The sequence below is a fragment of the Jaculus jaculus genome, chromosome 6 (genome assembly GCF_020740685.1).
Source record: "Jaculus jaculus isolate mJacJac1 chromosome 6, mJacJac1.mat.Y.cur, whole genome shotgun sequence".
NCBI classification, from domain to species: domain Eukaryota; kingdom Metazoa; phylum Chordata; class Mammalia; order Rodentia; family Dipodidae; genus Jaculus; species Jaculus jaculus.
In genome coordinates, this window is record NC_059107.1 from 153,995,056 (window position 1) to 154,056,003 (window position 60,948).

Consider the following 60,948-nt stretch of genomic DNA (forward strand, 5'->3'; position numbering starts at 1 on the left):
TCTACTACGTAGAGGAAAGAAAGCATACAGACGTGTAGAAGAGGAAACGGGCACCAATGTGTTCACAGAGGCATAAGAGGCCATGGATGGTGAGGAAAGGTCTAGCTAGTGGGAATGACCTGGTTTGCTGAAATGGCGCAAGTCCCTGCATTTGCAGAGTTAAGAACATCAGCCTGGGGCTGGAGAGATGGCTTAGCGGTTAAGGCGTTTGCCTGCAAAGCCAAAGGATCCCGGTTTGACTCTCCAGGCCCCACGTAAGCCAGATGCACAAGGGGTCGCACGCATCTGGAGTTTGTTTGCAGTGGCAAAAAACAAACAAACAAACAACAACAACAACAACAAAAAACAGCCTGGGACATGTGGGTGCTTAAGACTTCTGTTGCCGATGTCACTGGGAATGGAGGAAAGGCCTCAGGCCTGTGCAGGTTCACAGGTGACCACGCTTCCCCTGGGACCTCAAAGCGTCCCCAACAATGCCACAGAGAAAAGCTTGCAGGGCCTGGAAACATGACCAGCTGCCTCTTTCTCTCTGCCAAATAAATAAAAATAAAACAAATATTTTATTTATTTGGAGTGAGTGAGAGAGAGAATAGGTGTGCCAGGGCCTTCAGCCACTGCAAATGAACTCCAGAGGCATGTGCCACCTTGTGCATCTGCCTTATGTGGGTACTGGGGAATCAAACATGAGTCCTTAAGCTTCACTAGACCTTGTGCTTTAACCACTGTGCAATCTCTCCAACCCTCAAAAAAAAAATTTTTTTTTTTTTTTTTTGGTTTTTTGAGGTAGGGTCTTGCTGTAGCTCAGGCTGACCTGGAATTCACTATGTAGTTTCAGGGTGGCCTTGAACTCAGGGCAATCCTCCTACCTCTGCCTCCCAAGTGCTGTGATTAAAGGCATGTGCCACCACACCCAGCCTCCTCAAAAGTTTTTAATTTTATTTATTTATTTATTTATTTGAGAGCGACAGACACAGAGAGAAAGACAGGTAGAGGGAGAGAGAGAGAATGGGCGTGCCAGGGCTTCCAGCCTCTGCAAACGAACTCCAGACGCGTGCGCCCCCTTGTGCATCTGGCTAACCTGGGACCTGGGGAAGTGAGCCTCGAACTGGGGTCCTTAGGCTTCACAGGCAAGCGCTTAACCGCTAAGCCATCTCTCCAGCCCTCAAAAGTTTTTAAAAATACGTTTTATTTATTTGAGAGAGAAAGAGAGAGAGAATGGGCATGCCAGGGCCTCCAGCTCCACGAATGAACTCCAGATGTATCCCCCCCCCCCTGTGCATCTGGGTCCTGGGGAATTGAACTGAGGTCCTTTGGCATTGCAGGCAAATGCCTTAACTGCTAAGCCATCTCTCCAGCCCTAAAAAAAAAAAAAAAAAAAAAAAAAAAAAAAAAAAAAAAGACATAGTATTACTATGTAGCACAGGCTGGCTTTGAACTTGTCATCCTCCTGCCTCAGCTTCCTGAATACTGGGATCATGGGAATGCACCATCATGCTAGCTGTCACACTTGACCTTTAAATGTTTTTCTTTTTAATGTTTTTCTTACTATGGGTCAAGGTGAAAGGCTTGGAAGCTACTGATATATTGAAATGTTACCAAATGCCTGGCAGTGCTGGCGGCCTCCTGCAGGCATTGACTCATTGTGTCCCACAGCCCGCCAAGACTGGGGCTGTTGGAGCTTCCAGCAGGGGAGTCATGGAGACCAGGCCCAGGACATGCAGAGTAGGAGATGGCATCTTAAAGGTGCTGTAGTTAGAAGGATCTGCCATGGTTCTAGACTGCTGTCTCCCTTCCTAGCCTCCCAGGGGCCAGCCAGCCAGCACAAGTCACGGTTGGCCCAGCCCGGTTGGGTGCGGGTTTGCGGCGTGGTGTAAACAGAAGCGTCCACACGATGGCGATGTGGTTCTGGAAGCATCCTCTGGCTGACTCAGCCCAGACTTCAGGCTCCCTCATTCCTGCTGGACAGGGCTACAAGAGCAACCAGCTCCCCCAAATTATATATATAGAGAAATGGTTGGGGGACCCCCAAGGGGGTGTCCCTAGAGGACCTTTGTTTAGTTTCCAACCTGATGGCAATTCAGAGACACTTTAAACACCGATGCAACACAATCTGGAATGGTGACTTACGTTTCCCAGAGCCAAGGAATTGGCTTGGTTACTATTCATGTGTGCTGTGTTTCCAGCTTTTTGCACACAATGTTTCCTTGAGTGCTGTGGCTGTGATGTAGGTGGGCACACACTACCACCTCTCTCGCCCCTCAGTGTAGGCTGGAACAGCAGACCGATTCCAGCTCCTGCCGGCTGTGGGGCAAGGCCCCTTGTGTGTTACTGGGAGTCAGAGCTGGCCACTGGGGTTCTGCAGGGCAGGGTGGCCCCTGCAGCGGCGAGGGGCTGGAGAAGGAGCCAGGTCCTTCCTCTTCCCCCAGTCTTACTACGTCGATACTGGTCCTTCTCTGTCCTCCAAGAGGAGCAGCTGCGGGTGAGATGAGCTGTGGTGGCTGACAAACTCCTCCTCTGCCCCAAGGAGCAAGCCCAGAGAGGCCAGCAGCCTTTGGGACGTTGGTGCGCTTCTGCCTGCAGCATGCTGCACCAGTGCTGAGCTGGGGACCTTCGTCGTAACAAACAATGGCCAACACACTTGTGGGCCTTACTGCGGGCCGCTCACTGTTCTGGAACTTTGCCTATTTAAACTCTTGGTTATTTACTTATTTGTGTGTGTGTGTGTGTGTGTGTGTGTGTGTGTGTGTGTGTAATAGTCCTCTTGCCTCTGTCAAGTGCTCACCTCAATGCCATCACTCCCAGAGTAATTCATTTTATCCTCACAGTAAGTAACATATTGTAACTAATCCTATTTTACAGGTGAAGAAACTGAGGGCTGCGAAGGCTGGAGGCTAGGAACCAAGGCAGGTGGCAGAACTCAGACTCATCCCAGAAAGGTGTGCTAAACAGCTCAGCTGTACATGTCCTTAACTATCTAAAGTAAGAGCCAGCATGGCTGGATGGGTATGGTGGCCTATACCCCTAAACAAAGCACGTGGAAGACTGAGGCAGAAAGATTGCTTTGATTAAAGACCAGCCTGGCCTACACAGTGAAACCCTGTCTCAAAAAACAAACAAACAAAGGGGCTGGAGCCAGGTGTGATGGCACATGCCTTTAATCGCAGCACTCAGGAGGCAGAGGTAGGAGGATCGCTGTGAGTTGGAGGTCAGCCTGGGCTAGAGTGAGACCCTATCTTAAAAAATAAACAAAAACAAAAAAAAAAAAAAAGAAAGAAATTAAAAAAGAAAGGGGCTGGGTATAGCTCAGTTAGTAGAGTGTAGCCTGTACAAAGTCCTGGGTTTGGTCCCTAGCACAGCATAACCAGATGTGGCACATGTCTGTCATCCTGGCACTCAGGAGATGGAGGTGGGAGGATCAGAAGTTCAAGGTCATCTTTGGCCACATAGTGAGTTTGAGGCCCATTTGGGCTGTGTGAGACTCTATCTACAAAAAAAAAAAAAAAAAAAGTTTAGTAAAACTGAAAAGTTTTCTGGTTTGTGAGATGGAGCTGGCAATATATACTTAATACGCACATGAGCAAATGACTCAGAGATGTCAGGAACCTTACACAGGACACGCAGCCAGACAGACATAAAGGCAGATCTGTTTCCACATCTGGCAGCATGTCCTGTGTTCTTCCTGCTGGCCTGCAAGGATGGGGTGTGGTTAGTCTGAGACTCTTTAGTTTGCTGGAGTGTCACTGGCAGAAGGGACAATACAGGGAATAAAAGTGGCTTGTAGCTTCTTGAGTCTTGACTAAAAAATCCAAACTTCCCGGTGTGCTGGTGCACGCTTGTAATCCAAGCACTCTGAAGGCAGAGGTATGAGAATAGATATGAGTTCAAGGCCACCCTGAGACTACATAGTGAATTCCAGGTCAGCCTGGGCTAGAGACCCCACCTTGAAAAATAAAAACAAGGGCTGCAGAAATGGTTTAGCAGTTAAGGCATTTGTCTGTGAAGCCTAAGGACCCCAGTTAGATTCCCCAGGATCCGTGTAAGCCAGATGCATAAAGTAGCACATGCATCTGGGGTTCATTTGCAGTGGCTAGAGGCCCTGGCGTGCTCTTTCTTTCTATCTGCCTCTCCCCCCCCATCAAATAAATAAATAAAATATTAAAAAGAAAAAAAAATAGGCCAGAAAAAAACCAAAACCAAACAAACCAAAATTGAACTGTTCACAATATTAGCCTCCTGTTGGGAAGGATTAAGTGAGGCAATACAAAGACAGGATGGGTAATTGCTCCTAGATTCCAGTCCAGAGATGGATTGAGTCTCACTGAACAAGCCAGCTTACAGTTTGTGGTGTACCATGCATGCTTCAGCAAGTATAGCCTGTACAATGGGGGACCAAACATTCAGAGACATGAGTGTGTGGGGGAACATCTGATTGAAACCAGCATATATTCTTGCCCACTGAGTCATCTTCCAGGTTCTAGTGATTCCTTTTGCATTTTTCCTTTACTTTTATTTTAATTTATTTGAGACAGAAAGGGAGAGAGAGACAGAGAGACAGAGAGGGAGAGAGGGAGAGGGAGAGAGAGAGAGAGAGAGAAAGAGAGAGAGAGAGAGAGAATTGGTGCTCCAGGGCCTCTAGCCACTGCAAATGAACTCCAGATGCATGCACCACCTTGTGCATCTGACTTACGTTTGACGTGGAGAATTGAACTTGGGTCCTTAGGCTTCATAGGTGAATGCCTTAACTGCTAAGCCATCTCTCCAGCCCTTTCCTTTTTTTTTTTCTTCCCATGGTAGGGTCTCTTTCTGGTCCAGACTGACCTGGAATTAACTATGTAGTCTCAGGGTGGCCTCAAACTCATGGCGATCCACCTACCTCTGCCTCCTTAGTGCTGGGATTAAAGGCATGCACCACCACGGCCTGGCTTTTTCTTTGGTATTTTTGAAGTTGGCCTGGAACTCACTAGGGCCTCAGACTCATGGCAGTCCTCCTATCTCACTTTCCTTTGTGCCAGGATTATAGGTGTGAGCCACCACAGCTGGCTCCCTGTTGTATTTTTCAGTGGTGACTCCAGGGATTACACTCGACACCTCTAGCTTTCACAGTCAACCAGGAGTTAACAGTGCACATGCGAAATGTAAGATCCCTGGATCCGTTGCAGAAGAGGTGGTGGAAAGAATGGAAGAGACAACAGAAGGGTAGGACTGCTTACAGTGTAACCCTCCACACACAAAATGGCCTGAATATCCATGACCTCACAGTGCCTGGCACTACCTACACAAGATCCTCATAATAGGAGGAAAAGGTGGTGACATCAAAATGAAAGAGAGACTGATTGAGAGGGGGAAGGAACATGATGGTGAGTGGATTTGTGGGAGGGAATTACCTGGGGTTTACTGTCTATAATTATGGAAGTTGTCAATAAAGAGGTTAAAAAAAGAAAGATCTCTGCAACTGTGTTCATCAGACTCAGGCCTTTGCGGGAGAAGGGAGGAGAAAGACAGAGTGAGCTGGGCTTATGGCCTGCTTGAGGGAGGAAGGGTGAGGGGAAGTTCAGAGTGGCCTTCCAGCTTGCGTGTTCTCTCTGATTCCTTTGAGCCACCTTTGCTGGGAGTGGGTTCTGGGCTCCATTAGCTTCCCTGTGTGCATCTTGCTTAGAGTTCACTAGGATTCTGGAATCTAAATTTATGTCTCTTCTTCATTGTCACAAGATTAGCCAGATGGGGACTTCTGATAAGAAACTCATTGCTGTGCTGGAGAGATGACTTAGTGGTTAAGATGTTTGCCTGCAAAACCAAAGGATCCTGGTTCGATTCTCCAGGCCCCACATAAACCAGATGCACAAGGGGGCACATGCGTCTGGAATTCATTTGCAGTGGCTGGAAGCCTTGGCGCGCCCATTCTTTCCCTCTCTCTACCTCTTTCTCTCAAATTAAAAAGTAAAAAGTCATTGCTGCCTTTGGGGAAGATTCCACTGTTGTCACAAGATGTTTGCCCATCAGACCTGTTGCCTGTGGAATCCATGGTGACCACTGAGGGCAACTCTGAGCAGAGGAGACAGATGCAAAATGGAGGCAGAGATTCCAAGTCCTTATTCCACCCTGATAGATACCCACAGGCTCCAGTGAGGTCATTGCTTTTTAGCACTACCAACCTCTGAGTCTTTGGCATGGGTTCCTGTGCATGCACGTGACCTCAATGGTGGCCTCTACTTCTCCTGCACTCTCAGTTCTTTGCTTGTTTTCAGCTCTGGATGACCCAAAACTCACTATGTAGCCCAGCCTGGCCTTGAGCTTGCCTCCTGCAACTCCTCATCAAGCATCCCAGTGGGACCTACAAGGAAGCCAACTTTTCCACTGGGCCTTAAATGAGGTGGGAGAGGGTCAAGGGAAACTACTTGAGGAGTAGAATACCAATGCTGGGATTAAAGGCATGCACTACCATGATTTCTTTTCTTTTTCTTTTTTTTTTTTTTTGAGGTAAAGTCTTGCTTTAGCCCAGGCTGACCTGGAATTCACTATGTAGTCTCAGGGTGGCCTTGAACTCACAGCGATCCTCCTACCTCTGCCTCCTGAGTGCTGGGATTAAAGGCGTGCACTACCACATCTAGCTTTCTTTTCTTTGTTAAAATATATTTTATTTATTTGTTTATTAGAGAGAGAGAGAGAGAGAGAGAGAGAGTGAGAGAAAGAGAGAATGGGTGCACCAGGGCCTCCAGCCACTGCAAATGAACTCCAGATGCATGTGCCCCCTTGTGCATCTGGCTTACGTGGGATCTGGGGAATCAAACTGGGATAATTTAGCTTTGTGGGCAAGTGCCGTCACCGCTTAACCATCTCTCTAGCCCTTGATTAGTTTTAAATAATAGGCAGGCATGAATTTATTCTCATGAAGCAAATAGCCTATTTTTTTTAATTGGGTTGTTTGATGTCTTATTATTTAGTTTTTGTGAGTTTTATATAAATCCTGGATATTAATCCTCTGCCAGACGTATTGCTGGCAAAGATTTCTCCCATTTGGTAGTTGCCTCTTTGCTCTATTCACAGTGTCCTTGACCACACAGAAGCTCTGTAATTTCATGAGGTCCTAGTGGTTGATTAGTGATTTTCTTTCCTGAGCAACTGAGGTTACATTCAGCAAGTTGTTGCCTAAACCAGTATGTTAAAGTTTTCTCCTTACTTTTTCTTCTAGCAGTTTTAGAGTTTCAGGCCTGATGTTAAGGTTTTTGATCCATTTGGAGTTGAGTCTTGTGGATGGAGAGAAATAAGGATCTATTTTCCTTCTACAGATCCAGTTTTCTCAGCACCCATTGTTAAAGAAGATGTCTGTTCTCCAGTGCATGCTGGCATTTGAACTTATGATCCTCCCTCCTCAGTCTCCCAAGAGCTGGGATTACAAATATGCACCATGCCCAAGTCGAAAAAGAAACTTGGGCTGGAGACATGGCTCAGCAGTTAAGGTGCCTACCTGCAAAGCCTAGTGACCCAGGTTCGATTCCCTAGAACCCACATAAAGCCAGATGCACAACGTGGTGCATGGATCTGGAGTTTGTTTGCAGTGGTGCACCTATTCTATCTCTCTTCTCTTTGTGTCTGCATGCAAATAAAAATAAACAAACAACAACAACAAAAGAAACTTAAAAAATTGCTCATGAGATCGGGAGGCTGTGAGTTCGAGGCCACCCTGAGACTACATAGTGAATTCCAGGTCAGCCTGGGCTAGAATAAGACCCTACCTCAAACAAAACAAAACAAACAAACAAAACAGCAACAACAAAAAATATTGCTCATGAGTCTGAATATGGCACCGCGCTTGGTACTTTCAGCTCATCCCTGCTCCTTGTGATGGGCCCCGAGAGCTGGAGATCCTGCTTCCAGTAAGTGTGGTTCCCAGGGCTGCTATGGTGCTGGCTGACATTCATGGAATTTCTTTTTTTTTAATATTTGTTTTTATTTTTATTATTTATTTATTTGAGAGTGACAGAGCAAGAAAGAGGCAGAGAGAGAGAGAGAGAGAGAGAGAGAGAGAGAGAGAGAGAGAGAGAGAATGGGCACGCCAGGGCCTCCAGCCACTGCAATAGAACTCCAGATGCATGCGCCCCCTTGTGCATCTGGCTAACGTGGGTCCTGGTTAATTGAGCCTCGAACTAGGGTCCTTAGGCTTCACAAGCAATCGCTTAACTGCTAAGCCATCTCTCCAGCCCCTCCAGGGAGCTTCTTTATAGGAGGGTGCGGGGTAATGGTCATTCTTAAGGCAACTGGAAACTACTTCCTCCGTTTTCTTTTTCATTCAAGGGGAGGGCACGTGAACATCTCCGTAGCTGTCAGGAACATCTCTGACACGCTGCCTTCTAGCAGGGACTTCTGGTATCTCTTTTCCTGACAGCCTCATTTAGACCTTAGTGCAGTGAGTGTCAGAGGATGGCTTTGGTCATCTTTGCAGTTGCTTTATTTTGACAATGCCAGATTGGAGCACACGGGGTGGTGTGAGACACGTCACTGTCATCTTTCTGTATTGGTAGGACTTTTCTTATTTTATTTTGTGTGTGTTCATGTGTCAGCACTGGTGCCTGCTTCTAGAAAATGTTCCTGTCTCCACCTCCCATGCATATCACTGTCTGTGTGCCAGCATCACAGAAGCATGCCATAGCTTTCTATGTTGGGTCTGGAAACTGAACTTCGGTCCTCAAGCTTGAGCAGCCAACATTATCCACTGTGCCATCAGCCATCTCCTCAGCCCCTGGCAGAACTTTTCTGCATCTAATTATTTCCTGATGATTTGGATCCACTTGAGAGACTGCATCTCAGATAAAGCAGGTGGCAGACTCTGAGTGGGCTTGCAGGGAGCTCTAAGCTGGGGGTGTCTGCAGAGAAGCCCACAAACCAGCCTTAGCATGCAGATGGGAGGAAGGAGCAAGACAGAGAGCCTGTTGTTCCTTTCTTCCCTGCCTCGTGCATCTGTTGCTTGCTGTTTGTTCTTTCAGTGCTGATGAATCGGTCTTGAGATGCACTTGGCCTGAATCCGCGAAGCTTATCCTGTTTGCCCACCACCTTCACTTGGTAGCAGATTTACATTCTGTCTGGGATGCCAGATTGAATTAACAGCTTTTTTAAAGCCCGCAGTCTGACCAAAATCTTTCTGCAGTCAGCATTCTCCCCGCACTTTACAAATCAACGTCTGCAGTGAGATCACACAGCCTATGATTTTCAAGGGAAGAAGCCAGGCTAGTTCCAAAACTGATTGGCCACAGATGGAAGGCCCTGAGGCTGGAGCCTGCTGAGGGCTGATACCCCAACTCCAGGTCTCTCCCCTTCCCACCTAGAGTTGGTCACCCTACTTCTGTCAGGCTCTCCAGTTGTATTTTTTTTTTTCCCCGAGGTAAGGTCTCACTCTAGCCCAGGCTGACCTGGAATTCACTATGTAGTCTCAGGGTGGCCTCGAACTCACAGCAATCCTCCTACCTCTGCTTCCTGAGTGCTGGAATTAAAGGCGTGTGCCACCACGCCTGACTTTATTCTTTTTAAAAGAATAAATGATTTTAAAATTTTATTTGCTTCAGGCGTGGTGGCGCACACCTTGCCAGAGGTAGGAGAATCACTGAGTTCAGGGCCACCCTGAGACTACATAGTGAATTCCAGGTCAGCCTGGACTAGAGTGAGACCTTACCTCAAAAAACCAAAAAAAAGAATTTTTTTTTTTTACTTGTGCGTGCATGTGTGTGTGTGTAAGGGTGTGCCTTGCACAAAAGTTGCCTGTTGTCTTTTTTTTTTTTTTTTTGTCTTTTCGAGGTAGGGTCCCACTCTGGCCCAGGCTGACCTGCAATTCACTATGTAGTCTCTGGGTGGCCTAGAACTCAGCGATCCTCCTCCCTCTGCCTCCTGAGTGCTGGGATTAAAGGCATGTGCCTGGCCTGAGCACAGGTTTTTTTTTTGGATGTCTACTTTTTGACATAGGGTCTCTCTCATTGCTGTCTTGCCACTGCAAACACCAGCAGAGCTGGCCCTAGAACTCCTTCATCTCCCATTGTCACAGGCACGCTGTGAGCATGATACATGCACCATTTTGCATGCAGCTGTACACAGTGCTGGGGAATTGAATTTGGGTCAGCAGGCTTTGTAAGCAGACGCCTTTAACCGCTGAACCATTCCCCAGTCCCATTCATTCTCTTTGTGGGGCCACCCCATATGTAATCAGCATTTCTGTTGTTCCATGGGAACCACATGCATTCCTAGATCTGAGATTTATTGAAACTCAGTTGCCACAGAAAACTGGTGGAGAAGGTGGTGAGGAATGGGCTACCATTCATGAGCCACCATATGGGGTTGTCCAACTTTTTTGGGGGGGAGGGTTCGAGGTAGGGTTTCTCTCTCGTTTAGGCTGACCTGTAATTTTTGATGTAGTCTCAGGCTGGCCTTGAGCTCACAGCGATCCTCCTACCTCTGCCTCCCGAGAGCTGGAATTAAAGGCATGCGCCACCATGCCTGGCTCAACCTTTTGACAGTGTGACATGACTTTGTTATCTGTAAATATGCCGAGCCACATTTATAACTATCTTGGGATGCATGTGGCCTGTGGGCGACAGGTTGGACATGCCTGATTGGCCTGAGTGAGCTGCATTTCTCAAGGACCTCACCATGGTCTTGTGTCACTAGCCTCGGTTCCTTATCTGTGGACTGGGGAAGAGTCGTCTCTGCTGTACGGGGCTGTGGTGAGAACTAAATCCGCGCAGGTAGATTGCTTGAGCACACATTGGCTATCTGATCGTGTACAACGCCCCTCCCTCCATTTAGTGGCAGCCAATACTTGTCTCCAAGAGCTTTGGAGACCAGGAATCTGGAGGGTTTGGCTGGGCGGGTCTGGCCTGGGGCCTCTCATCAAGCCCCGAGGTATTGGCTGGGGTTACAGCCATCTGGTTTGCTTGGGGTGGAATCTGTGTTCAAGGTCTCAGGTGACTGCTGTCCAGTTTCAGTTCTGTACCACATGGGCCTTTCCTTTTTTTTCTTTCTGTGGAGGGGTTGCTGTGGAAACAAGGTTTCATGTACCTCAGGGCTGGCCTCAAACTCACCAGTCGCTAAGGCTGGTCTTGATCCTACTGCCTTCATCTCTCAAGTGCTGAGATTCTAGGCATTGCCATCACGCATGGCGCGCGCACGCGCGCGCACACACACACACACACACACACACACACACACTCTTCCATAGTATTGTTTTTGAACTCAGCGATCCTCCTACCTCTGCCTCCCAAGTGCTGGGATTAAAGGCGTGCACCACCACGCCCGGCAACTTCCACAGTATTCTTTTTTTTTTCACATTTTTTAAAATTAGTTTTCTATTCTGCAAGTATAGGCAATTTGGTACCATCATTAGGCTCATCCATGACCTACCCCCTCCCCATTGGCCCCTTCTTATTGAGGTATATGGGTCGTGCATTGTGGAGTTAGCCCACAGTTATTGGTACGATAAATGTCTCTACATATCATGACCCAACATGTGGCTCTGACATTTTTTCCGCCCCCTCTTCCGCAAAATTTCCCTGAGCCATGTTGGGTTCATTTTTGGTCTGCTTCAGTGATGAGGTGTTGGGGGCCTCTGGGGCTCTGGCTCTTTGATTTGGTAGGTGTTGATTTTTCTCCTTCCACAGTATTTTTATAGCCTAGTTTTGGAAATGACCTTCTAGTACTTCGGCTGTTTTCCCTGCTAGGAGTGACTCACTGGGCCCAGTCCACATTCAACAGGAAGGGCATTAGGCTCCTTCTCTTTGTTTGTGTGGGGGAAGCAGTGCTGTGGCTTAAATGTGGCTTGTCCCCCAAGGGCTCACGTGTTGGAAGTTTGTTCCCCAGGGTGAAGATGTTGGGAGACAATGTGGAACCTTTACAAAGTGGAGCCTCATGGGAAGTGAATGGATCACTGGGCCTTTTGGAGAGATCAAGGTTGTTCTTGCAGGAGCTCTCACAAGTGACTGGCCCTTCCTGCTCTCTGGATCCCTGTCTCCGTGTGATCTCTCCCTCTCATGCCACGATGTCCTCCACCGCACAATGCATTAAAGGGGCCAATCTCACAAGAGCCGAGCTCCAGGCTCTTGAGCCTTCCAAACTGCGAGCAAATTTGACTTTTGTTTATAAAGTTCTTGGCCTCAGGTGGTTTGTTATAACCATGGAGAATGGACTCAAATAGGGGAGAAGTTTCAAAGAATCTGAGGCAGTCTGCTTAAAACAGTCCTGGCTACATAGTGGGCACAAATCACTGGGTGTGATGATTAGCTCATAGTCAGGTTAACAGATCTTGGTAAGGTGGTTTCCATGCAGGGACACCACCGCTTTGATCAGGGAAAAGGAATTATAGGTTCTACAAAGCATCAGAGACTAGCCCTTAAGAGGCCCACCCCAAAATGATATTTTAAAAAATTATTTTTCAAGGTTGGATTTCACTGCAGCTCAAGCTGACCTGGAACTCACTCTGTAGTTCCAGGATGGCTTTGAACGCACAGTAAAACTTCTACCTCTTCCTACCAAGTGCTGGAATTAAAGGCTGTGCCACCACACCTCGCATTAATCTTTGGTTTTTCTACCATTTAGTGGGGAAGATCTTTCCACTGATGACTGCTTTGTTGGTTCAGTTAGTCCAAGACTCTCTGTGAGGAACACAGAGCTTACAACTGACTTCCTTTAGCCTGAGCAGTTTTTTTTTCTTTCCCTTTTTGAGACAGGGTCTTATGTAGCCCAGGCTAGCTTTGAACTATGTAGCTGAGGATGACCTTGAAATCTTGATCCCCTGTCTCTCCTTCCAGGGCTTGTGCCATGATGCATCTGTGCAGCTTTTTGTCCTCTGGCTTGATGCTAACTCTCTCCTCTAGTGGCTCCCTCTAAGGAAATGCCACCATGGGCACCATGTGGCCCAGTGCAGACATGCACATTCTTCTGCAAGGGTACCTACACTCACTTTCCTCCAGCAATCCTAAAATTTCAACAAGAGATTATATTTTTTAAAATAAATGTATTTGGCTGTTTTCCCTGCTAGGAGTGACTCACTGGGCCCAGTCCACATTCAACAGGAAGGGCATTAGGCTCCTTCTCTTTGGGTGTGTGTGGGGGAAGCAGTGCTGTGGCTTAAATGTGTTGGTTGGAGAGATGGCTTAGCGGTTAAGCGCTTGCCTGTGAAGCCTAAGGACCCTGGTTCAAGGCTTGATTCCCCAGGACCCACATTAGCCAGATGCACAAGAGGGTGCATGCATCTGGAGTTCGTTTGCAGTGGCTGGAAGCCCTGGTGTGCCCATTCTCTCTCTCTGTGTCTCTCTCCCTCTTTCTCTGTCAAATAAATAAATAAAAATAAAAATATTTAAAAAAAATGTATTTGGGCTGGAAAGATGGCTTAGCAGTTTAAGGCATTTGCCTGCAAAGCCAAAGGACCCAGGTTCAATTCCCCAGGACCCATGTAAGCCAGATACACAAGGGGGCACACATGAGTTCATTTGCAGTGGCTGCAGGCCCTGTGCGCCCTTTCTCTCTCTCCCTCAATCCCTCTTTCTCTGTCAAATAAATTAAAAAAAATATTTTATGGGCTGGAGAGATGGCTTAGCGGTTAAGTGCTTGCCTGTGAAGCCTAAGGACCCCAGTTCGAGGCTCGGTTCCCCAGGTCCCACGTTAGCCAGATGCACAAGGGGGTGCACGCGTCTGGAGTTCGTTTGCAGAGGCTGGAAGCCCTGGCGCGCCCATTCTCTCTCTCTCCCTCTATCTGTCTTTCTCTCTCTGTCTGTCGCTCTCAAATAAATTAATTAATTAAAAAATATTTTATTAGTGTATAATCACAAGTTTGATCAAAAGAAGAAAAGGATAAAAGAACCCCATTCCCACAGCCCAGGGGACCAGAGGCGACATCATGTGGTTTCCTATTTTTTATAGTTACAAGTAGTTCAAGACATTGTAATGCAATTTCACACCCTGATAATTTTTTAAAGATTTTATTCATTTGTGTGTGGGTGTAATGTTAGGGCCATCTTGCCCTTGCAAACGAACACCAGATACTTGAACCACTTCTGGGGTCTGGCTTATGTGGGTGGCTCTGGAATTGAACTCTGGGTCCAGCAGACTTTGTGAGCAAGTGCCTTTAACCAGTAGCCATTTTCCCAGCTCCCAGCACACCCTGGTTCTTTTAAGTTTGTGTGTATGTGCACTTCTTGGTCCTTCTCTACGTTATTGTGGTTTCATGCACTGGAGATTCACTTATGCACTCTTCATAGTTCTCCTTGACTTCCATCAATCTTTCACTGTAATTATTTTTGCCCATCCTATTTACCTTTGTTTTATTATTTTTTGGTGAGGTAGGGTCTCTTTCCAGTCCAGGCTGACCTGGAATTCACTCTGTAGTCTCGGGGTGGCCTTGAACTCATGGTGATCCTCCTACCTCTGCCTTGTAAGTGCTGAGATTAAAAGAGTGTGCCACCATGTCCGGCTTTTTTTTTTTTGAAGTAGGTTCTGTCTCTAGTCCAGGTTGACCTGGAATTCACTATGTAATCTGAGGGTGGCCTTGAAGTCATGGCGATCCTCTACCTCTGTCTCCTAGGATTAAAGGTGTGTGCCACCATGCCTGGCTGATGGTGACATTTTAAATTGTATTACTTGGTCATTAGTCCCCATTATTCTAGAGAAATTTTTTTTTTTTTTTTTTTTTTTTTTTTTTTTTTTGGTTTTTCAAGGTAAGGTTTCACTCTAGCCCAGGCTGACCTGGAATTCACTATGGAGTCTCAGGGTGGCCTCGAACTCACGGTGATCCTCCTACCTCTGCCTCCCAAGTGCTGGGATTAAAGGTGTGTGCCACCATGCCCGGCTAAGAAATGTAATTTTTTAAAAGTATATTTCATTTATTTATTTGAAAGAGGGAGAGGGAGAGAGAATGAATGAATATGAATGGGTGTGCCAGGGCCTCCAGCCTCTGCAAACGAACTCCAGATGCGTGCATCCTCTTGTGCACCTGGCTTATGTGGGTCCTGGAGAATCAAACCGGGGTCCTTTGGCTTTGCAGGCAAACACTTTAACCACCAAACCTTCAGTCCATTTTATATATTTTTTGAGGCAGGGTCTTGCTCAAGCTGTCCTGTAATTCTGTATGTAACCCAGGTTGGTCTTGAACCTCCTGCCTTAGCCTCCATAATGCTGGGATTATAGGCACATACCACCACACCCAGCTTACCATACTTTTAACCTTTTCTTTAAAACTGACACAATAAGCTAGGTACAGAGACGTCACCCCTGGTGAATGAGCAAGGATGGAATGCTTCACGTTAAAACCAAACGAGGCTCCTGACACCTGGATGGAACCAAAGATTTGTCAGAGGACTGGAAGGCAGCAGATGCCACACACTTGGGCGCCAGCCAACCTCATGCTACAGCACCTTGAAGTTGTGTTGGAACAAAGGGCACAGCCAGCCTCAGTGTGAGAGACGTGAGGGGCAGGATTCAATTTCACGGTACAGTGTTAACTCCAAGATTCATTTAAAAGTGCTTTGGAAACATTAGGGGGGAACAACAGGATCCAATTTTGGCTTACCAACCATCCACATGAAAGACAGTGAATCTGGCATCCTAGGAATAGGGAGACATTTCATTCAGAAGTTTCTGGCCTACACCACTCATCCTGGCAGCACAAGGTGGCTGGGTTTGTCCTGCGGGCCGCAGGCACACATTGGAGGTGGCCCAGGTGGCTAAAGGGTTTGGACCTTTCAAGACTCTTCCAAGATGTTCCAAGGAAGGGGTTTTGGTTCCAGAGAGTCATGGCCCTGGACATCTGAGTGGACCCAATGAGTGGGGGCAGGTGACAAAATCCATCTCCTCTGTTCTCTTGTCACAGGAAATCACGTGACTGCCACGTCCCTTTTGTAGGCCTTGGCTTCTTCTGGAAAGGGGATAAACACCTGGTGGGACAGCAACCAGGACTCTGGTGAGGAGGAAGAGGAGCTGAACAGCAAGGTCACTGAGAGCTGAATTTACCATGACCAAATAAAAGAATTTTTGGATGTTACCACTTATAAGGCAGCAGGGCACAGGAACACTGCCACCCTAAGCCAGATGGGGCAGGTCCTGAGCAAGGCTCAAGGTGTGGCTCAGGATGGCACAGGGCAGGGAGGGAGAGGAGCGCAGAGGCTAACCCCTGGGAACAAGGCAGCTCACACTGCCCTGGGGACACTGGATAGACAGATGGCCTGACTTCCTGCCTCTGTTCTGTGCAAGTCCTCTGGGCCTTGATAAGCAGCCAGACTGGACCCCTGAGTTCTTTGAGAGTCAGTGCCAGGCACTGTGGAAAGAATGGCACAGAGACAGGCCTTCCAGGCTGGGGGGCCTGGGAGGGACTTCAACTAACTTCCCTCTGTGGTAGCTGGGGGACAGTGACCTCACCTGTCCACTTCGCTGCTGTGGACATGAAACTTCTGCTCTAACCTGTCTGCTGTGGAGGTGAGGCGGGCTGTGGCTGTGGGGTGCTCTCAGTGGGATGTGGGCCCACCTGCAGAGTGGCCCAGAAGGGGGCACAACGGCTAGCCTGGTGCTCAGTGAAGGTGTAGCTGGAGATGACCTGGCTACAGAAAGCAGCTCACGTCTGTCAGAAGGTGCCTTTCTACCAACCCCATGACCCATAACCCAGGCATGACCAGTACAAGACAGGAGGCCACTGTGTGGCCTTAGCCCGGCCTTGCACATTCTGCGGGCTGCCCTGGTGCACTTCCCGTTACAGTCAGGACGGGTGGGAGAGAGGCTGTTCAGAAAGTGGGGCACCAACCATGGGCCTGAGGAGGTGCTGGACACTGTGCCCACAGCCTGGGAGGAGACACTCAGAGTTCCTCCTTGTCGCTGTCAAGGGACTGGGCCCGAGGCCCTGGAGCCAAGGCGCGGTCACTAGTCCGCTGGCTGCTGCTCTCGGTGGCGGCAGCGTAGTTCTGCAAGAGCTTGCTCTCCACACCGTGCTGCTGAAGGCTCTCAGTGATTGCAAGCCCCTGCATCTGCAGATACCCCTGCTGGCAAAAGGGGGGCAGCTTCTGGCGCGTGAGGGCGAACCGGAAACAGGATTCTGTACAAAGGCAGAAGGAGAAGGAATCAGGCCAGGAGGAGTGGGGAGAGGGGCAGGAAGAGGAGTGGCCAATGCTGGGGTCCTGTGGCACAGGGGTGTTCATTGACCAGGGCCCTCGCCTAGTCATCTAGATGTATTATCTTGGGTAACAGATGACTGTCCCAGTCTCCTAGTGTGTTTGTAATTCTGATTTAACCAATAATGGCCCCCTAGCATATAAATGGTGATGCTGGCAATTTGGAGAGGCCAAAAGAGAAGCCTTCGTGTACTTCCTGTGAGTGAACAGGTGTCAGCTCTAGAGCAAGGACAGCTTGCTTATGTGCTGCAATAACTACGGTCAGTGGCAAGCACCCATCTTCCATCCTGAGGCTGCAGAGAAGGAAAAAGAAGTCCATGCTAGCTGTTCTGCTGCACCTCAGATGGCAAAGGCTATGGGCACAGTGCCTGGCAGATGTTAAAGTGGACTTTAGATTTTTGGGTGGAAGAAAAAACAGAAGTCATACTTGGTCCCGCGAGGGCGTCAGAGACAGGATGGGAAGACAGTGTCCGAACATGGCCAGAGTCCTGCTGCAACTCTGGGCCTTCTCACCTCTCGTGCGCCTTCCTTCTAGCTCGTGTCATGACTAAGCACGTGAGGAAAGATGCCAGGAGGCTCATATGGGTGAACAGATCCCTTCTTTGGTGCCCTAGACTCATCGGCAGGTCGGGGCTTGGCAAGGAAGAAAGCAGTCCTCCCTCCCCACTTCTCCCTGCCTCTTCCTTCTTCCTCTAGAGTATTTTTTTTTTTCTTTGAGACAGGCTGGTCTTGAACTCACTGTGTAGCCAAGGCTGGCCTCGAACTACTGAGTCTTCTGCTTCCACCTCCTGAATGCTGGGATTACAAGCATGTGCCACCACACCTGGTGTGGTGGTTAATCTGGAGGGTCAACATGACAGCATCTGGAAGCATCCAGAAGACAAATCTCTGAGCATGTCAGTGAGAGGGTTTGTAGGCTGGGTTAGATGAGGTGGGAGGATCCGCCCTAAATGTGGGCCACCACATTCCACACACAGGGATCCTGAACTGAACAAGACGCAGGCAAGCTGAGCACTTGCCTTCACCTGTCTCCTGACTGAGGACACAGTGTCCAGCCGCCTCCTGCCACCATGTCCGCCCACCACCACGGCAGTCACACCCGAGAAACCTTTCCTTCCTTAAGCTGCTCTGATTAGGTGCTTTGTCAGAGTAGCAAGACAAGTGACTAATGTGTGTGGCTTTGGTCTCTGGGTTTTTCGAGGTAGGGTCTCACTGTAGCCCAGGCTGACCTGGAATTCACTGTGTAGTCTCAGGGTGGCCTTGAGCTCACAGCGATCCTCCTACCTCTGCCTCCCGAGTGCTGGGATTGAAGGCTTGTGCCAACACACCTGGCTTCTGGAGTATATATTTTTTTTTATCTGGTTTGCCCACTAAACTCTAGGTTTTTTAAATTTTTATTATTTGTTATTTATTTATTTATTTGAGAGCGACAGACAGAGAGAGAAAGAGGCAGATAGATACAGAATGGGCACGCCAGGGCCTCCAGCCACCGCAAAGGCCCTCCAGATGTGTGTGCCCCTTGTACATCTGGCTAACGTGGGTCCTGGGGAATTGAGCCTCGAACCGGGGTCCTTAGGCTTGACAGGCAAGCGTTTAACCGCTAAGCCATCTCTCCAGCCCTAAACTCTAGGTTTTATTTGAGGATCCTCTTGTCACTTTTCATTTCAGCTCTCCAGGACTTCTCAGCCAGCATAAGCCCAGGCCCTGGGCTACTTATGAAGGGCAGGAGGTTTGGAAGCAGCCGTGGTCTCTCTCTTTTTTTTAGTTAGTGTCTCACTTTATCCCTGGCTGACTTGGAATTCACTATGTAGTCTCAGGGTGGCCTCAAACTCATGGTGATCCTCCTACCTCTGCCTCCTGAATGTTGGAATTAAAGGTGTGCGCCATCATGTCTAACTTAAAAAATGTTTTATTTACTTATTTTCATGGACATGCAAGCATGAGTGTGTGTGTGTGTTTGTATGGATGTGCCAAGGTCTCCTGCTGCTCAGGTACTTTTGCCACTTTTTGTATCTAGCTGTATGTGGGTGGCTGGGGAACTGAACCTGGGCTGGTAGGCTTTGCAAGCCAACACCTTTAACCACTGGAGCATCTCCCCAGCCTCTCACAGCCTTTTTTGTTTGTTTGTTTGGTTTTTGAGGTAGGTTCTCACTTTAGCCCAGGCTGACCTGAAATTCATTATATAGTCTCAGTTTGGCCTTGAACTCACAGTGATCCTCCTACTCTCTTTGCCTTCCAAGTGCTGGGATTAAAGACGTGTGCCAATACGCCTGGCCTTTTTTTTTTTTTTTTTAAATAGTATCTAACTTTGGGTGGTTCCCTTCATTTCTGGCCAATCTTCGGGAAGAACACATTCACATTGGTAGCTATTTTAGGCGTGCTGCTCTGGGAGGGGCCTCGGCGAGCATGCAGCCCACTACTGTGAGTCTGGGGCTTGGATTTCTAGATCCAGGTCCTCAGATTCCACAGGGCAGAGGTCTGTCCAGCCCTCCCTGACTCACTCTGTCCTTCTGTTCTCCTGGGGATGAATTACCTGCATAGAAGTTTCTCAAGTCCGTATCCAGACAGTTTTCCAGGAAGCGCCTCAGTGGGAGGATGTGCCCCACCGGGGCGGTCCAGTCAGTCAGGAAGTCCTCCACAATGTGGTGGATGGCGGTGGGTCGTGGCAGGGGCCAGTGTGGGGACCGGAACCTCACTTCTTGCTCTATGGTGGGAGAGAGGTTATCAGAGTAAAGACATGCCCACCTGCCTGGGACACTTCTTTGAAGGCTGTGGCCAGCCTGGCCGACAGCCCTCTCCACACATCAGGGAGGTTGATGGGAGGAAGAGGAACCGGGCCTGCCACCTGTGGTCTCGGAGGGCAGCATGGGGACCGGTGACTCGGGGCTGGTGACAAGCTTAGAGGCCTTGCAAGGGACTCATCTAGGCCAGCTTCTGCTTTGGACCCCTCTGCTCTGTGGGTCCTAGTTCAAAGGTCACTCAACTAGCACCTGACCATCCCTGGGAAGCTGGCTCTAGGAGGTGACCATGTCCACTGCTGGCCAGCTGTGACTCCTGGGCACTCCTGAGTATACCCACATGGCTTCTCTCGCTGAGGCTGCCTCTGCCCTTTTCAGAAACCTCCAGCTGGGCCACCTCGCCTTCTCTTTTCTAGATAGTCTCAGGTAGCTGAGAGAGGCCATGAACTCCTGATCCTCCTGCCCCTGCCTCCCAACTGCTGGGATTGTAGGCGTGCCCATACCCAACTCTACTTTTCGTTTTTCATACATGTCTTGCTATGCAGCTCAGACTGGTCTCAAACTTGTAATACTCCTGCCTGGGAGCCTCCACAGTGCTGAGATGACAGCACCCTCAGCCCTTCAAGCTCTGGGGTGTGCGTTCATTGGCAGCCACACTGCCCAGCTCTGCCGGCTTTCTGTGCGTGTTCTCACACTGGTCCTCCCACAACGCTCCAGGGAGCGACTGGTGTCGTCTCCACTTTGTTAGGCAGGGAAGTCAGGCTCAGAGGGATGCAGGGCCCGAGGTCACACAGCAGTGAGAAGACAGACTGGGCCTCGCCTTCCTTTACGACGCTGACCAGCTTTCGCCGTCCTCTCTAACATTCGCCCTGCAGCACCCCCGCCTGCCTTGCAGACACTGCCGCACGACAACGCCTCTCTTACTGCCCGGTACCGGGAGGAGGTCATGGCACTCTAGCATGGCCTGTGCAGGTCTCTCAGGGGCCCCTCTGTGCCAGCTGCAGTTCTGTGAGGCCGGCTGACAACAACGTCATAGGGGGTAGGGTCCGAGCAGTGCCGCCTCCGCGGAGGCTGAGCTTAGGGAGAAGGGAGGCCAGCTCACCAGTGGGGAGCTGTTTGTAGTAGTAGATGACAGGGTGGAGGAAATTAGACAGCCAGGCGTCTTCCGTGTGCCCCACGGACCGTTCATAAAAAAAGACGTCCTTGCCAGGCCCAGAGAAGTTTTTGCCATACTCCATGCTGATGACGAAGAGTCCATGCTGGGCTGTCCTGCCGGTGAGGGGCTCCAGCTGGGCCAGCATCTGCATGGGGAACTCCTCCAGGTGCTCAAATGTGGTGGCATTCCTGGGGACAGGGACCCAGGGGGCTCAGAGCTGGGCATGGGGAGGGGGGCTGGCCTGCTGGCTGGTATGGGCATGTGCAGTCCTCCACATATGCCAGTCCAATGGTGAAGCCGACTAGCAACATCCTGACCCCACAGTATCACCTTGACAGCTAGGCTCACTCTTGGGAGAGGTTCCAGAAGGCTCTGTGTAGCCTGCAATGTACACCTGTGGCAGGCTGAGGGGAACGTGACGGAGAAGCCCCGGGGAAGGGTGATGCCTTATTGGGCGTAGGCCCAGGAAGGTGGCTAGTGTGGCTGGAGATGAGAGAACATGGGCCAGGGAGGAGGGGAAGAGGGTGAGGAGGCCACAGGGTGTGTGTCAAAAAGGGCCCAGGGAGAATGTGCATTTCTTCAGGAGGGTCCCTCGGACTCACTGGCTAATCCAGCTGACTTGGTGAGTTGTTGATTCAGTGAGAGGCTGTCTTGAAGAATAAGGGGGCAAGTGAGTGAGAAAGGCACCTGACATTAACATCTGTTCTCCACAAGCATGCGTACACACCTGCACACCCACACGTACACAAAGAGAAATAAAAAAAAGAAGAGAAAGAAAGAAAGGTGTGTTGAGGATGAAGCAAGGTATGTGCTGACCTCTTGGAGTCCCTGGACACGGCGCCTGGGGCAGCCTGGGACTTTGGATCAAGCAATGCCCTGTGACAAGGTCTTCTCTTGTTCCTCACCTGCCCATCCCCTGTGAACCTTCTCTATCCCCTCCCCACCGCCCCCGCTTTGTCCTCAGGTACTGCATGTCCTAGGACTCACCGTTTATCCCTTGATCAGGACTGGGATCAGTGGTCCTTACCTGTGGGGCACTCCTGAATGGCCAGTACTGGCACCTGAGTTCTCCTGGCTATTTGGTAATTGCCCATCTACCTGAGGCCACGGGCTTTCCACCAATTCCCTGGAGCCAACCCTTTCCCTCGGCGCTGCAAGGTGATTATGAGCCATGAAAGGCTTAATGAACTTGCCCAAGGTCACACAGTAAGAAAGTGGCAAACCAAAGTTCACAGGCAGGCCTGTGTATCCACAGAGACTCCGGGTAGGGGAGGTGGCGTGGGTATAGCCTACTCACTCCTTCAACAGGATAATGTCGGCCAGCACACTGAACATCTGGTACAGCCCGGAAGCCTCGTTCACACGCCGGATGATGGAGCTGGTCAGCTGTGTGATGGGGTGCTCTGTGGTCGGCCAGGTGACACCATGGTGACGATGCTCTAGGAGACGGTGGACAGCACGCACTGAAATGGCCAGAAGGGGAAAGATGTTTACCTAGGATCATTAGAGGAGGCATGGTTCTCAAGAGTATGGGGGGCAGCAAAAATTGTGTGCGGGGCTGGAGAGAATGCTTAGTGGGTAAGGCCTGTAAAGCCAAAGAACCCAGGTTCGATTCCCCAGGACCCAGATACACAAGGTGGTTCATGTTTCTGGAGTTTGTTTGCAGCAGCTGGAGGTGCTGGTGCACCCATTCTCTCTCTATCTGCCCCCCTCTCTCACACATAAATAAAAAAATTAAATACTTTAAAAAAGAACTGTGTGAAGACCAGGTGGCAAAAGCTGTATTCATGACCACCTGCCACCCAGGGACATTGGTCCATTCTGCTCCTTGGGTGGGAGCAGTCGTCGGTGTCAGGGAAAGAACTGGAGGAGGGGGCTGGATTTAGGTCTGAGTGGTTTGCCTCCTTGAGGCCACCTGCATATTGAGGTCTCATCACCACCCCCTTATGCTGGGTATATCCAGCCCAGACACCAAGCCTTCTACCCTCTCATGGATGTTTCTGACATCTACCTGGTCTCTGACCAGTCCTCTCCTTCACAACCCAAACCATCTGTCCCTCAGTTCTGTTCTTTTTATTTTTTTCTTTAAAAAATATTATTTATTTTATTTTACAGAGAGAAAGAGGCAGAGAGAGAGAGAGAGAGAGAGAGAGAGAGAGAGAGGGAGAGGGAGGGAGGGAGGGAGGGAGGGAGAGAGAATGGGCATGCCAGGGCCTCCAGCCACGGCAAACAAATTCCAAACATATGTGCCACTTTGTGCATCTTGCTAATGTGGGTCCTGAAGAATTGATTCTGGGTCCTTTGGCTTTGCAGGCAAATGCCTTAACCATTAAGCCATCTCTCCAGCCCTGTTTTTTTTTTTTTTGTCTTTTATTATTTTTAAAAATTTAAAAAAATTTTTATTAGCATTTTCCATGATTATAAAAAAATTCCCATGGTAATTCCCTCCCTCCCCCCCCACGTTCCCCTTTGAAATTCCATTCTGGTTTTTTTTTTGTTGTTGTTGTTTTTAAGTGATTATTTATTTGAAAGAGAGACAAAGAGAAAGAGGCAGATAGACAGTGAGTATGCCAGGGCCTCCAGCCACTGTAATCAAACTCCAGAGATGTGCCACCTTCTGTATCTGGCTTACTTGGGTTCTGGGGAATCAAACTGGGTCCTTTGACTTTGCAGGCAAATGTCTCAGCTGATAAGCCATCACTCCAGTCCTTCTCTCTCTCTCTCTCTTTTCCTGAGGTAGGGTTCCTGCTCTAGCCCAGGCTGACCTGGAATTCACTATGTAGTCTCAGGATGGCCTTGAACTCACAGCGATCCTCCTACTTCAGCCTCCTGAATGGCCCAACTCTTTTTTCTTTTTTTAAAGATGTTTTTAAAACTTATTTGAGACAGAAGGGTAGAGAGAAACAGACAGACAGACAGAGAGAATGGGTATGCCAGGGTCTCTAGCCATTGCAAACAAACTCCAAATGCATGCACCACCATGTGCACCTGGCTTATGTGGGACCTGGAGAATCGAACCTGGATCCTTAGGCTTCATAGGCATGTGCCTTAGCCACTAAGCCATCTCTCCAGTCCCTTCAGTTCTGTTCTGAGGTGTTTTCTAGAGCAGCGGCTGCTGCTGAGCCCGGCAGAGAGGTTCTTCCACGGCTGGTGCCAACCAACACACACCGAAGTGCGGTGAAGGCCATGAACTGAGGGGTCATGAACAAGAACCCTCGCTGGGCCTCTGGTCTGCAGAGGAGACTGTGTATGTGAGCAGTTCTGTGTGCGGGTGTACATGCGTGTGGGCTGCATGTGTATACACGTGCATATGGAGTTGAAGTAACAGGTGTGTCTCATGGGACTTGTGAGGATGGGGTGTGTGAGCTACGGGAAGAACAGGGCACAAGGGCAACAAGGGAGCTGGGGCAGCATGTGCCAGCCTGGTGGAGATGGGAGGACAGCAAGCACAGGGTGACGACAGTGATGAATGGCAGTGTCTGGGCTGGCAGATGACCCGGGCCCTCTTCCCAGTCCCCCCGCCCCTCCCCCAAACTCAGCTAGACAATGCACATGGGCTAAAACATGGACTGTCTGGAAACCAACAGCCAAACATGGCAAGCTTTCTCTGCCCAACTTAGAAAGTGAAAACACCCAGGACTGGGGAAGTTGCTCAGTGGGCAGAGTGCCTGCCTAGCATGCATGAGGCCTTAGGTTTGATCCCCCAGCAACAAATCCACCAGGGATGGTGGTACATGCTTGTAACCCTAACACTCTGGAGGTGAAGGTGAGGGCAGGAGGATGAGAGATCCAAGGTCATGCTTGGCTACATGAAGCTGTCTCAAAAAGGTAGGAAGAAAAAAAAAAGGTAGGAAGAAAGGAAGGAAAGGACAGAAGAAAAGAAGGATGGAAGAAGAAAGGAAGGAAGGCAGGAAGAAAGGTGGGAAGGGAGGAAGGGAGTCACCAAGCGTCAAGGTAATATGAGTCAACAAATAAAACACAGAAATCTGAGCCAGAGACCTCTGCCCTGTGGAGTCTGAGGACCTGGATCTAGAAATCCAAGCCCTAGACTCCTGTTGCCCACAGTAGTGGGCTGCATGCTTGCCGGAGCCCCTCCCAGAGCAGCACGCCTAAAATAGCTACCAATGTGAATGTGTTCTTCCCGAAGATTGGCCAGAAATGAAGGGAACCACCAAAAGTTAGATGCTATTAAAAAAAAAAAAAAAAGGCCGGGCGTGGTGGCGCACGCCTTTAATCTCCACTCAGGAGGCAGAGGTAGGAGGATCCCCATGAGTTCGAGGTCACCCTGAGACTCCATAGTGAATTCCAGGTCAGTCTGGACCAGAGTGAGAACCTACCTCAAAAGACAAACAACAGGGGCTGGGGAGATGGCTTAGCCGTAAGGCCTTTGCTACAAAGGCAAAGGACACGGGTTCAACTCTACAGGACTCACGTAAGCCAGATGCACAAGGTCATGCATGCGTTTGGAGTTTGTTTCCAGTGGTTGGAGGTCCTGAGTGCCCATTCTCTGTCTGCCTCTCTTTCCCTCTCTCTCAAATAAATAAATGAAAATAAACAGCAATAGCAACAAAAAAAAAAAAAAAAAAAAGAAAAGAAAAGAAAAGAAAAAAACCACGAAAGGTGGAGACTGAGGAAGATACCTGATGCTGACCTCTGGTCTCCACATGCACACACTTATACATCTACTCTCACATTTACTTGCACATACATTTTGCCCTCCCCCCCCATTCAAACATGCATGCACACATGTATGCACACTACATATATACATACGCAATGCAAAAACAGAAATATGTTTTTAATTTTTTTTTTTTTTTGGTTTTTCGAGGTAGGGTCTCACTCTGGCTCAGGCTGACCTGGAATTCACTATGTAGTCTCAGGGTGGCCTCGAACTCTTGGAGATCCTCCTACCTCTGCCTCCCAAGTGCTGGGATTAAAGGTGTCCTCCACCACGCCCGGCAATGTTTTTAAATTTATTTTGAGAGAGAGTGAGAAAGAGGCAGAAAGAGAGAGAAAGGGAGAGAGAGAAGGAGGGAGGGAGACAATGGGCATGTCAGGGCCCTTCAACCACTGAGAATGAACTCCAGATGTGTGTGACCCCTTATGGTGCATATGTGACATTGCATGCTTGCATCACTGTATCTGGCTATGTGGGACCTGGAGATTCAAACATGAGTTCTTAGGCTTCACTTAGGCAAGTCCCCCAATTGCTAAGCCATTTCTCCAGCCCAGAAATGTTTTAAAAGCTGGAGAGATTGCTCAATGGTTAAAGACACTTGCTTGCAAAGCCTCCTGGTCCAGGTTAAATTCCCCAGTATTCAGGTAAAGCCAGGTGCACAAAGTGGTACACGCGTCTAGTGTTTGTTTGCAGTGGCAAGAGGCCCTAGCATACCCATAATTCTCTCTCACACAAATAAATAAAATATTACAAAATACGCTCTATTATTTATTTTATTTTATTTTAGTTTAGTTTTTTTGAGGCTGATCTGGAATTCACTCTGTAGCCCTAGGCTGGCATCAAACTCAGCGATCCTACTACCTCGGCCTCCTGAGAGCTGGGATTAAAGGTGTCCACCACCAAGCCTGGCTTAAGTGTTTTAATTCTTAATTAATTTATTTTTCTTTTTATTTAAGATTTTATTATTATTATTTATTTATTTGCGAGAGAGAAGAAAAAGCAGGGAGAGAGAGGCAGAGAGAGAGAGAATGGTGCACAAGAGCCTCCAGCCACTGCAAACAAACTCCAGATGCATGTGCCCCCTTGTCCATCTGGTTTATGTGGGTATTGGGGAATTGAACCTAGGTCCTTAGGCTTCACAGGCAAGTGCCTTAACTGCTAAGCCATCTCTCCAGCCCGTATCTTATTTTTTTGAGTTAGGGTCTCACTTTAGCCCAGGTTGACCTGGAATTTACTATGTCATTTCAAGCTGGCCTGGAACTCACAGTGATCCTCCTACTTTCACCTCTCAAGTACTGGGATAAAAGGCATGCTTCCAGCTTTTTTTTTTTTTGTTGTTGTTTTTTGTTTTTTGGTTTTTCGAGGTAGGGTCTCACTTTGGTTCAGGCTGACCTGGAATTCACTATGGAGTCTCAGGGTGGCCTCGAACTCTCGGCAATCCTCCTACCTCTGCCTCCTGAGTGCTGGGATTAAAGGCGTGCGCCACCACACCCAACCTGGCTATTATTTTTTAATGCAAACACTCTCAACTTAGTGGGCATTTATAGCTCTGGTACTGAAAGTTTTGAAAGAGAACTGACATAACCAATGAGAGTTTCCACTGAGGCTTCCTGGGGTGCAGAGTGGGTGTTAGGCCTCACAGGTTCGTGCCTGGGTACTGCCTCTAGCCCACGTCACAGGCCTGAGACCACCCATCCAGCTTAGTCTACTACCAGACGTGTCCCCTTTCAGGCTTCTTCTGACATCGTCAGTCCATGAAAATGTGGTCATCAGCTCCAGACAGGGAAGTTATGACCACCAACTCTGATAAGCAATCTCTCTGATGCTTCTGACAGTCAGTAGCCTGCTTGTTTATGACCTGCTAAGGTGGTGGGGGTTCTGCGTGGGGACAGTGGCCTGCCCACACAGCCCTGCTCACCTGTGTATCGGAAGCCGTGGATGAAACCTCCAGCAGATTTCCGGTAGTCCACTGAGTGGCTGGCAGTGCCCAGGACGAAGAGACCTCGGCTTCCTTTGGACTCATAGCTCGCTTTGATCAGTGGGTACTTCTTGTTGAACTCATTCTCCGAGGACAGTCTGAGGGACCTGGCAGTGGGAAGTGTGACTCAGGCCCAGCTCTGACTGTGTGCTCGCTCACACTCTGCATGTCACCTAAGGCCCCATGACTGTGGGAGGGGAGGGAGATCCCCAGCATTGAACAGCTAACTAAGGCTTAGTTAAGGACAACGCCGCCATTCAAGCCTCACACAAGGCTGGGCTCCGGATTAAGACTGGGACTTGGGGTCACCTAAGGAGAAGGTGGGTCTAGGTAGGCTCTTATGTCCTCTTATGTTCTTGCCTAAGGACAAGGGACCGACTGGTCAGATGCTCTGACCCCAAGCCTCACACGATAGCATCAGTAACACCCAAAAGACCAGTTAGCAGCTCTTCACAAATGGTCATAAATACTTGCAGCAATGAGTTTTTTTTCTTTTGGGAGGGGGGAATTAAATTAATTTAGTAACATGCACACATATACATCATGATGTGTGTATTGATCTAGTTAAGTATAATTATAACAACTAGGAAGCTATTTAATTCTTATTATTCTTTTTTTATTTTGGCTTTTCGAGGTAGGGTCTCACTCTAGCCCAGGCTGACCTGGAATTCACTATGGAGTCTCAGGGTGGCCTTGAACTCACGGGATTAAAGAAAGGCACGCGTCACCATGCTGGGCTATGTTTTCTTTCTTTCTTTTTAATTAATTAATTAATTTGAGAGAAAGGGAGGGAGGGAGAATGGGCACACGAGGGCCTCCAGCCACTGTGAACAAACTCCAGACTCGTGCTACCTTGTGCACCTGGCTTACATGGATCCTGGGGAATCGAACCTGGGTCCGTTGGCTTTGCCCACAAGTGCCTTAAATGCTATGCCATCCCTCCAACCCTCAAGTGTTTTCTTATACTGAACCCACAAAATGATATGAAAGAGAAACAATTCTCCCCTCTGCAGAGATGGGCTCAGCATGGGATTGGAACTTCCCAGGGCTCACAGGTTAGGTCAGAGACTCTCAGGGGGGCCCTGGGCTGAGTTGGGGGTGGGGTGGGAGCTGTGCCTACATTGCCTTGGAGCAAGTTCCGAGTTTTCCTACCTATCTTGAGAGTGTCTCATCACCCGTAGAACCCCCCTGCCACTCCAGGATGGCGGGACCTGTAGCTGACACAAAGATTCTGTCCCGAGCTGGCAAATAGGTGGCACTCACTTCCATTCTTGGTACACTGTTTTGAAGCCTGCTCTTCCCCAGGGAGAGCTGAGGGGTTTGCTAGGAGACCCCACCTCTGCCCACCAGGACTCACTGGTCGAAAATCGAGAAGTTGAACTTCCAGCCCAGGCAGCGGATGACTCGGTCGTAGCCCACACGCATGGCGAAGTTGTCACTGTCATCCTCAGGGAGGCGGACAGAATCGGCACTCCAGCTGGCATTGGTTTCCCCCAGGAAGAACTTTAGGGTGACATGGAACTTGCCCTTGCTGTCCTTCACGAGAGCCAGATCTTTCAGGTCTGCCTCGAGCAGCCCATCCAGAGACTTTAGCTGGTAGGTGTCCAGCAGCCCGTTGTTGATGGCTCTGGGGCCCCAAAAGCATGCAAGGAGAGGTCAAGGGGACTCAGAGGAGGGCTGGGTAGTGCAGCCAGGGCTGGGAAAATCCCCACATTCGCAGCTTGCTAGGGTCTAAACCCCTGAGGGGTCATACATTGGAAGCTCTGTCCCAAGGAGGGGACATTGGGAAGTGGCAGATGTTTTTTATTTTATTTTTAAGACATGGTCTCATGTAGATCAGGCCAGCCTTGACCTTGCTATGTAGCCGAGGATGACTCTGAACTCCTGATATTACTGCCTCCACCTCCCAAGTGCTGGTATTTACAGAAAGGTACCATCATGCCCAGTTTATGAGGAGCTGGGAATGGAACTCAGGGCCTCATGCATGCTAGGAGGGCACTCTACCAACACACCTACAGCCCTAGCCCCAGGCGATGATGGCGCTTTAAGAGATCTGGCCTCGTGGCAGGTCACTGGGGCAATGCCCTTAGGAGACATTAAGGCAGTTCTGGTACACCCTTGGATAGCTCTAGAAGATGGCTGCTATAAAAGAAGGGGGCTCAACCCCTCCCTGCTTTGGCGTCCTGTCTTGCTTCATGATCTCTCTCTGGCATGTGTGTGTGTGTCACTGTGATGCCATCTGCCAGGGGGTGACGTAGGCTGGCAAGCCATCACTAGAACTGGCAACACGCTCCTTGGACTCTGGGCCTCTGCAAGCATGAACTAAATAAAGCTTACTTATGTGCTACCCAGTCTCAAGTCTCTTCTTACAGTAACGAGAAACAGACCGACACGGGGCTCAGGTACAGAATACACAAGCTGGGACGGCACATACCTGACATCTCCGACATAGTGGGTGGACCAGGAGAGCCGTACCCGGGAACGGCTCAGCATGTGGATAAAGTTTGTGACACCCATGATATTCTCTGCCGTCTCAAAGGCCGAGTTCCCGCGGCCCAGGATCAGCACACTCTGACCTACAAAGTCTTCAGGATCCACGGACACGGACTCGTAACCCTCCACATGTTCGGAGCCAGGGAAGTCAATCAGTGTGGGGACTGACAACCCAGTGGCGACCAGCAGGACACTGTGGTTGGGGACAGAGGAAAGACACTGCAGTTTCTTAGCCATATGATCACTTAGTCAAAATCACTGTGTAAGCCTGGGTGTGGTGGTGCACACCTGCACTTGGGAGGCAGAGGTAGGAGGATCGCTGCAAGTTCGAGGTCACCCTGAGACCACAAAGTGAATTCTAGGTCAGCCTGAGCTAGAGTGAGACCCTACCTCAAGAAACAAAAACAACAAAAAAAGGGGGGGGGCAAGAGAGATGGCTTAGTGGTTAAGACATTTGCTTGCAAAGCCAAAGGATCCTGGTTCAATTCTCCAGGACCCACCTAAGCCAGATAGATACACAAGGGGGCACATACATTTGGAGTTTGTCTCTCTCAAATAAATAAATAAATAAAATATATTAAAAAAAAATCACTGTGTGACCACACCTTGCCTTCCCACCCTGACTACTAGCTCCTGGAGGAAAAACAAACAAACAAACAAAACCCCCCCCAGAATGTCCACTGAGGCGCTCGTCTATTTACACACTCCTTAATATGCTGAGTGACCCCCATGTGCCTGTCTCTCCGAGCTAGCTTACAGTCTAGTGGAGACCTTTTCCTTAATACACCACTGGCATTACACCTCATACGGGGATTGTTTTTGCTCTGACTGAGGAGGTGATGTTATGACGAACCAAAAACATTCACCCAATTTTGAAGCCAGCAAAGAGCAAGAATCCCCCCTGGGTGATGAGCCTGGAGCCTGATCTCTAGTTTCCCTTCCTGACTCACAGGCCAGGCCCACACATCTGTGAGCGAGCGATACTTCCATCCTGGGCCCTGGGCCAGTGTTTCTGCTAATCATCTTATCTACTCCTTGGTGCCAACTGAGCTGGTGTTCCATGACCTGTTTTCCAGGTGAGGAGACACAGGCCCTGGGGGTTATGGCCTCAGAGATCTTCAGCCAGTAGCTGATAACAGATGGGCTGGATTCCAGAGTCCTGCTGTAGCCCTGGCTGGCCTGGAACTGGCAATCCTCCTGCCTCAGCCTCCCAAGTGCTGGAATTACGGGCGTACGCTACCATTGTCAGGCTTGAAGTCCTGCTCTTCAGATTGGTGGGGGTTTGAATCCTGCTGTCTGCAGAATGGTTTAACTGACGGAGGGTTTCAAGACAGAGCTGACTGGCCTGATTCAGGGGGCACATGGCCCTAGTTTCCTGACCCTTGTCTACGTGCTGCTATCTGACTCCCCTCCAGTGTAGCACAGCTGCCTAAAACGCAAGAGTCCCAATCAGCACAGGCCTCTTTCCACGGACTGTAGGAGGGAGGGAGCAATGCCACCTCTGTAACAGGAGCAGGTGAATGCCGGCCGAGCACCTGTGGATCCAGGGCGAGACTGACTATGCAGAGGCGAGCCTGGTACAACTGAGAACCCAGGCTTTTGGGGTAGCAAAATGAGCTCAAAACGCGGTGCCAGATAGATGTGGCGACATACCTTTAATCCCAGTACGCTGGAGGCTGAGGCAGGAGGACTTCTGTGAGTTTGAGGCCAGCCTGGGGCTGCAGGGTGAGTTCCAGGTCAGCCTGGGAAAACAAAACTGTAGCACCTTCACACATTAGTGCTTAATTAAGTTTGGTGACTTTAGCCAAGGCGTGGTGGCATATGCCTTTAATCCCAGCAATAGGGAGGCAGAGGTAGGAGGGCTGCCATGAGTTCAAGGACAGCCTGAGGCTACATAGTGAATTCCAGGTCAGCCTGGGCTACAGTGAAACCCTACCTGGGAAAACAAAACAAAACAAACACCCACCCCCCAAAAACAAAAACAAAGACAAAAAAGTTTGATGACTTTCAGGTCTGCACCTGTCGAATGGGATTCATGGACTGCTTCCTTGGGTTTCTTGTGGGAGTTGAACAAGCCTGAGGTGCCCACACATAACTGCCTCCCAAGCCAAAGGAAACTAAAGCTGGTTGGTTAGAATTCCCGCCTTGCTGGGTCTTTGCTCTGGTTCTGTTCTGAAATCCTCCCCCAGCCTGCTGCTGCTGGCTGGGTACCTGCCACCGCTCTTCCCAGCATGCATTTCGGTGAACACTGGTTCCAGGAGATGGTCTACAAGAATCTGCAGGTATAAGACGGACGTGGTGGCACATCCCTTTAATTCCAGCACTCAGGAGGCAGAGGTGAGGAGGATCGCCATGAGTTCAAGGCCACCCTGAGATTATATGGTACATTCCAGGTCAGCCTTAGCTAGAGTAATACCTACCTGGGGGGGGGGGGAAAGAAAAGGATCTGTGAGCATATCAACTACGCTTATGCTACCCAAAAATAGAGCTGATGGGACTGAAGATGGAGACAATAAACTCAGTGAATCCCGGGTGGCAAATTGTTAGAATGTTCCAATCATACTTGGCCAGGACCTAAAGAACACTCTTGAGAAATGCTGACTGTGCCCAAACTCTTAGCACTGAGCTCGAGGGGAAGGAAAGAATGATACAAGTGCACCCTTGCTCCCGTTCCTCCCTGACATCTCCCCGACAATTCGGGGGCGCCTTTCTTCTGCGACAGGCTCAGCTTTAGCAGGTGGCTTCTGGGCCATTCCTACCTGCACTGGTACACCTGACCCTTGTGGTCGGTCAGGACGAAGCGGTGGCCGTTCCAAGCCTGCGGGTCCTTGTCCAGGGTGACGTGGGTAATGGTTGTGTTGTACAGCACGTGGAGCCCCAGCCGGCGCGCGAAGTCACCCAGGTATCGCACCATGTCCCCGGCATCGGGGAAGTAGGCCCGCGAGTAGTGTCTGAAGAGCAGCTGGGGGTCGTGGCTGAGCAGAGAGTTCCAGTCGTGGCGGAGGTTGAACTCGGCGTTGGCCTTGCCGGTGTACTGCTTGTTGATGCTGATGAGCTTGCGGTGGCGCGGGTAGCGCGTGAAGAAGCTGCCCGGCGCCGACGCGCGCTCGAACACCGCGTAGTCCCGGCCGGCCCGCTGCAGGAAGGCGGCCATCTGCAGGCCCGCGGGCCCGGCGCCCAGCACGCAGTAGTCCCGGTGCGGAGCGGCGCTCAGGGCCGAGGGCAGCGCCAGGGCCAGCAGCAGCCCCGCGGGGACCAGGCGCGCAGCCGCCAACCCCATCGTGCGGCACGGCGGAGGGGAGGCCTGGCGCCTCGACGCCCGGGAGGCAGGTGCGAGCCGGCTCTCCCGACCCGCGAGGGATGGGGCTCGGCCAGAGACCCCCCAGCGAGCCAGGGCGGAGTCAGGACTGAACCGAGGGGCCCTGGAGCTCATTTGCCCTGAAGCTGGTCTCTTCCAGGTGAGGGATCTGGGGGTCTACAGGAGTCCTGAACCCCTACAGCCCATTTCTTTAATCTCCTTTCCTATGCGTGCTAGCCCAACCTCCCCTCCCCGCCTTATTGCCATGGTGACCTCATCCCGGAGAAGGAGATGCGGTCCTCCGAATTTCCACTTATTCCAGGGCCGCCTCACATCCTCTGGGAGTCCGGCCCGGGCTGGACCTTCCACCGGTACAGATAGATGTCTCTAGCCCCGCCCCGCCTGGGACCCGGAGGCGTGGCCTGGAGCCCCGCCCCCAGCCTCCCGCGTCACGTGGGACGGATGCCCCCCCCCGCGCACCTGCCGGCGCGTGCGCGGGAGCCCAGGCGCGCTCCCGCCGGCGCCCGGACCTCGGCGCCGCTCCTCGCGCCCGCAGGATGCAGTGGAGTGGGGTCCGCGGCCGCTTTCGCCGCGAGCCCGCCCCTCCCCTGGCAGCGGGCGGGGTCACGTGCGTGGCGCGCGGCACGTCGGGACCGGCTGGCGGGGCTCCGGGGCCCGCGCGGGAAGAGGCGCGCACGTGCTGCGCGCTGCCCGGGCGAGCGGAGGGGTGTGGAGCTGGCGTGCCAGGAGCGGGAGTAGATTTCCCCCCCAGCCCCTTTTGTTAACGGTGCTTCTGCACGTGCCCGGTGGGCGCAGCTTTGGAGAAAATCCCGGTATTTATATGCCACACTGCTATACCCTCAGACCAAATCAAACTAGGCTGCCCAGCTTTGTATGACTGGCGGCCAGGACAGATAAACCAATTGTTTCAACGGCTTTACTAAGCAAAGTAGCAAGAGTGGCAAGGGCTGCTATTTCCAGTGTCTTGTAGCTGACTGGCCAACGTATGTCAGGGGCGGCGGCATTTGCTCAAATTCACAACTCAGGGCCTGAGTCAGGGTCACTGGGGAAGCTGAGGCAGGAGGACAGCTCTGAGTTTGAGGCCAGCCTGGTCTACACAGTGAGTTCCATACCAGTTTGACTAGTGTAAGACCCTGATTCAAAAATAAAAGTAAGTGAAGCCGGGCGTGGTGGCACACACTAATTCCAGCACTCAGGAGGCTGAGGTAGGATTGCTGTGAGTTCGAGGCCACCCTGAGACTACACAGTTCCAGGTCAGCCTGAGGTAGGGTGAGATCCTACCTCAGAAAATCAAAAACAAACAAAAAGGATCCTGGAATTGAAGCCTAGTGCAAGCAGCATGATGTGACCAAGATCGCTGCTGGCTTCCCAGAGGTGACTTGACACCTGGCCATTAAGATTCACCCCAGCAGAAAGACAGTAACCTGAGAGCAAGGTGGACCCCGGCAAAGCTGTTCCTCAGGGAACGTTTTTGCTTGACGAGTTATTTTTCATTTCCTGGTCCTCCCAGGTTAAAGAATATGCCAAGGGATGCGGTGTTTCCTTCTCAGGCTGAATGGACACGAGAAACCCCCCTTGGGGCACAAACTTGTCTTTTGTAGCTATTATGGAGATATCAGCCAGCACAGCAACTCTGCAGTCAGCTCGGGCAACATTGCAGGGATGGCTGTTCTCCACTGTGAAGGCCATGAGGGCACCAGAGGGAAGTAGAAGCCTGAAGGATGTGTAGTTGGAAGTGGGCTAGGGTCTGGTACCGGAAACTGGGCTGCCCCTGGATTGCGGGTGGTCAGTTTCTGGCCGTGGATCAGGTAGTCCACACAGAAGCAGATGGTGTTTTCAAGTGAGCCTGGCAAGAACCGACTTGCTTGCTCTCATTCATGCCGCCGGACTGGGCCATGACGTGCTTGCCAAGAGGAAATTTGGATTCTGGTCCTCTCCTGAAGCTCCATAGCACTTGTCACTATATTTCTGTATGTTGTTCAGAGCCAGGTGTGGTGCCTTATCCCTTAATTCCAGCACTCAAAGGCTGAGGGAGGATTGAGACCAACCTTGGTGGGCTAAAGTGTGAGGCAATTTCAAGAGCCCAAAACACCTAGCTTTCTAATAGTCCCGCAGACCTTTCGTCGAGAGTAAACCTTTCGTGTGTGCCCACATGGAAGCCAGGGGCTGACGTCCGCCCATCTTCCTTCTCCAAGACAGTGCCTCACTGCATGTAGAGCTCACTGACCCACAGACATTAGCTACCCCGTCTCCCTCTCCAGCGCTGGGGCTCCAGCTCTTGGCTTTGAACTTTGGGCTTGTGCAGCAAAGGCTTTATCCGCTGAGCCCCCTCCCCACCTGCCACCGACTTTTCCAAGGTTCAATTATGTTAATTAAAACTGGTGTGGTGGCACATGCCTTCAATCCCAGCAGAGGTAGGAGGACCACTGTGAATTTGAGGCCACTCTGAGACTACATAGTGAATTCCAGATCAGCCTGGGCTAGAATGAGACCCTACCTCAACAAAAACAAAAAAAACCCTCTGGTAGTGCAACTCTCCTCATCTACATGACAGCATTACCTCACCCACACTCGTTCTGTGGTGGCTCAGGGGAGGTGTTTATGGAAAGCTTGGGTAACACCCAGTTAGGGTAATTATTTCAGCGTCCAGAACAGAACCACTAAGGAGAATTCTCACTTTGCTGCACTGCTTTGTGGGCACTGACTTGCGATGCTGTCACTGACCCAAGCCAACCTAGCAAACCACGTACAAAGCATTAGAATCACCACTCAGAGGAGCGCCCTTGAACCCTCTGCAGCAGTCTTCACGAAGCCTTGCCCCACTCCATTTCCTACTAGAGACTTCTGATGCTTCTGGAAGACTGCTCCGAGGGCACAGCCAAGTCCAGTGCACAGCTGGCTAGCACATGGACACCCAAGGAAGCTCAAAACCAACGCCTACCAATGAAAGGATTACTTCAGAGGGTTCAAGACACTCCAGGGCTTCCAGCCTCCACCGGCAATAGAGATCTCAGAGTTAGCAAACCATGGGGCCGAGTAGAGAAACAGCAGCCAGACTGGATGGAGGCACAGGCGGGGGAACAGACCAAAGGACTTTCAACTTTATTTCGGCTGGAACACGCCAGGCAGGAGCACAGAAGGTGCACTAAGCACCAGAGACCCAGCTTTGGTGGAATCACTTAGGCCGCCCTGCCTTGCCTGCTTGGTGGGTTCCATCAACTTTCTTCCTCTGAAAGACACAATAAGAGAAGTCAGTCTCGCCACATGGCATGACATGATGCACCCTTTCCTTTCTGAAACTTGGTTAACTTGGGTGTCTAAGGTCTCCACCCAGAAGCTGAGCCTCCCAGACACTTGGGGTTGAGCAACTTCCTGAATCACCAGCTAGCGAGATAGCTTTCAGGAGGCATAACTAACTGGAGTGGCCTTGCTTCCTCTAGACCAGCCCCTGCAGGAGCTTCTCAAGCCCGCATTCTCTCCCATCCCAAATTTATTCCTGGGGACTTCTCGCTTAGTGTTGCCAAGGTAAAAGGTGACCACTGTTCTAGCCCTGCTGCCCACCTTCTTCCTCTTCTTCCTCCTCCTCTTCATCTTCCTCATCTTCTTCAGAGCTAAAGGTGCCGTCGGGCAGGCTGTAGACGCGGATGACCTGCTTGTTGGGGTCCTTGAGGATGAGGTACTTGCCCTCCTCCAGTTTCATGCAGATGTCGATCACGCAGCGCAGGATGCCCCAAGCGTTTTCCACACTTAGGTTGATCTGGCTGGCGAACTCATTGGGCTTGAACTGCTGCGTGCCCAGGATAACGTGGCGTGAAGAATCCTTCACGTGGTACCGAGACACATAACTGTGACAGAGGGGCAGATGGGTGGCCAGGCAGGGTAGCAGAGAAAGAGGGACAGCAATGCTTGGGGTCAAGTGTCAGTTCAGCTAGCCCTTGTCCCCTATTCCTCCCAAGCCCCATTTGAGCACTTAGCTCCGGCACAGGAATCTCACCCGAGCTTGAGGTACTCAGACCCAGCCAGCAAAGCACAGCAGGTCCACCGGGCCAGCTTGTAGCTGTTGTTCTTCAGCTCGGTGGCAATGACGGCCCCACGCTGAGAGTCCAGCTTCTGGCGCCAGTCCACGCCATTACAATGCTGCCGAAGGAAGAGCCAGTTATCAAAGCAAGGGCAGCACCTCCCACACAAGCCTGCAGGCATTCCTCTGGCAGACAAGGGCACACTAGGAAGCGAGGAAGGGCATACTGTCAGAGCCAAGACTGCCATCACCACAAAGACAAAGGCATGGTCATCTCCTTGCACAACAGCCCCTCCACACAGCATGACTCTGAGAGCCTGACCACAGGCTTTGTTAAGCAGCTATGTCCAAATTACATAGGAATATTATTTCAAAAGTTTCTGTGTTTCCCTCTAAACTTCATCAAATGACAGGTACACAGAATAGGGTCCTGGAGCAGGGTGGGAAGATGCTGGCGAGTGGGGTAAAGTGAGAAGGCAAAACTGAGGCAGTGAAGCCACAGCGAGGACTCTGGAGAAAGGCATGGGTGAGCCTGTGGAGTGTGAAGATGAGGCCAGAGACAGTGCGCTGTGAGCTTGCTCTGACAGCGACTCCCTTCACTGTGGCACAGCCTGTGCCTATGGTAAAATGCCATGCCTGTGATGCTACCTAGTGTGCCAAAAGGGTCCCTGCAGCTGTAACAAAAGTCAGACAGGAAGGAGGGGACCTGAAACAGGGAGGGAAGGACTTGGGCTGCTGCTGGCTTCTCAAAGGCACAGACCTACATGTGCCAAGGAGTGAGGCAGCTCCCAGGAACTGGGAGGTCCTCAGTGGACTGGTGGCAAAGAACGAGGACCCTATATGCACCAGTGCAAAGACCCAAACCTTGCCAGCATCTACAGTGAACTTCAAAAGGGGATTTTTCAAGGATTTCTGGGACAGCCGGGTGTGGTGGTGCACACCTTTAATCCCAGCACTCGGGAGGCAGAGGTAGGAGGACTGCTGTGAGTTCGAGGCCCCCCCCCCCCAAAAAAAAGGATTTTTGGGACAGAACTTGGTTCTCCCTACACTCTAAGTTTCCCCTTCTGAGCTCCTGGACAGAGAACCAAGCCATAATATGCTGGGCTTTTGCCCTACATAACTGAGTTAATGGAGACTTCAAGCTACTGAAAATTTTTCCATTTGTCATGAAGCTCGAGAACACTAATGTAAGGGAGAAAGAAGTCCTTAACACAGGGGACTGCCCTAGGAGAAGGCTCTGCGCATGGGGGTCACCAAGGACACCATGTGAAGGGGCAGGAACGTGTGGTGCAGAGCAACGGGGAGGGCTGAGAAGTGGAAACAGGCACAGCAATGGGAGGCGCCACTAGGTGCTCACAGTGCTTGTCTAGGAAGCACTGAAGACAATGCTTGCTCTACTCTGCCAGCGAGAGCCGAGTAGAGAAAAAACTGCCAAGACAAAGGCCCTCAGCGGCGGCCCTTTAGACACTGATGGAGAAAAGATGGAGCTCCCATAGTGCAGTGGGGACCAGACTCGGTGGTACCTCACCCTGGAATCCCACTCGTTCAGCGTCTTGATGTTGATGAAGGACACTTCCCCATTGGCTCCCGTCATGACACCATCATGCTCACAGCGGACAATAAGGTCAATGTCGTCTCCAAGTTTCCACCTGCGGTACCTGCAGGGAGAGAACTCACTGGTCACAGCCATGCTCTGCTTCAGGTGGGACACCCCAGCCAGGGCCCAGGCAGAACCCACTCTCATGTGGCCGCACTCCCAGCACAGCTGACATACCGGTAAGCGACAGAGGCGATTTCATTCTTATCCATGTCATCTTCCACAAACGGGTTTGGGTTGGGGAAATTGTATCTTTCCTTCCCCTGAAGAAAGAAAAAGAAGACAAAGCTGTAAGGAAGCAGTCCAAGGATCAGTCAGCCTGACCCAGCACTGCCTGTTATAGTCCTAGCTGGGTTTCTAGGGTACCTGAGGGGGCTCTGGGCTGTGCTTACACCTATTTCACCTCTAGCATCCAACAGATCCCAACAAGTAAGCCGCCATTCCCTCCCTCCCTTCTTCACAGCAGTCTGCTGACACAAGGTATCACTGCTGCGTCCCCAGGGCAGAAGGGTGCACGTTCCAGAACTGGAAGAACGGGAGCTATCTCCACAACACGTCTGCACACGGCTCACCAGTGGTGGGTCTACGTATGATTCACGGTCCTGACCTCACAACCTGCTGTACCCTCGGCTACAGGGAAGGGCACCCCCACTCCATCCCAGCACAGGGCAGACACTCGCTGGCAACAGGCTAGTGGGACACGGTCGGGGCTCACCATCCTCAAGCACTGCTGGGAGAAGTTGTGGTTGATGTAGGTGGCCTCCATGGCCAGGTTGCGGGGCGAGTTGAAGGAGCTGCCTTCATCCTGAGGGGGCTCGTTGGCGGTCTCGCTCACGGTCAGAAGATCTGTAAGGGCAGAAGTGGGGGTTCTCTCAGGTGTGACAGTAGTGGTGGGGGTGCGGCTGCTCCTTAATGACCTTTCAATCTTTTTAGATTTCTCAAAAGAATGCGTTTTAGCTGTTTTTCTTTTGAGGGGTGGTGGTTTCCAGGATCACTCTGTAGTCCCAGACTGGCTTTGAACTCACAGCAGTCCTCCTGCCTCCCAAGAGCTGGGACTAAAAGTGTGCACCATGCCTGGCCGTTAGCTTTTTCACAAGGAGGATGAGTTCATGTCAAGATTAAATGCTTTGTTTCATGCTGTCATTTTTAGTGATTCAGGTCCACTCACAGTGTGCATATACTCAAGAGTATGTTATAAAAGACATGCATATGCAGCTTTTCCCTTTAGAAACACAGAAATGAAAAGCAGCAGGACCAATTTAAAGAGGAGTATTAAGCAAACACTGAAGAACTGAGAGACAGCAGGAGGCAGGACAAGAACGCGCTTTACAAATGAGCAACGGCCACTGAGCAGCCACAGGCCGTCCTTCAGTCAGGACTGCAGGAAGCCCGAGGGACGGTGGGTGCTGTCGACGCCCTTGGGGAAGACAGACCACTTCCCCCCTATTCTCAGGGCAGGGAACTGCTCTGAACCAGCCACCAGCCAACACCAGACAGGCTGCTTACCAAAGTCGGAGTTGTCCCTCTTGTCAAAGAAGAGCTTGGACCCGACTCTCTGCACGACAATGTCCCACGAGTACACAGAGCGGGTGCAGCTCATCAGTGTGGCCAGGATGGCATCAGTGGCAAACACATTGCCCTGTGTTTTTGCCAGCTGCAAGGAGAGAGAGAGTGCATGTTTGTGCTGAGGTCACATGGGCAGAAAGGACCTGTGGCCTGTGCATCAAACCAGCCACCCACTGTGGTGGGCTGCAGGGAAGCGCCCGCCACGCTGCACTGGCTAGATTCTGGCCAAGCGCTTTCCAGTGCTTTCTTAGCTGCCCAAGTGTTCTGTGCTCAGCGTGCCTTCTCTCTGGGGAGAAGCAAGCTCAGGCTGCAGAGTGACAAAGCCAGTTGGCTGGCAGAGCTGCACTGGGCACATTTATGTCCACTCGGCAAACAGCCTTCACTTTCACTGCCTGGCGTGTGACCCAGACTTCACTGTGCAGACAGACGTGCTCACAAAAACGTCGTGTCCACCCTGATACATGCTGTTCTCCTCCTCCTCATTCGTAGAGTATGGTCTAACGACTATTTCTGTCGTAGTTACTTATTTACACAGTGTCTAGTTTTATGAGTAACTTCGAGATGCTTTAACGGGTATAGGAGGATGTGGGAGGATGGTCATGCAAGCTCTGTGCCACTTTATATTAGGTATTTGAGCACCCACAAGCTTTCATGTCCATGAGGTGGTCCTGAATCTACCCTGCAGATTAGACTCTGAGGGACACACACCTTCCGGATGACGGGGTCATCAGTGGTGGTGACAGTGTGGAAGATGCGCTTGATACTCCGCAGAGGCTTCTCGCTGCGTGTGGTGATGCGGTCGAAGGCCTTGTCATAGTACTCCAGCGCCCCACAGCACTCACTGAGGGAAGAAAAGCAAGCGCGCATGGTTGGAAATGTCCCTCCCTCTGTCCTTTTGTTCTTCCTTTTTCTTTTATAATTTTATTTATTTATTAAAGAGAGAGAGAGGTAGATAGATAGAGAGAGAATGGGCACACCAGGGCCTCCAGCCACTGCAAACAAACTCCAGACGCACGTGCCACCATGGGCATCTGGCTCACATGGGTACTGGGGAATCAAACCTGGGCCCTCAGGCTTTGCAGGCAAGTGCCTTAAACTGCTAAGCCATCTCTCCAGCCCTGTTCTTTCTTTTTTTCTTGAAGGAGGTCTCACTGTAGCCCAAGCTGACTTGGAATGCACTGTAGACCAGGCTGGACTCAAATTCACTGATATCCTCCTACCTCAGCCTCCCGCAGTGTTGGGATTAAAGGTATGTGCCACCACACCTGGCCTTTTTGAAGCAGCAGAAACAAGTCTTATTTAGCCAGATATGATGGTGCCTGCCTAAAATTGCAGCCCTAGGGAGCCTGAAGCAGGAAAATGCCAAGTTGGAGGCCGGCCTCAGCACCATAGGAAGACAATGTCTCAAAAAAGTCTTATCTAGAAGTCTAACATATAAAAAAATATGGAAAAATCATCTGAACAGGAGAAAATCTTTAATGGTGGCTTACTTCCCTGTCTACCTAGCTCCTGTTATAGCTCAGAGAACCTAACTCGCCCACAGTAACCTCCCCATTTTACTTTCTTTACATACTTGGGGACATGGTCTCATGTTAACTCAGGCTGGCCTCATTTTGTTATGCAATCGAGGATGAGCTTGAAGTGCTGAGATTCCAGACATGCATCATCATGCCAAGCTGAAATCAAGGCTTCAGGCATGCTAAACTGGCACTATTCACTGAGACACATTCCCAGCCCAACTGCCACACTTTAGACAGGGAGACTGAGGCCAGCTAGGCAATGCCCAATCATGGAGGTGCCCAGGTGGGTTGACCTCTGGCTCCCCACTGAGTTAGCTAGCTGTACATGCCTGTTCTCTGGGGTAAGGGGTTCCATGAAATGTCAGTACAAGCAGAGTTCTGAAGAACTGTGGGGCCTATTTCAGTCCAAAATGCTTTAAGATTAATCTACTATGTTTCTGTGAAGATGCCAGGAGCTGGAAGAACTCAGGACTTTAATAATACCAGATTTCAGGGCTGGGGAGACAGCTCAGTAGTTAAAGGTGTTTGCAGAGGCAAGAGGCCCTGGCACACCATCTCTCTCTCACACAAATAATTTTTAAAAGACTAGATTATAGGGCTGGAGAGATGGCTTTGTGGATAGGGCACTTGCCTGCAAAGTCTAAGGACCCAAGTTCGATTCCCTAGGACCCACATAAGCCAGATGCACAAGGTGGTGCATGTGTTTGGAGTTCATTTACAGCAGATGGAGGCCCTGGATTACCCGTTCTCTCTCTCTCAAATAAATAAAAGTAAACATTTTAAAAAAGACTGTAGATTATAGAAAACAATAATAGCAATATTAAAAAAAAGTAGATTTCTTTCTGCCACAGGAGCTAGATGAGGTAAATTTTCCTGTCCCTTGCTCAGGATGCCAGGGAGCTGCAAGAAAGCTGAGGTGCCACCTTCTTTCTGCCTTTCCCAGGGTCTTGGTTCCTAAATCCTGGGCAATGTGTTGTGTAAGTGGTTGCAAGTTGCCTTTGGGACTGCTGGGGCACAGCAGGCAGTGGGCTGTGCGCAGAGCCTTGCCACTCACATGTCCTGGGGCTCCGACACCTCCAAGTAGCGCATCTTCATCAGCTGGGGAAAGTCCATCTCCTCCTTTACCTCCCAGTCACTACGAACTTCAACCGAAGAGTCTCGGGGTTTCTGCAGAGGAAAATCATCAGGGGAGAAAAATTTACAATCCAAATAAATTTAAGCAAAAGATAGGTAACACACAGAGAGTTTTTTATTTTTTTTATTTTTTTAAAATTACTTTTTTTAAATATATTTTTTAAATTTTTTATTTATTTATTTGAGAGTGACAGACACAGAGAGAAAGACAGAGGGAGAGAGAGAGAATGGGCGCGCCAGGGCTTCCAGCCTGTGCAAACGAACTCCAGACGCGTGCGCCCCCTTGTGCATCTGGCTAATGTGGGACCTGGGGAACTGAGCCTCGAACCGGGGTCCTTAGGCTTCACAGGCAAGCGGTTAACCGCTAAGCCATCTCTCCAGCCCACACAGAGAGTTTTAATTTAATGCATTTTATTTATTTGCATGCAGAGGGAGGGAGACAGAGAATATAAATGGGTGTGCTAGGGCCTTTAGTAGCCACTACTAATGAACTTCAGACGCGTGCACCACTTAGGGCATCTGACTTTCCATGGGTACCGGGGAAATAACTGAGCTTTGAAGGCAAGTGCCTTAACCAATGAACTATCTCTGCAGCCCCATAGGGAGTTTCTTTTGGAAATTTTTTTCTTATTTACTTGCAAGTGGGGATGGGTGGGTGGATAGACACAGAATGGATGTTCCAGGGCTTCTTGCCACTGAAAATGAACTCTAGATATATGTGCCAACTTGTGTATCTGGCTTTACATGGGTACTGACTGAGGAACTGAACCCAGAGCACCAGGCTTTGCAAGCAAGTGCCTTTGACTGCTGAGCCATCTCTTCAGTCCATGGTGCTGATAGAAGCCATGACCCCTAAGAACCTATGGTCTAGGACTGAAGAGCTTAGGAATTCCAAATATATGGAATTCCACTGAAGGGCAAGGATGTCACTCAGGGCATATGTAATAGCTGTTTTATAATTCTTAGAGCATTAAGTATTTGTGTTCCTTTTTAAAAAAATTAATGAGAGAGAGAGAGAGGAAGAGGCAGGCATAGAGTAAGTGAGCAATGGGTGCGTCAGGGCTTCTTGCTGCTGCAAATGAATTTCAGACGCGTGTGCCACAAGTGCATCTGGTTTTACATGGGTACTGGGGAAGTGAACTTGGGTCCTTAGGCTTTGCAGGCAAGCACATTAACCGCTGAGCCATCTTTCCAGCCCGTTATTTTTTTTCTTTTGAATACAGCAAGCAGCCAAGCGACTTCTTCAATTGTACTATAACTTTCTTTTCTTTTTCTTTTTTGGTGCTGGGGATCAAATATAGGGTTGCAGCCATGACTTCACTTTTGCTCAACACCTACTCTTTTCACAATGCTCCCACAAACACAGCAGCCGCATTCCCAACAGTGCGAATGTGGACATGACTCCAATGTCCATTCACCAGTGACTGGCTAAACAATGCAGCACAACTACACTAAGAAATACTACTTGGCAATCAAAAGGAGTCAAGTCCAGCTGGCCCTCCAGATTTGCAGGTTTCATACCTACAGACTGAACACACCTGGGGTACTGGGCACGTGGACAGTCCTGCGCAATGCAGTGAGAAACACAAAGAGAAGTGGGCATGGCAGTGCTGAGGGTACAGACACAGGAAGACCACAAGTTCAAGGACAACTGTGGCCACACACGGACTTCAAGGCTAGCTCTGTACTTTGAGACCCTTTCTTAAGAATTCCCAAATAGGAGGGCTAAATTGAGGGGAAAAGGTACATGAATACTCAATATCAACCATGCAGAATAAACTCATTTACTTCATGTTTACATTAGCCATTATAGGTTTAGCATCTCCATCTGAAATATCTAAACCTGAAGCTGAATTAACATAAAGCCATTCTCATTTTAGAGTTTGGGACTAGGGATGCTTCAACAATAGTCTATTCCAGAATGTGAAGGAAAAACAAAACAAATCCCTCCAAATCTAATGAACTTCTGGTCCCAAACAGTTTGGGTATGTGATACCTAACCTGTATAAATAATCTAGATAGGATTTAAAGTATAAGAGGGGACGTATATAAACCTTATGCAAACACTATACTATTTTATGTAAGTGAAGTTCAACACCTATAAATTCTGTTCTCTTTGGGGGACGCTGGAACCAACTCTTGGCAAATGTCAAGGAAAAACTGTACTAATACATGGTGTGTAAAAATGGACCTTGAAAACATTTGCCACACAAAAGATCACGTATTGATTTGATGTATGTGATGCATTCAGTTCAGGAAAATCCAGAGAAAAAAGGTTAGCTATTGCCTAGGACCGGGGAGAACATCTTGAGATGACTGCTATGGATACAAGGTTTCTTTTCAGAATGATGAAAATGGTCAGTGAGGAGACTAGAAACCGTTCAGTTACACACTATATGAATTGTACCTCAATAACACAGTAACAAACCAGACCAAATTCCCAATGGAATTCTGGTGTAGATACGCTACCTGTGATTTTTGGTCCCATTTCTGCCTCACTCCAAATTGCTTTTGGAATTTTTTCTGCAGGCGAATGCGCTCTCTGAAAGACAGAATGCTGTGAGCTCAGAGACCTTGCAGTCAGGGCTTCTTCAGAAGGCAGAATCTGCCCAGCTTTCGGCGCTTAGTGAAGAAGACCACGTGGGTGCACACTGGGGATGCTAGCCCTTCAGTACTGACCAGGTGGACTTCACCCCAGTGACTGGCCATGGCAGTCCCAGCAGAAGTGTGGTAGCTACTGTTCTCAGCTCTGGGCCTGCCCGGGGCTGGGACCCCAATGAAGCTCGGGAGGCTTCAGTCCCTCCTCATCTGCCTGTTGCCCGTCCATGTGTCCACCACAGCAAGTCACCTTCCTGGACAGCATCTGCCTCGGACACTGACAGGCTGGAAGGTCACAAACTTTGGGTTCTTTCGAATGGAGAGGAAGTCAGCCACTCTCCTGCTCTGGCCAGTCCATTCCTGGGCACAGCTCACCTGGAAAGGGTGCCTTGCTTGGCCAGGCAGGGGCTCTCACCTCTCTTTCTGCTTGGCACTCTTAGGCAGCGTCTGTAGGTTGAACTGCACCATGTTCCTTCGGTCTTTGTCTCTGCGGAGGTTCCGCTGGAAACAGACAGAAACAGTTTTATCAACCTCCAGAGACTTGGCTTACAACAGGCAAAAGGGAGAGCAAGTTTAGGGTGTAAAACCTTAAGTCCCCACCTCACTTTGTGCCTTTACTTGTTAGCATCCAGTCTGAGGGCTCACGTGAGGCAGTGCTATAGCCAGCTTACACTCCCATTGAAGGGTTTACTGGTTTTATTGGAGTTGCTGAGTTTGCCTCTTTAGGATGCTGCCTGACTGGACCATCAACTCAATAAAGTCTGCATGTGGCAATTAAGGGAGGCATAGATCTCCAGCATGAGCACCCATTCTCAACGCACGCACATGACCCCTGAACTACTGGGAACCACAAACTTTAAAAACTTATATTTAAAAAATAATTTTAGCTGGGTGTGTATTGCACACTTTTAATCCCAGCGCTCGGGAGGCAGAGGTAAGAGGATCACTGTGAGTTCAAGGCTGGCCTGAGACTACATAGTGAGTTTTAGGTCATTCTGGGCTGGAGTGAGACCCTACCTCCAAAAACAGCAACCCCCCCCCAAACAAACAACAACAACAAAAAATTTAACTAGGCATGTTGGTGCATGCCTTTAATCCCAGCACTTGGGAGCCAGAGGTAGGATGATTGCCTAGAGTTTGAGGCCACCCTGAGATGACACAGTCAATTCCAGGTCAGCCTGGGTTGAAGTGAGATCTACCTCAAAAAAAAAAAAAAAAGTTTTTTGCATATGTGTGTGTACTAGCATCAGGGCCTCTCATCACTGGAAACCAACCCCAGATGCTCAGGCCACTTTTTGTGTCTGGCTTGGGAACCAAACTGGGCTCGCAGACTTTGCAAGCAAATGCCTTTATCTGGTAAGCCATCTTTCCAGCCCCTTAACCTCAACACCCCCCCTCCCCCAGGTAGATCTTGCTCCAGCCCAGGCTGACCTGGAATTCACTCTGTATTCTCAGGCTGCCCTTGAACTCATGGTGATTCTTCTACTTCTGCCCCCCAAGTCTTGGGATTAAAGGTGTGAGCCACAACACCTGGTTTATTTACATGCACCCTTGGACCTAGTACAAGTTTATTTGATATAACTTCTCACTGAACGGCCCCCAGGATGTACTGGAGAACTGAGACACTAGCGTTGCTGAGGCAGCTGCTGAGCAGCATGTGGTCCCAGCAGGATGAGCTGCAAGCTGGTCAGCCGGCTGGCTCCTGGCTACCTGTGCAAATCTCATCCGGTTCCGCTGGTAGGCAGTCTTCTGTGTGCGTGCCGTATCCACCAACTGGAAGCTAGTTTCATCCTCCTCGTGGAAATAAGCATACTGGCTTCCACCTCCAAACTGAGAGGAGTACTTGTCTGTAGGCAGAGGTGACAGGTGTAGTAACTGCTCCCTACAGGCTGCATGTCTGAAGCCTTGCTCTTTCAAGCGTGGTACCGGGAGCCCATGTGTACAGAGACGTGCTGCCCCAGCCCAGACCTACTAAATGCAAGTTTGCATTTCAACCTGGCCCTCCCTCAGGTGGTTCATATACACGTTCGAATTTCAAGAACTCAGGTCACACACACACCACCTTCCCATGGCCGTGGCGCAAGACAGACATGGCCCATGGAACACGACATACTCTCTTGCTGAACTCAGCATCTCAGCTCAGCTGTCTTAACTTAGTATCCAGGCAGACACTTCCAACCCTCTACCTGGCACCAAGGAAAGCCTCTTTTCCTCACCACAATCTTAAAACCAGTGCTCAACGCCCAGACTCTACTGACTGGCTTCAGGGGCTCAGCAAGTTCCATGCAGTAGAATGCAATTGGCAACATGCTTGATACACTGTTTTAGAGAGGGTCTCTAGCAACTATGCCCACCATAGTGGTCCAGACCTCTTTGATGTGCAGCCTAACTTCAGGGACTATTTCCAGAATGGTGGTTAGCATTTAGAGTACAGAACACAGCCCGAGAAATTACCACCTCATTTCTTCCTTTTCTAGATGGCTTTTGGAAAGAAGTTGCTAGAAAAGCCCTCCCGGACCCTGACCTGGGCAGCACAGTGAAGCGCACTTACTTGTGTATCTCTTATCTTGGTACGTGGCACCTGTCCAGTCTGCAACCTGTGAGGAGCAATGGAGAGAGAGAGAACACAGTCACGATCCAGAAACCCAGCAGCGAGGAAAGGCATCAGAAGTGGCCCTCGATGCCCCAGAGCACCCAGCCCGCTGATTACTTTTGGGGGCTAATGGCTTCCTCAGGTGGTGTTCCCAAAGGAAACCAAGGACCCATGTTTTTGTGAGAATAAAATGGAAACAGGGACTCGTGGAGGAGAAGCCCCTACTCCAGAGGGCCAGTACCTTTCCGAGCCGGTCTCCTTTGCTGAAAGGCTGGTAGGGCATATCCCGAAACTGTTCGGGTACAGCACAGGGACCCCAGCCCGAGGGGTTGTCCTGGATCACAGGAGTCATGAACTTTGCCATCTTCTACAACCTGAAAAACAAGCCACGCAAGTAGGTTTATGAAGAAAGGCCAGTAAGTGCAATGTAGCCTCCATATGGAGTAAACAGACATAAATGCAAAAACTTTTATAATCGAAGCACTTGTGGGGCTGAGGTGTAAGTCTTGCTGTGAGCTGAAGGCTAACCTGGACTACACAATGAGTTCCAGGTCTAACAGAGATTCTATCTCCAAAATAAAACAGTATACAAAGCAGAATTCTCAACTCTTGAGCGACTACTAACAATGCTTTTTGGTAAATGATTCTTTTCTTTCTTTATTTTTAAAATATTTTTTGAGGTAGGGTCTTGCTGTAGCCCAGGTTAGCCTCAAACTCACCCAGATTCACATACTTAAGTCTCCCCAGTGCTGGGAATAAAGGTGTGTGCCGTCATGGGCAGCTTAAAAATATACTTATTTATTTGCAAGCACAGAGAGATAGAGAGGAGAAAGACAGACATAGAAGATGGGCATGCCAGGGCCTCCAGCTGCTGCAAATGAACTCCAGATGCATGTGCCACCTTGTGTATCTGGCTTTATATGAGTACTGGGGAAGTGAACCTGGGTCATCAAGCTTTACAGGTAAGTCCCTTAACTGCTGAGTCATCTCTCCAGCCCTCTTGTGACATTTTAGTGTTTCATTAATTCCATGATAGACCCCTTTTCTTGCTAACCTACCTCCCCACCCTTTCAAGATAGGGTCTTTCTCTAGTCCAGGCTGACCTGGGATTCACTCTATATTCTCAGGGTGGCTTCGAACTCATGGTGATCCTCCTACCTCTACCTCCCAAGTGCTGGGATTAAAGGTGTGCATGACCATGCCTGGCTTTTAACGAACATTTCTTTTTTTTTTTTTTAATTTTATTTACTTATTTGAGAGCGACAGACACAGAGAGAAAGACAGAAAGAGGGAGAAAGAGAGAATGGGCGCGCCAGGGCCTCCAGCCTCTGCAAACAAACTCCAGACGCATGCGCCCCCTTGTGCATCTGGCTAACGTGGGACCTGGGGAACCGAGCCTCGAACCGGGGTCCTTAGGCTTCACAGGCAAGCGCTTAACCGCCCTTAACGAACATTTCTGAGATGAGGAAGCCTCTAGACTTTATACTCCATGGGGCGCCAGGGCCTACTTAGCAGTTTTTCCTTTCTCCGCGGCTACATAAGATAATAGCTTCTCATAGATTTCATGTAACATAGTAAACCCCCTCCCCCCCCGCCCCAGGGTCTCACTCTATCCCAGGCTGACCTGGAATTCACTATGTAGTCTCAGGCTGGCCTCAAACTCACAGCGATCTTCCTACCTTTGCCTCCCAAGTGCTGGGATTAAAGGCATGCACCACCATGCTTGGCAGAAACAGAAACATTGTAACATTTTTCAAGTGTAGTAAGTAATTTCTCTTAGAAACATCATGGAAGCAAACAATAAACTTCCTTCATCCTTGGACACTGTATCATAACATCACTGTCACAAGTCTTACTAGCTACCAGCAGGAAAATTCCACTTGTAAATTTTCATACAACTACTGTTTACACTTACGAAAACACATTGGAGCACACAGTGCTTTAGGAAAACAACAACAAAACACCTTTAACTCTCCCCTGAAACCCTGTGTGAAGACAAGTGGATACAGGCAGGCAAAAGCCCCACCAAGGTGGCAATTGTCATCATAAGCTTTAGGCCTTAGGTGGCAGAATGTCAAATATCCATACACATTATGTGCACCAGGACATTGCTCTTAGTGCTCATAGTGCATAAACTCATTAACCGAACAATCTCAAGGGGTAAGGGCCACTACTGTCCCCATTTTCCTTGTACGAAAATGAAGGCATATGGCTTACCAGTTAAGTGCTCGCCTGTGAACTGTGAAGCCTAAGGACCCCGGTTTGAGGCTCTATTCCCCAGGACCCACGTAAGCCAGATGCACAAGGGGGTGCACGCATCTGAAGTTCGTTTGCAGTGGCTGAAGGCCCTGGTGTGCCCATTCTCTATCTACCTGCCTCTTTCCCTCTCTGTCTGTTGCTTTCAATTAAATAATAAAAATAAAAAACTTTCCAAAAAAAAAAAAAGTGAAGGTATAGCATAATGAAGAAACTGAAGGTGCAAGGCTGGGTGATGGATGCTTTAAAGCCAGGCAGCATGGTTTTGGAATCCAGTCCGCAACTCTCCAGTTCCTTTCGGGAGGGTAAAGGCTAAAGCTCTAGAGGTGTCCTGATCTATCCTATCAAAGCCCCACACTGACGATCCACAGCAGCCCCTGACAATGCCACTGGAAGCACAACCCAAGTAGCTCCCAAAGGCTGGAGAGCCATCGAAGAGCAGGCGTGAGGGAGTTCAGTAACATCTCACTGCTAGGCCCCAGGGAGACTATGGATGACATTTAGGTGACAGCAAGAGGACAAAAACCACAGAGCATCATCTCCAAGTGTGAACTTAAGCTAAGGTGTCGGCAGACAAGAGGCGGGAAGCGGTCCACAAACAATTCACATGAAATAACACATTTCCTGGACACTCCTCCACACGGTCACTGTCGAGATAAAAATCTGAAATCCAGCCAACTCAAGTGGTTGATCTGCCCATCATGTTATGTCAAAACATTTTGATTTCCAGGGCTGTCGGCCTAAGCCTGGCCTCCGTTGCACTACACCACAGTGGGCAGCAGAGTTTTAAGACAACTCCTAAACAACACAATCAGATTGTCTCGAGAGGCGCCAGTCTTAAATTCAACATGGAACAAGGTCCAAGGCTTGATATGCAGTGTCCCTGTGAAAGGACACGGGTGTAACGTCTTTGGCTTCAGCACGAGCGGCACCGAATGGGACCAGCAGGAGAAAACGCCTTGACAGCTGTCTTAGGCCACAGGACGGAGTGGAAGACTGCACACCACGGACCCAGCGACGGATCTCTGGGGTAGGCTTCAGGTCAGAGAGGGGATCCGCTCCTCTCAGCCGTCCACTGAGAACTCAGAGCAAGGGCTCAAGGCTGCTCAGCTTGGAGCCCCCACACCCCACTCGGAAAGGAGGCTGCGACCAACTTTGGAAGAGACCACCTTGTTACTCAGCTAGGGTGAGACAATCAAGCTGGCCAAGTCCGAGGCCGCTGAGCGAGACCTACGACGAGGCATCCACACTGACCGGCTCTGGGGCCATCGAAGGCAGGTTCCTGCCCCGCCCAGCGGAGGGGCAGCGACGGCAGGAGGGGACGAGAGAGCTGTCTCTTCCGGGAGCCCCCCGAAGCCAGGCCTGTCCCAAGCTGGCGCCAAAGGTCCGTGGGACCCTACGAAACACGCCGCTCACCTGCAGAGGCCTCCGCCGGCCCAGATGGCAACAGATGGCCTGGCCAGGGGACGCCAATTCCAGTCGCGCTTCCAGGACCCAGGCAAGGAGGGAACATGCGCGCGCAAGGGCCGGCGCCGTAAACGCGACCGGCGCCGTCGTAAACCGCCCTCCCGCTTCCTCGGAGAAACGTGCGAGCCGTAAAGCGAGGACGGTGCCGGAAGTTCGTCACCGCTTTTGGCTGGACGTCTTCCATTGCCTCCGCGGCGCCGAGGCGCGAGGGCTGATGACGTCCAGACGACATCTGGGGACACCCAGAGGCGGCGTTCGGGATGGAAACGTGGCGGCGCTGCTAGGTGCAGGCGGTTTGTGGCGGGGAGCGGCTGGCGGCCCCGCTGGGCCCCGTGATGCCTCGCGGCCCCTCTCCCTCCCGCCGTGCCTCGCAGTCCTTGCCCGCCAGTGCCTGGTCATGGAGGTGTCCCAGGGTCTCTCCCGGCGAGGCCGGCTGTCAAATGACCTGCGTGGTCCAGGCTGCTAGTTTTGGGGTGACCTCCAGGGTTCACAATCTCATCCCACAGGTCCAGTTATCCGACAGAGATTTCTGGATCTCTTAACTTAAAAAAAAGTCAAGTCGGTCTGGAGTGGGCTTAGTGGCTAAGGCGTTTGTCTGCGAAGCCAGAGGACCCAGGTTCGATTCCCCAGGGCCCACGTAAACCAGATGCACAAGGTGGCGCTTGCGTCTGAAGTTCGTCTTACAGTGGCTGAAGACCTTGGCACGCCCATTCTCTCTTTCTCTCTCAAATAAGTAAAATAAATATTAAAAAGTATCTTTGAAAATGTCGACCCCTGTTCTCACTTTTGTAGATTGATAGTCAAGCCTGATCTATCCAAGCTGGAGTCCAGGAGTCTGCATTTTCTTTCTCTATTTGTAGTACCGTCGGCCACGCCAGGGCCTCCTGCCGCTGCAAATGAACTGCAGCTGGCTATACGAAATGGAGCCCAGCAGGCAGGCTTTGCAAGCAAGTACCTTTAACCGTTGGGCCATCTCCAGGAGTCTGCATTTTTTTTCTTTTTTTTTCGAGGTAGGATCTCACTCTAGTTCAGGCTGATGTGGAATTCACTATGTAGTCTTAGGGTGGTCTCGAACTCACAGCGATCCTCCTCCCTCTGCCTTCTAAGTGCTGGGATTAAAGGCAGAGTCTGCATTTTTTATAAATTTTTTTATTGATTTGAGAGCAACAGACAGAGAGAGAAGAGGGAGATAGAGAGAATGGGCACGCCAGGACTTCCAGCCACTGCAAATCGAACTCCAGATGCGTGTACCCCCTTGTGCATGTGGCTAACGTGGGTCCTGGGGAATCGAGCCTTGAACCTGGGTCCTTAGGCTTCACAGGCAAGCGCTTAACTGCTAAGCCATCTCTCCAGCCCTGGAGTTTTAACTGACATATATGACTCTGATCTGGCCACCCTGGAAGCCGTATTTCCTGCAGAGGGTGACAGTGCATCCTCTCAACCATCCTGCCCTGCTGAGTCCTGAGTGCTGTAGAAGGTAAAACATGGGAGGAGAGGGGCTTTTATTTAAATCCCAGGTCCTGTCTGCTTACTCTCTGGATATCCTTGTCAGCTTCCCAGCTGTCCCATTTGCTGGAAAATTCATCTGTTCTTGAATACATGGGATATCTGGGCTCTGCCATTTCCTAGCTGTTTTCTTCAGCCTTATTTTTCTTTTCTATAAACTGGAGATATGTGGTAAAAATAAATGTGACAGTACCTTCCACTTTCTGGTCATAACTGTGGATACCTGGTAGGTGAACTTGGACAAGTAATTTGACCTCTTGAAACCTGCTTATTCACCTGTAAAATGAGAGTGTCGATAGTGACACCTGTTTCTGGAAGTTCTTTCCCAATATCTGCTCTTCAGTTTTTGGTTTTTTTAAATTTATTTTTCGAGGTAGAGTCTCACTCTAGCCCAGGCTGACCTGAAATTCACTATGTAGCCTCAGGGTAGCCTTGAACTCACGGCAGTCCTCCTACCTCTGCCTCCCAAGTGCTGGAATTGAAGGCATGTGCCACCATGTCTGGCTTTAGTTTCCCTAATTTTTGTTTCTGGGACCTGGTTGCCAAACTTGTCATTAGGAGTTCCTTTCTGTTTCCACATCACATTCACATTCATGACTTGCCTGAGTCTGTATTCTACTTTCAAAATCATCTTGTGGGATGGAGATGTGGCCTAGTGGTTAAGGTGCTTGCTTGCAAAGCCTAAGGACCCAGGTTTGATTCCCCAGGACCCACGTAAGCCAGATGCACAAGGTGGGGCATGCGTCTGGAGTTCGTTTACAGTGGCTGGAGGCCATGGCATACTCTCTCTCAAATAAAAACTATCGAAACCATCTTGTACAATGGCTATGTGCATGTATGTGTATATATTATGTATGGGCATGTGTGCCACAGCCCATGCGTGAAAATCATAGGACAACATCAAGGTTTCTCTGTACTCCACCTTTCAGACGGGATCTCTTGCCACTGCACATCAGACTCGGTGGTCCCAGAAGTTCAGATCTGGCTCTGCCTTCCTTTGTAGATGTATTAGGATCGCAGATCCCTGAGCCACTTTGCATTTGCCTGTACGTAGGTGGTGGGGAATTGAATGTCAGAGGTAGGCTTTGCAAGCAAGTGCCTTTAACCACTGAGCCATCTCCCCAGCTTCTCATCCTGTTTTTGAAAATATTTATTTATGAGAGAGAGAGAGAGAGAGAGGGAGGGAGGGAGGGAGAGAAAGAGAGAATGGGCATGCCAGGGCCTCCAGTCTGCAAATGAAATCCAGACACATGCGTCACCTGTGCATCTAGTTTCTATGGGTCCTGAGGAATTGAACCTGGGTTCTTAGGCTTTGCAGGCAAATGTCTTTACTAAGCCATCTCTCCAGCCCCTCATCCTGTTTTATAGATGAGAATGTATCCAAGTAGCAGAGTTACAGCCTGAGACCAAAGGAAAAGGGGCACACATAAAACTGCCAAAGATAGGCGTCCACCCATCCATCGATTCATTTGTTCTTTTGTTTGAATGATTCATTCATATTTTAATTAATTGATGCCTGGGACAGGGGCCAAGCACTTAGGAAGTGGCAGTAGAATTGTTTACATGGTGGAGGGAGGAGATGAGAGAGCAAGAGAGAGAGCGACAGGGAGAGAGAGAATGAGAATGCCAGGGAGATAGTTTTAAGCATTACAGGAAGAAGAGAAAGGAAACTGATGTGCTGAGGTGTGGGGGCTGGGTAAGGTGACATTCTGTCTGCCCAGAGCAATCTTCAGTCACCATCACATGATAGGTTTCCAGAATCCTGGACCTAGACTGAGCATGGCCAGATGGGAGGAGGGAGAGAGCTCTGGTGATCTGGTAATGTTGGCACAACTAGGTGTAATAGCAGCTGGGTGTGGTGTCGCACACTTGTAATAGCAGCACCCAGGAGATTGAGGTAGGAGGATCACTGCAAGTCTGAAACCAGCCTGGACTGCATAGCAAGATCTGGTCTTAAAAAGAAGAATCAATAGGAAATCGGACTGTGTTCAAAATTGTAAAGGAGAGGCATTGCTGCTGACCTGCTCAGGTCACAGCTTTTCTCTCACTATGGCCCTCACGCAGTCTGCCGTAGACTCTGTTAGGTCATCTTTCCCTGGTTTTAGTCCAGACACCCCATCTCTGCTCACCCCAATCAAGAAGGGCCTGGGGCTGGAGAGATGGCTTAGCGGTTAAGCGCTTGCCTGTGAAGCCGAACGACCCCGGTTTGAGGCTCGATTCCCCAGGACCCACGTTAGCCAGATGCACAAGGGGGCACGTGCGTCTGAAGTTTGTTTGCAGCGGCTGGAGGCCATGGCGCGCTCATTCTCTCTCTGTCTGCCTCTTTCTCTGTCTGTCACTCTCAAATAAATAAATAAAAATGAACAAAAAAATAAAAAAAAAAGAAGGGCCTGGATTGGAGGGCTTCAGTGGGCTTGTTCCCTCACTGGTTTTCCCACTTTCTTGCCCCAGATTCTGCGGTTCTATGATTCTTAGTCACCCTGTTGGGTGGCTTTATTCCAGAGTGTGCAAAAGAAGTGTTTCACAGACCCAAAGCCTTCAGAGTCTGCTTTTTTTTTTTTTTAAAAAAATTATGTATTTATTTATTTGAGAGCGACAGACACAGAGAGAAAGACAGATAGAGGGGGAGAGGGAGAATGGGCATGCCAGGGCTTCCAGCCTCTGCAAACGAACTCCAGACTCGTGCGCCCCCTTGTGCATCTGGCTAACATGGGACCTGGGGAACCGAGCCTTGAACCGGGGTCCTTAGGCTTCACAGGCAGGCGCTTAACCGCTAAGCCATCTCTCCAGCCCCAGAGTCTGCTTTTAATTTTTATACGTGTATATAATTATTTTGAGTATAACCTCTTCCTATTGCCTTCTTCAGCCCACTCCCTATCCTCCTTCCACCGAAGCCCTCCTCCTCTCCCTCTTGCTCCTCCTTTCTTTTTCAAGGTAGGGTCTTCCTCTAGCTCAGACTGACCTGGAATTCATTGTGTAGTTAGTCGTAGCGATCCTCCCATCTCTACCTCCCGAGTGCTGGGAGTAAGGGCCTGTGCCACCACGCCCGGCTGAAACCCTTCTTTTATCTAGTCCCTCGTCTACTTTGATGTCTTTTCCCCCCTTGTGTGCGTAACCCATGGAGTTTAATTAGAGTTGCTTGCATGAGCATGGGTGGGGGATCATTTGCCAGAGAACATGCAATTTGCCAGTGCCTACATCAATGCTGTGCATGTCTGCCATCTCCCAGCCACAGTAGTAGCTTCCCTCCTAGAACCTGTGGCCTCCCTGCACATAGGCTTTTGACTGGAGTTTCAGTACCAGGCACCAATTCCCATAGAGGGGGCTTCAAATCCAATCAGAGAGCAGTGATGCAATGCCAGTCCTGCACCTGTGGGCACATCTTGCCGGGATATTTGGTTGTGTCCATCTCAGGGTTCACTAGTGGCTTACACTGTTGACTTTTCTTCCCCAGCAGCTTGTATAACACCTTCCAGCACTGGGATCAAAGGCGTGCACCACCACACCCAGCATTAAAAATATTTCTCTGAAGCCAGGCGTGGTGGCGCACGCCTTTAATCCCAGCACTCAGGAGGCAGAGGTAGGAGGATCGCCGTGAGTTCGAGGCCACCCTGAGACTACATAGTGAATTCCAGATCAGCCTGAGCCAGAGTGAAACCCTACCTTGAGAAACCAAAACCAAAAAAAAAAGAAGAAAAAAAGTCCCTCTCCCCACCCCAAGGTAGGATCTCGCAGTAGCCTAGATTGACTTGGAATTCACTCTGTAGTCTAAGGACAGCCTTGAACACATGGCAGTCCTGTCTCTGCCTCCTGAGTACCAGGATTAAAGGTGTGTGTCACCAGGCTGTGTGGCTCCCTTCTTCCTTTTACCTCCTCAGACCCTCTCGACACTGTGATGTCAGCAGCAGTTCCAGAATTTTCCCATGGGAAAGACGGAGGGACTGCAGTCAAGTGGAAAAGGGGAACGCTGGGGTTCTGGTGGAGTGACATTTGCATAGCAGTTGTCCTGTTGGTCCCACAGATACCTGGTTAGTGGAGGAAAGTGTTCTTTGAGCTTGTCCTGCGCCTCCTTCCTCAGGCATGCAGGTGCTGGGGCGGCAACTGTGCTTGGCTCTTGCTTTAATCCCAGCACTTGGGAGGCAGAGGCAGAGGCAGAGGATCACTGTGAGTCCAAGGCCAGCCTGGGCTAGAGTGACATCCTACCTCAAAAATTATGCCCTCCCCCCTCAATCTTTTAAGACTAGTCTGCATCAATTGTAGAAAGTAATGGTTTCAATAAAGCATTTCTAAAATGCTTATCACGCTCATCCTTTGTTACCCTCTTTCCTCTTCCTCCTTCCACCCCACCACACATAGAGAGTTCAAGAAATAATGCTCATTTGTAGAGTAGAAGATCTAGAAGGTAGCATCAGTTTCTTTCTTTTTAATATTTTTATTTATTTTGCAAGCTGAAAGAGAGTGGTTGGGGTGGTTTGCCAAAACCTCTTGCCACTGCAAATGAACTTCAGGTACATGCACTACTTTGAGCACCTAGCGTTATGTGGTACTTGGGAATTGAACCCAGGTTGTCAGGCTTTGCAAGCAAGCGCCTTTAGTCGCTGAGCCATCTCTCCAGCCCAGCATCTCAGTTTCTTGAGCTCTGTGTGCAAGGTGTCTCCTGTGTTTCTTCCTTCCGGATTGTGAAGGGGACAGTTTGGGCAATCTGAGAGTGACTGTATGGTTTACCACCCACACTGGGGCATGTTGAGGAGACAAAGGGTTCAATAATTGTGCCAGGTAAAAAGTGCCAGCTGTGCTCTATCCTATGTTAACTGGGAGATATGGTCACCTTAGGGGTCAGGGCAAGAGAATGACCCTCTACTCTGCTTATCTGTTGCTATATGTGATGGTTTGTTACCTAAATTCTCCCAAAAGCTCATGGTTTGAACTTTTTTTTGAATGTGTCTGTGTGTGGTTTACATGCATGTATGTATGTGTGCTCATGTGTGTGTGCGCACATGTGTGGAGATCAGAGGGGGTAACAGGTATGCCAGGGCCTCCAGCTACTGCAAACGAACTCCAGACATATGTACCACCATGTGCATCTGGCTACATGGTGATTCTGTGTCCTTATGCTTCACAGGCAAGCACCTAAACCACTAAGCCATCTCTTCAGCCCCCCTTTTTGTTTTAATTTTCTTTATTTTTCTTTCTTTATTTATTTTTTGATTCTTTCGAGGTAGGGTCTCAGTCTAGCTCAGGCTGACCTGGAATTCACTATGTAGTCTCAGGGTGGCCTCGAACTCATGGTGATCCTCCTACTTCTGCCTCCTGAGTGCTGGGATTAAAGGCATGTGCCACCATGCTTGTACCTTTATTTTTATTTTTAAAGTATATTTTTAGGGCTGGAGAGATGGCTTAGCGGTTAAGCGCTTGCCTGTGAAGCCTAAGGACTCCGGTTCCAGGCTCGGTTCCCCAGGTCCCTCGTTAGCCAGATGCACAAGGGGGCACACGCATCTGGAGTTCGTTTGCAGAGGCTGGAAGCCCTGGTGTGCCCATTCTCTCTCTCTCCCTCTATCTGTCTTTCTCTCTGTGTCTGTCGCTCTCAAATAAATAAATAAAAAATTAAAAAAAATATTTTTACTTATTTAATTGCAAACAGAGATTGAGAGAAGAGAGACAGACAGAGAAAATAGGCATGACAGGGTCTCCAGCAGCTGTAAAAAAACTCCAGATGGGGCTGGAGAGATGGCTTAGCGGTTAAGCGCTTGCCTGTGAAGCCTAAGGACCCCGGTTCGAGGCTCGGTTCCCCAGGTCCCACGTTAGCCAGATGCACAAGGGGGCGCACGCGTCTGGAGTTTGTTTGCAGAGGCTGGAAGCCCTGGCGCGCCCATTCTCTCTCTCTCCCTCTATCTGTCTTTCTCTCTGTGTCTGTTGTACTCAAATAAAAAAAAAAAAAAAAAAACTCCAGATGTATGTGCCACTTTGTGGATCTGACTCTATGTGGATACTGGGCAACTGAACTCTGGTTGTTAGGTTTTGTAAGCAAACTCCTTAACTGCTAAGCCATCTCTTCAGCCCTGTTTTTTTTTTTTTTTTTTGAGCTAGGGTCTTACTCTAGCCCAGGCCGACCTGGAATTCACTATGTAGTCTCAGGCTGCCCCAAACTCACAGTGATCTTCCTACTTCTGCCTCACAAGTGCTGGCATTAAAGTCATGTGACATTTTGTGCATCTGACTTTGCGTGGGTACTGAGGAATCAAACCCAGGTCCTTTGGGTTTGCAAGCAAGTGTCATAACCGCTGAACCATCTCCCCAGCCTTTTAAAATTTTGAGGTAGGGTCTCACTCTAGCCCAGGCTGACCTAGAACTCATTCTGTTTACAGGCTGGCTTCAGGCTCACAGAGATCCTCCTACCTCTGCCTTCTGAGTGCTGGGATTAAAGGTGTGTGCCACCACACCTGACTTTCATCCACTTTTTTTTTTTTTTTTTGAGACAGGGTCTCTTATTGGCCTGGAACTCCCTGATTTGGCTAGACTGGCTGGCCAGCAAGTCCCAAAGGATCCTCCTATCTCGACCTCCTCAAGGAGGTATAGAATACAGTATGCATAGTGTAAGAATACGGACATGTGTCACCATGCCCAGCATTTATGGGTATACTTGGGATCAAACTCAGGCCTTTCTGCTTATGGGGCAAGTACTGAGTTATCACCCAGGCCCTGCCATGCTTTGAACTCTTGTTCTCCATCAGGTGATGCTATTTCAGGTGGCAGTGGAGCCTTTAGGAGGGAGGGCCTGGCTCCCAAAAGGTCATCAAGGGTGGAGCTTTGAAGGTCATTCCTTCCTGGCTCCAGCTGCTTGCTCTGCTTCCTGGTCTGCCACCGTGTGACCAAGTTACCACCTCCTGCTCCTGGACCCATGGGTGGAGCTGCTCTAACCTACTACATCTAGGATGAACTGACATCCTTGAAACCATGAGTCAAAATAACATACCTCCCTTCAGTTGTTTCTGCCAGGCATTTGGCCACAGTGATGGTTCAATTTATACTGCATAACTACTCTAAAATTCAGCAGCTTAAACTACAGCCATCCCATCCCTTTTCAGTTTCTGTGGGTCAGGTTCGCCCCGCCCCCCCCCCCCCCACCACAGGTAGGATCTCACTGGAGCCCAGGCTGACCTGGAATTCACTATGTAGACTCAGGATGGCCTCAAACTCATGGT

General features: G+C 49.8%; 2 protein-coding genes across 3 annotated transcripts; both read right to left on the bottom strand.

Moving 5' to 3' along the window:
* Positions 1-15,059: 15,059 nt before the first annotated feature.
* Positions 15,060-33,452, bottom strand: Foxred2 (FAD dependent oxidoreductase domain containing 2). 2 transcript variants are annotated; one of them, XM_045151885.1, is made up of 8 exons: positions 32,932-33,452; positions 30,114-30,365; positions 29,037-29,156; positions 27,620-27,786; positions 22,321-22,486; positions 20,970-21,211; positions 19,663-19,833; positions 15,060-17,053 (listed from the first exon to the last, which is right to left on the bottom strand). In XM_045151885.1, the coding sequence occupies exons 1-8, from the start codon at positions 33,450-33,452 to the stop codon at positions 16,818-16,820; spliced, it is 1,875 nt and encodes a 624-aa protein (XP_045007820.1). In that variant the 3' UTR covers positions 15,060-16,817. The 2 variants fall into 2 exon arrangements, with proteins under 2 accessions (XP_045007820.1, XP_004650328.2); XM_004650271.2 differs by having other exon boundaries at positions 29,037-29,306.
* A 3,118-nt stretch (positions 33,453-36,570) lies between these two features.
* Eif3d (eukaryotic translation initiation factor 3 subunit D) lies at positions 36,571-52,313 on the bottom strand. Its single transcript, XM_004650583.2, has 15 exons — positions 52,190-52,313; positions 48,759-48,891; positions 48,476-48,521; positions 47,635-47,771; positions 46,340-46,425; positions 45,796-45,868; positions 43,247-43,359; positions 41,381-41,513; positions 40,613-40,760; positions 39,822-39,952; positions 39,284-39,369; positions 39,038-39,167; positions 37,486-37,628; positions 37,053-37,336; positions 36,571-36,720 (listed from the first exon to the last, which is right to left on the bottom strand). Exons 2-15 carry the CDS (start codon positions 48,879-48,881, stop codon positions 36,707-36,709), a joined length of 1,647 nt encoding a protein of 548 aa, XP_004650640.2. The 5' UTR covers positions 48,882-48,891; positions 52,190-52,313; the 3' UTR covers positions 36,571-36,706.
* Between the last annotated feature and the right edge of the window lie 8,635 nt (positions 52,314-60,948).

Bases quoted from the DNA above. Each gene is read 5' to 3' on its own strand.
- Foxred2 (XM_004650271.2), bottom strand. From the start codon at position 33,452: ATGGGGTTGGCGGCTGCGCGCCTGGTCCCCGCGGGGCTGCTGCTGGCC. The intron at 19,834-20,969 runs GTGAGCTGGCCT...CTCCCACCATAG, and splicing joins CTACAAACAGCTCCCCACTG to AGCAAGAAGTGAGGTTCCGG. The intron at 17,054-19,662 runs GTAATTCATCCC...GCCTTTGTACAG, and splicing joins CTTGAGAAACTTCTATGCAG to AATCCTGTTTCCGGTTCGCC.
- Eif3d (XM_004650583.2), bottom strand. From the start codon at position 48,881: ATGGCAAAGTTCATGACTCCTGTGATCCAGGACAACCCCTCGGGCTGG. The intron at 40,761-41,380 runs GTGTGTGTCCCT...CTCTCCTTGCAG, and splicing joins ATGACCCCGTCATCCGGAAG to CTGGCAAAAACACAGGGCAA. The intron at 39,953-40,612 runs GTAAGCAGCCTG...CTGCCCTTACAG, and splicing joins GAGGGACAACTCCGACTTTG to ATCTTCTGACCGTGAGCGAG.